Genomic DNA, 71,601 nt, shown 5'->3' with positions numbered 1-71,601 from the left:
ATGTCGTGCACTTGCACGGCATGCCAACATCCATCATGTCAGACCGTGACACGAAGTTTACGTCTCAATTTTGGACTGAGTTACACCGACTAATGGGTGTTAAACTCAAGTTAACTACCGCGTTCCATCCTCACGGGGATGGCCAAGCAGAACGAGCGATCCAGACGGTGGTCCAGATCCTTCGGTCATTCGTCCGACCCGATCAGCGAGATTGGGCCATGCATATACCCATGGTAGAATTCGCATTGAACTCAAGTGCGAATAAATCAACGGGATTCGCCCCGTTTGAGTTGGTATACGGATACCTCCCACAGATGACCGTGTCCCTGCTGTCATCCGAATTGCCAGGGGTAAAATCCTTTGCCCAGCGGGCCCTGGACAACATCCAGGCCGCTCACGATGCTATTATTAAGAGTCGTGTAGAACAGGCTATCCAGGCGAACCGACATCGGCGCCCTGATTCCCCCAAACTGAAGAAAGGGGACTACCCATATCTTTCAATGAAAGATCTGAACCTCCCCAAGGGGAGGGCGCATAAGCTGTTGCCAACTTATATTGGCCCCTACGAAATACTGGAGGTATTTGAGGACTCATCAAACTACGTCCTCAGGCTTCCCCCAGTACTGACGCAAAGAAATATCTTTGCAAAGTTCCACATCTCACGGCTCGCACCTCATGAGCCGAATGATTCTGTGCTGTTCCCTGGACACGCCGTAGAAGTATTTTACGACTTTGGCGACGACCCAGAACGGGAATATCAGGTCAAGGAAATCGTCGACCATCGATGGGATGATGATAAATCTTTATGGTTCCGTGTCCGATGGGGACTTGGTGACCTTACTTGGGAACCCTTGGCCAACGTAAACGGTCTAATTGCGTTGGATGACTACCTAACAGTACAAGGGGTAGAGAACATTGAGGAACTGAACCGTCAATGATGGGATCAGACACTGGACAATAGATCCAGCGGACCATCATGACCGCGGTGTGAACGTCGCCTACCGGTCCGATACCAGCGGATATCAATGCCTTATCACGGCCAACTATGGCGTTGAAGCCATGAGTTGCCTAAACTGGCAAGTCCGGGAATATCCGAATAATATCGGATAAATGCGACGAAAGCGGGATCAAATCCTGCTTCCTACCATCAAATTTGAAATCACTCAAATGAACGCGACTGAATCCCCCCTCGCTGATTCTTCCCTCGACCTTTCCCCCATCAAGGAGGCCCTCGTAGACTCCAGCCCAAACTCCCCACCTGTAAGTCCCACCACAGATGCTGCCATGTCGTCGATGGACGACAACTCCACAGTCGCTCAGACTGTCAGAGACCAGATTCGAGACGAAGGAATGTCTCCGTAGCGGAGGGCGTCGGCCTCAGCGACTTCTGCCAAGAGTGCTGTGCCTAGTGACACGTCCGTGCCCTAACTTACTGACTGGCAATTAGAACCTAGGGGGGTAACTCTAGTTGATTTTACTACTGGGGTGTAACCTATGTACAAGTGGGATATATATATGGTTACAGTGGAGACGGTTCTGCAATTGGCGGAGCCGAACGGAGCGGAGCTAATGGGGTTTAGACATTAGCCGACTGAATATTACCGACGAGTCGGTTCGCGGGGTTAGCGGAAAGGCAGGCGATAACCCAGAAACGGAAAGGAGGGATAGGCCCGAAGGTGGGCTCTGCAGGGCAGGTGAGTGTATTGCCCAGCGGAGGCGGGGGTGCGCTAGCGGACGTCAGAGCTGTCCGGAAGTCTTCGGGGCTCCGTACTTAGGGAGGCGTAGGTAATAAATTGAAATGAGGGGGTGGTGACCATCGAGGGGTACCGAGAGGGTTGCGGAATACGGGGGCTCCGAGGTTAGTGAGGGAGGAGCGGAGTTGGACCGGAGGGATCGGAGGAACCGGAAGTCGATGGCCAGGGATGGATATGACACAGACTGTCACACCGGAAGCGCCCAGCACGGGTGTTTTAACCCCAAAACAGGACCATTTGGTCCTGCCCACTCGCGCAAGCGTGAGTGAGAAATACCCCCACCTGCCACGTTCCACGCAGACAGGGCTCGATCAACTCGAAATGATTACAGAAGTTGTGTGGGCCCATATCGAGAAGAAACTCGAGAAACGTAAAGAGACTACGTTCAAAGATGAACGTAGGAATGATGAGCTCGATGAGCTCAGGAATAAGTATGAGATGCTGCAGAACAAGGCTGATGACCTGCATTCTGAAAATGACCGTCTTCATCAACAGGTCGAATCCCTCCAAAAGGCCAACGACGAACTCAACGAGGACGTCTTTAGAGTCGCACGCACGGCAAGGGGATGCCCTGCATCTCCTAAACCCGCCCTGATCCAATCTTCTGCTCCCTCATCGTCACGGCCCACTGTTCCCCAAACCATCGTTATCCCTGGGGTTGGCCCGGTGGATCTTGCGTCGGCCAAGTCTGCACCGTCGAAAAAAACCACCTCTTCCAAGAGATGGGCCCCCACGTCCGACGATGATGAGATGGAAGGCGAATGGGTCGTCGACCCTGATGCCCCCTTCAAAGAATTCGTCGCGAACCGTCCACCCGGCTACCACTACTATGAGTACTACGATGCCAAACTCACTGAAGTGCATGGCGAACCCCTACCCCCACTGACATATTGTCGATCGGTGGCCCTTCCTACCCACTTCTACGACATCGACCATGTCGATAGAATTGAATTCCCAGACGCAGCTGCGCTCGTCTGTGACAAAGAACCTAAGTGGTTCAAGTTGGTTCAAAACTACATACACACCAAAGAAGGTGTGAGGTTCTATGCTACAATGTACCATCTTGCCTGGTCGTTCAAGACAGGCAAGCCCTCGCAAGAGGACGTTGACACCTGTACCGACTGGTACAGGGTGGCTACAAACAACCGTGCCTCACGAATGCGTATGTCGCACGATGATATTGAGACGGAGGCGAAAAGACTTTCCAACCAGTACCCCCCGGCTCGTATTGCACGGATGTACATCCTTGCGTGTCGATGGATAAAACCAATGACTGACGACGCTCGCGAGCGTCGTAAAATTCAACGTCAGGAATGAGCACTTATGTACTCGAACCCTCCCCCAACATCGTACTCAAACCCACCTATGATGTATGCGAACCCACACCCTGTGGCGTATTCGAACGCCCCACCTCCGCCGCAATACCCCCCTCCGACGTATGCACACTCGTCGGTGTATGAATCCGCCCACGCACCACCAGTGTGAGGGCATGCTCCCTCCTCTTCTCATGGATGCGGCCATCCTGCGCACCATGTCCATTACTCGCACCGTCGACAAGACGAGGATTCGTCCATGAACGACGCTGATGTCGAGACTCGTCACTACAACGACAACTATCTCAGCGACGATGTTGCTGTCGATGCAGCTAGGTCCACGACGACTCGTAGGACTACATCGAATCGCCCGTCCGGCTCTGGCCCATCCGGGTCCGCACTGCGTAAACGAATGAGGAACTGAGCCCTCATATCCATACCTTCATCAACGACAATGCCGTCGTTGATTACTCACTTTCGTCAACGACAAGGCCGTCGTTGATTAATAACTTCTTACCTTCGTCAACGACAACGCTGTTGTTGATTGTATATTCTGTACCCTTCATCTTTCGCCAACGACAACGTCGTTGAGTATTCAATTTCTTCGTCGGCGACAACACTGCCGTCAATGACCTGCACTGTCAACATTGTCACGGTGGACGATGGTATTTAATAAACTCACAACGACGAGAAAGTCGTTCCATCGTTGACAACACTGTCGTCGAGACCTGGGTGCATATGTTCCAGGAGAAACTCTAAGTGGGCCTCGCCTACAAACTACTATTATAGCCTCCTGCAATGAGTGTGCCCCTGTTTGCATACATCTTTCGTATGTAGAACGTTAAAATTTTATTTCTTTAAAACTGCTTGCTTTCCTCTTGTGTATATATGCTTGTACCCTGTCTGCGATTTAATATCGCAAGGGAGGAGGATGTGAGGCCCCGGCCCATGTCTATATTCTGCCCACAACATCAGTTGATGTTGTGTTGTGTAATAATTATGTCGCAACGCTAATTTAGTGTCGCGGAAGCTTCTCTATTTATTTGTGCCGAGAATGTATTAGATTGTATATAAACCCTCGGGGTAGCTGTAAAAGGCAGATCAGCCTTTACTTCTACCCCGTTAATATACAGCAAACTCAAGCGTATACTTAGATGGACTTCTGAGGCCTGAGGCGAATGGGGGAACGGAACATTACCGTCCCCAAACTAGTAAGAAACCTTTCAGTTTTGCACCAGAGGACTTTCGAATCTAGGAGTAGAAACAGGTGAAATATTATCGTGGTTGAATTGGTTTTCATGTACCCGCACAATCAAGGCCCGGACACGGGCCAAAAGGGGACCAACCAAATGCTCCCGGTCATTCGGTAGCTCCAGTCCGGCAAAACTCAGTATATTAACATCTCCAGTATCTTCCCCATCTGCTACCTCCCCAAATTCGGATGTACCACCAGCAAGCACACATATAACAGCGCCAATGGCCAAATTAACAATGTGGCCCATACACCTGCTCAGCTTTTAACATTGGATCAAGCAATAACATTAACTGGCCACTCACCGGACACGATGCCGCGCTGGATCCCACTTAATGTTATCATCTTCGCTGAGAATCTCGCTGATCACACACATTGCAACGTCATTTGTTGATGCATTGTCTGAAGCAATATACCCAATCTATGTATACAGTCCTTAAATTTTTGGGGGGATGGGGGAGTGATAGGGTGCGGGCCTTTGGTGTGGGGATCATTTTTTTAATTTCCTTCAACAACTGCTGACCAATGTTGTCCCCAGTATGTGGACCATCCAGCTCAAAAGGACATGAGGTGAGAATGCATCTTCCAGTTGTTGTCAAGGAAATGGCAGGTGATACCAAGGAACCCCTTCATTGTTGCGGAAGTCCACACATCAAAGGTGAAATGAATGAGTCCGCTGGTGTTCTGGGTGGAATGTGGCTCTGAAAACTACTGATTGAGAGTCTAAGGTGGGCGTACCTTAAGCTGGTCCTTCAGTAAGGCCCTAACCTGTGTGGAACGTGTTGAAGTGGCATTCCGATGCCCTTGTTGTTACGGTTATTGTTCCCTTTTATGGGAAGTTTCGTTGTCCTAACACTTTAGCCTTTGTTCATTTGCACCACACAGAAATGTATATAAGTACGATGTGTAGAGCTGGATGATAATAATCTAATGACACTGTGATATCGTGCTCAGAGGATCGGGCTGCAATGCCGCGATTATAACAGAACGATCCAGAATGAGTGTCTCCATTTTCATGCGATGCAGTAAGTTGCTGTCCTTGTACTTTGGCCCACTGTCTAGCCCTGCCTGTGCATGGTAGGACATGAGATCCCGGAAGGAATGTGAGTCTACGAAGTCAAAGCCCTTTATGGTTCATGTCAGGTTGCTGATTTGCAACATGCAGATGAGAAACTTACAAGGTCATGCTCAATTATGAGATTTTCCACTAGGTGGAGCATACCCTCCGAGGACCACATCTCAGCGTCTGGAGCATTCGCAGGTGGGTAGAAGTTTGTTATTCATTGCTGGCTTTGTCTACCATTGACACCAGCATTGCATCAACATTTGATGATATTATTGATTTGCAATGAATACAAACTTCTCTGCCAGGAGAACTTGCTTCCGTTGCTCCTGCACTCCTTCTGGGATAGCTCTTCTATCTGGTGATATGTCTAGTTCAATGCAATGCCGGAGGTAGAGTTCCCAGTGTTCACCACCCATATGGCTTATGTGTGTTCGGAGTGTTGTAGGCAGGATAATCGCCCATGTGCAGAGCCGGCTTGGATACCCGATTTCACGACCATAAAACCACTTCCATTCACACAACAACTCGATACGGATTCGGTATCTAAAAATAGTCCTAATTCGTGCGATTCTGACGATATCAAGAACGTCCCAATCGGTGGAGAATTGATGGAGTTCTATGTTGGGCAAGTTAGGCACGGGCATGTGCGGGTGTGGGAATCTCAAGCAGCAACCCAGAATTCCAGCCTCACTCGTTCCCACAGCGTCTAATAAATTGGTAGAAATGCTCATTGGCTGCGTGAGAGTTATCTCCGGCTTCATTTCCAATTTTGGCCTTTAATTCCGTAAATCCGTTGAGATATCGCTTATTTTCTTATATTTTCATATTTTTGCATCATTTCAGTTATTGATCAATATTCTTTTATTGATACTGTTACCCTTTTTTTATTATTTCGCCTAATAAGGTATGCAGGTGCCATATGGTACCAATATTCACCATCAATTATTTCTAAAAATAATTGTTCCTTATATCCTGTACATACTGGATTTTGGAAAGAAAATTCTCCCCTCCCCCAAATTCTCTAAGGTGCTAGGATGCGCTAGAGTGGGTGTGAGTGTGTGGAATCCAACAGTAGGAATAAGGGCAACTGTCTAGCCCACAATGAGTGGGTAGTAGATTAGTTGAGCCCGGACCTTGCGGAAATCCCGGAGAACCCACCATGGAGTTAAGGATCGAGAGTCGAGCAAAGTTTAGAGAGAGAGTAGAGGTTTTGGAGAGTTTGGCCCCATGAGCTTAGTCGGCATAGAGAGCCGCTAGCCCTCTTGCAGCGTACTTGAGCCTGAGTTTGCAGAGAAACAAATCTTCAAATCTTTCATGTGAGAACCACGTTCATAAGCGGCTCTAGGAAAATAAGTATTTGCTTTAAGGATGATTTATTCACACTTACTGGCACACTTGGCAGACACAGACAGTTTTCCCTTCAATCTCCACCAAGTCAGTAAATACTGATGATAAATCACGCAGTCTGCACATTTTCTTGGACTCAAGAAACACCTGCACAACAAGTGCGTCCTGCTCTCTGAATACATCTGTGCTTTCCTTAGCACCTGGAGCATCATCGACTTTGTCATCTCCCTCACTTCCTTTGCTCTGAGCTTCATCATCCGCATTTTTATTCTGAGACCTCATGCTGTCTGCTCCCTTGACATGAGCTTGGGCTCTCTTGTGGGCTTGGCCTTTCCTGTGTTGCTTCCTACGCTTCTGGGGAATGTTGTGAGGCTCAGTCTGACTGTCGGAGACATCAGCATCAGACTCAGTGGTTGACAGTGCATGGGACAAAACATTTTTCTGTCTCTTTCTGGTGTTACCATGGTAGGCCGACAGTTTCTTGTTATTCGGATTGAGCCCGAACTTGGATAATGATTGCAGTGTTGCTTGGGATGCATTTCCACTGCTGCCTGGTTGATTGGAATTTGCTGAAGTGCCAGCCCTTGTTTTTGCAGCAAGTTTTTGTCGCTGAAAGACATCAAGAGGATTTTCTTGTGTCACCAGCTTCACAGTGTGCTTTGGTCTCCCAGTATCCTGAGCCCCTTGCAGAAATCCTGGTAAGTCACTATTGATAATATCTCCTTGTGGACTGGAGATGCATGGTACTTCATCTGATGGACTGTACACAAATTGACCTGGCTGTTCGGCAGCATCACACAGATTCCCATCAGGGCCAAGCATGGGATTATTCGGGTCAGTATGCCATCCGGTGTCACTACCATTGCAGGAAGAAGTCATACCAGTGTATCCAAGTACCAGCGAAGTCCGGAGCATTGCAGGAGGGCTCGTGGCTCTCTATGCCGACTAAGCTCATGGGGGCCAAACTCTCCAAAATCCTACTTTCTTGACTAAACTCGCTATGCTCTCGATCCTTAAACTCCATGTGGGTTCTCTGGGATTCCTGTCAGGGCACACCCACCTGACCCCACTCCACCTGGTCCGACCCCACCCGATCCCACTACCCTCACCTGGTGCCCCCATCCTCCCTCCTCCCTTCTCTCCTTCTTCCTTTCCCTTCTTCTTCCTTCTTCTTTCCTTTTCTACTACATGGACGACTTCCTTGCTCGATGTACCATTAACCAGGCTGTGCAACACGCCCGGACCCGGACACACCAGGTGACACCCTACACACCGGACACTCCTGAGACCTCTTACAGAGATACCCGGGTGGACATGGCTGTGCATGTAGATGACATGGTGCTCCCCACGTGACCTCCAACCGCATGTACATAAACACAGCCTAAGTGGGAACTGAGAAGTAACCTTCTTCTCACACTTCCCACTTTAGGCAAGTAGCTTACATTCCCCTGCTAATAATAATAACACACTTCCCACTTTAGCCTAAGTGGCCAGGGACCCTTGCCTGCTTCGGGCCTGTTGTTACGCATGCCTGCACTACACCCTACCGGGCCCTCAGCCCCAGGCGATATACCCGGATGCTCTCGACCCCGGGTCGGTCCCTGACAATTCCGCAAGGTCCGGGCTCAACTAATCTACTACCCACTTGTTGTGGGCCAGACAGTTGCCCTTATTCCTACTGTTGGATTCCACACACTCACTCCAACTCTAGCGCATCCTAGCACCTTAGAGAAATTGGGGGAGGGGAGAACTTCTTTTCAAAAATCCGGTATGTACAGGATTATTGTCAGAGACCAGATTCGAGACGAAGGAATGTCTCCGTAGCGGAGGGCTTCGGCCTCAGCGACTTCTGCCAAGAGCGCTGTGCCTAGTGACACGTCCGTGCCCTAACTTACTGACTGGCAATTAGAACCTAGGGGGGGTAACTCTAGTTGATTTTACTACTGGGGTGTAACCTATGTACAAGTGGGATATATATATGGTTACAGCAGAGATGGGTCCGCAATTGGCGGAGCCGAACGGAGCAGAGCTAACGGGGTTTAAACATTAGCCGACTGAATATTACCGACGAGTCGGTTCGCAGGGTTAGCAGAAAGGCAGGCGATAACCCAGAAACGGAAAGGAGGGATAGGCCCGAAGGTGGGCTCTGCAGGGCAGGTGAGTGTATTGCCCAGCGGAGGCGGGGGTGCGCTAGCAGACGTCGGAGCTGTCCGGAAGTCTTCGGGGCTCCGTACTTAGGGAGGTGTAGGTAATAAATTGAAATGAGGGGGTGGTAACCATCGAGGGGTACCGAGAGGATTGTGGAATATGGGGGCTCTGAGGTTAGTGAGGGAGGAGCGGAGTTAGATCGGAGGGATCGGAGGGATCGGAGGGACCAGAAGTCGATGGCCAGGGATGGATATGACAATTATAAGAAATAATTATTTTTAGAATAATTGATGGGAATATTGGTACCATATGGCACCTGGGTACCTTATTAGGCGAAATAATAAAAAGGGTAACAGTAACAATAAAAGAATATCAATCAATAACTGAAATGATGGCAAAATATGAAAATATAAGAAAATAAGCGATTTCTCAATGGGTTTGCGGAATTAAAAGCCAAAATTGGAAATGCAGCCGGAGATAACTCATGCAACCGATAAGCATTTTTACCAATTTATTAGACGCTGTGGGAACGAGTGAGGCTGGAATTCTGGGTTGCCGATTGAGATTCCCACGCCCGCACATACTCATGACCTGCCGTGCCTAACCTAGAACTCCGTCAAATCTCCACCGATTAGGATGTTCTTGATATCGTCGGAATCGTACAAATTAGCACTATTTTTAGATACCAATTCCGTACCGAGTCATCACATGAATAAAAGTAGATTTCTGAATGTTGGAAGTGGGTATCTGAGCCAGCTCTGTGCATGGGCAATTATCCCACCTACAGCATGGTGGCAAGACAGTAAAGACGTTTATGAGAGTAAATATTCTATTTGTTTTTTCTCAGACATCCATGTTCTCTCTGTTGACTGAAACTAGTCTGCTTCATTATATTTAATTATATATGCATACAAGATGTGGGACAGCAATACATTTTCCTCTCTGAAATGCATCCAGTCATGATGTGATGGGGTCAGGTCAACACCTGATTTATGAAACGGTTCGGTGGTTCAGTTCAGTTTGAACCTGGTTCACAAAATTCCAACATCATAGAGAACCTGAACCAAACCATCTCTGAACCAAGGCTGAACTGAACCGCGGTTCTGGTTCATCCTGGTTCAGTTCATGGTTCATTCACGGTTCGTGTCAGAGACCTGGTCGAGACGAAGGAGTGTCTCCGTGGCGGAGGGCTTCGGCCTCAGCGACTTGTGCCAGGAGCGCTGTGCCAAGTAACATGTCCGTGCCCTAACTTACTAAACTGGCACCAGAACTGAAGGGGGTAAACTCTAGTCGATTTTATTACTGAAGTGTAACCTATGTACAAGTTGAGTATATATAGTTACAGCGAGGGCGGGTCCGCAAATGGCGGAGCCGAGCGGAGCGGAGCTAATGGGGTTAGACATTAGCCGATTGAATATTACCGACAAGTCGCGTTACGGGGTTAACAGAAAGGCAGGCGATAACCCAGAAACGGAAAGGAGGGATAGGCCTGAAGGTGGGCTTTGCAGGGCAAGCAAGTGTATTGTCCAGCGGAGGCAGCAGTGCGCTAGCGGACGTCGGAGCTGTCCGGAAGCCTTCAGGGCTCCGTACTTAGGGAGGCATAGGTAATAAATTGAAAGGAGGGGGTGATGACCATCGAGGGGTACCGAGGGGATTGCAGAATACGGGAGCTCCGAGGTTAGTGAAGAAGGAGTGGAAGTAGACCAGAGGGATCGGAGGGATCGGAAGTCAATGGCTGGGGATGGATATGACAGTTCGAACCGGTTCACCGTGAACTTCGGTACCCCTATCCTATTCCCAAGACCTTGTTTCCTGGCAATCGCTCCTTTGGTGGGGTGGTAGACTTCCTCATGACAAAACTACCTGGTTGATACACTGGTAGGAAGATACAATCTTCCGTGCTAGTATATTTTGACTTCTGTTGTGCAGATTATTTGCTTGGAGATCCAACAACTGCCCTTGGAAACCCAACCATGATCAAGGGACCCCTGACCTCAGACATATTTGAGGTGAAGCATGACAACATGTGAGCAGCCATTCCTCAAGCCATCATGTCCGCTGCATCTCATTGTAATCAACATAGGTGCGAGGGAGTTATCCCTATTTCATACTGTCCTCACACCATTACCTATCAGTACTCAGAGGATTTCAGAGGAATATGAAATTGGACCACAATACGAGGGCTTACCACTCATCCTCAGTCTCCTCCATGATGTCATATCCATACAATCCCGACCTCCGCTCCGGGCTCCCAGAACTCCGAACTCCGACTTCCGGAGCCCTACTTCCCTTCCGTCACCTTCTCCTTGCCGACTCCCAAGAGGTTATCCCACCTCCGGCTCGGACACCACCTTCGGTCCGACTCCGGAACATTCCGGGTCCGACCCCAACCTCGACACCTTCCAGACGAGTACACAACACCTATGTCCCTGACTCCGGACCTCCGCTCCGGAATCCCATTGGCGTCTCCGTCTCCGGAACCTCCGGTCTTAGCTCCGACCTCGGACTTTGACCCCACCTCCGCTTATACCCATTGTATTGGTTAGCTCATTCCATTTAATTACCTTTGCCAATATTCCGGAGTTTAACCTCCGAGTTCGGACTTTCCGGACTTATTCCGGACCTTGCAACTATTGCATTGTCCATTTCAATTCCGCTATTCTCCCTCATTCCTATTTGGGCTGCTGCTTCCTTTCTATTCAGTCAGCTAGCCATTCCCCACTCCCAACCTCCTTCCTTCCTCCTTGGGCCTTGGCCCTTCATTCCTCCTTTGGGAAACACCATTGAGTCAAACACTTGACCCTCGGTGTTGTTCCTCTTTCCATCTCCCTTTGTCTCCTTTCGTCCTACCCTTGTTCCTTTTGATTCCGGACCCCTCCTTATATACAATGTACCTAGTAACTTGTAACCTCAGTCCGAAATCAACTTGAATTCCCCCCAAGAGACTTTCCCTCTGCTAGATCCGAAATTAGGGACCCCTAGGACAACCAGCAATGGCACAGCGCTCCGCATGAGTCGCTGAGGCCAAGGTCCTTCCATGATAAGTCTCCGATTCCATTCCGGAGTTGTCCGAATCCCCGCATTCTAACACATGACTGGGTTAGTTTCAATCTAATTCCTTGTATCAATATTTAACACCTTTCCACAGGATGACAACACCACTAATACTCAGCAAGTTTACTTTACGTTTGAGTGACAGCGATACTCAATGTGGTGTCTGTTTGAATGGGGTCGGCTGCAGACTTGAATCCAGCTGTTTCCGCTTCATGGATGCATGCTGCAGAATGTTAGAAAATAACCAAGTCCTCTTTGTATCACAATTCAAATGTCACATTCTCCAGAAAACTCCAGTAAATTATAGGTTAAATAAACCCACTGGTTTGGGTTGGTGTGAGACCCCATGTTGATGCCAAAGTCCCCCATGGTTGTAGTAGGATTTCCAAACTTCCAGCAAAAGCAGTCATCCCCTAGCATCTCAGGTCCTGCTACTTGTATAGGGAAAAAAAAGACTGGTTCACTGTGGTCATATTACTGTTCACAAACACTAGTACAACCTCCACACTAACTTTACATACTTCCTCACATTTTTTCCAAACCCATGATTTCCATCTACAAGTCAAATGTTAAGGTCAATATTCATGCTTGCAAATAAGATAACCTGGTTGGTTTTTGAAGAATTATGTTGCAAGGTTGTATTGGCGTTTGCAAGGTTGTGTTGGTGTTTGCAAGCATTAGTATGACCTCCACACTGACTTGACATATTTTTTCACATTTTTCAAACTCATTATTTCCATCTATAAGTCAAACATTACAGTCATATTCATATGCTAGCTGTCAGAGACGGGTGGGATTTCTGTCAGAGTTGGGGTCAGAGGTACTGTACCCACATGACCAATTACCGGTCACGCATCACATGCACCTTCTGGTCTGGCTGTAAGTGGGCTGTTGTCATGCATCACACTGACATCTCGGTTGAGTAATCCTTGTCACACAATTTTTTGGCACCCAAGTGGCTGTGCAAAATCAAATTGAATTCAATGAAAACAAAATGTCGCCATCTCTTCATCAAGATTTCGTACTCATTTCAGCCGCTTTCCCTGTCCAAGCTCAGCTTCCTTCACCTCTCCCTTGTCTGCTTCATCAATGCTGTCCTGACCAGCATCTTCTGCAGATGTTGGCACTGATTGAAGACCTCCTTCTGCTGCAATATTGAGGCCCTCTGGTACTACATTTGTAATTACATGATCAAAAACCTCTTCAAGCGACATGTCAACAGGGCAGTCTGTGAATTCAGGCTTGTGTTCTCTGATGTCAGGGCTAGATTTGGTACTATTTGGGTGCTTCCGTGGGACAAAGATCTGTCTGGAAAGGTCGGGATCATTGACACTGAGGGAATTGAGGAGCCTGAGAACCTCATGGCTCTTCAAGCTGGCTTGTGATAAGTTGAACTTGCCTGAGCAACACAGTTCAAATGCCTAATAACATCAGTAATAAGAAAGAAGTGTCCATGTAAAAGCGGAAACTGGCCTTCTGGATATGATCAGGCTTGTTCATTGCCTCATATGCCACAACTAATGTAGCAGGTATGTGGTCTCGAATAACTCCAAGTCTGATATTGAGTTTGATGTCATCTGGCTGTACGCCCTTCTGTAGTTGAGAATAAACTTCATTGACAGCCGCAGTTTGTTGGGCCTGTTTGATTGCGAGTTTGAGGGCACGCTGCATGCCAACATCGCATGGCTGCCAAATACCAGTACACCCTCCCGGAACATATTCAAGGATTATCCATGAATAATTCTTGTACAACCAGAACTGGAAGTCAGCAGAAGTGTGAACGGACCAAACATCGAGTTGCCAGATGCAGTGATGCTCTGGATGGAGGCTGAGATGACTCTTTTGGGAAAGGAAATAGGGGACTAGGATGTCATCAACAAAATTCGTCATTGTTTGTAGATTAGCCCAGTATGTGTCACTCCCAGAAAACTTGAAGCAAAAGCCCAGTTGTATCACCTCACCATATTGTGGAGAACTAGGAGCAGGAAGACTTGCCGATGATTTTCCCTTGAATATAGCCTGGAATGGTAGAAGCATACCACTGGCCAAGATAGCAACATTCAGTGTGAATGCATGCTTCTCATCATGGCTGACTGTAGAAACCTGGCAAGACCCTATCTGTTCATAGGTTGAGGTTGAACTCTGCTGATAGACAACTTGAGTCTGATCGGAGTTCACCCGTAGAGCACTGGGTATCTCATAGAAATGAATGGAATGAGCTTGTCGGAGCAGTGATGCCTGCAATTGTTTGTCTGCATCAGCCGGAATCTTCTGAGATGCACATTGTAGGTGGGATAATCACCCATGCACAGACTCGGCTCAGATACCCGATTCTACGATTAGGAAACGACTTTCATTCACGCGATGACTCGGTACAAATTTGGTATCTAAAAATAGTCCTAATTCGTACGATTCTGACGATACCAAGAACGTCCCAATCGGTGGAGATTTGACGGAGTTCCGTGTTGGAGAAGTTAGGCACAGCAGGTCACGGGCATGTGTGGGCATGGGAATCTCAAGCGGCAACCCAGAATTCCTGCCTCACTTGTTCCCACAGTGTCTAATAAATTGGTAGAAATGCTCATTGGCTGCGTGAGAGTTATCTCCGGCTTCATTTCCAATTTTGGCCTTTAATTCCGTAAATCCATTGAGATATCGCTTATTTTCTTATATTTTCATATTTTTGCATCATTTCAGTTATTGATCAATATTCTTTTATTGATACTGTTACCCTTTTTTTTATTATTTTGCCTAATAAGGTATGCAGGTGCCATATGGTACCAATATTCCCCATCTATTCTTTCTAAAAATAATTGTTCCTTATATCCTGTACACTGGATTTTGGAAAGGAAGTTCTCCCCTCCCCCAATTTCTCTAAGGTGCTAGGACGCGCTAGAGTTGGAGTGAGTGTGTGGAATCCAACAGTAGGAATAAGGGCAACTGTCTAGCCCACAACAAGTGGGTAGTAGATTAGTTGAGCCCGGACCTTGTGGAATCCCGGAGAACCCACCACGGAGTTTTAGGATTGAGTCAAGAAGTTTAGAGAGAAAGTAGGAGTTTAGGGAGAATTGTCCCCCATGAGCTGTGTTGGCATAGAGAGCCGTGAGCCCTCTTTCAACATGTTGCATGTTGCAGACTCCACTTCATTTCTTCTCTGAGAAACTTTTGCACCCAACTCCCGCTTGCTGCAAAAATACTTCCATCTTTCTTTACTACAGTCTTTGTCAGGGGATGACTCCCGGGTCCCCATGACCCTCCCCTATGGCCCACAGCCTCAAGTCTGGCCAGCCCTATCCAGGGCACAATCCTACTGTGGGTCAGAGATGAGAAGGAAGTTAACTTCTCATCTTCCCACAGTGGCCACAATAGATCGAAAACTTCTGGAGATATCCGGAAGTCACATGAGACCCGAGACCCAAGGTCCGGGCCATCCAGCTGCACTGAGCGTCCAGCACAGGGTGTGTGCAGGAAGTGCAACAGCTGGGTGTGGGTGCGGGTGCAGGTGCGAGTGCAGGTGTGGATGCGGGTATGGGCTAGGTCAGGGTGTATGCCCTGACAGTCTTAAAGACATTTGGCTGGTGGTGCTGGATCAGGGCAATGATGACACTGCACACCTGGTGCAAATCCAATGCTGCTCCTGCTTGCTGGATACCAAGCAGGGTGCACTTGATCACAGCAACTAGGTCTGGAAGCATTGCCTAGTAGACTTTCATGTCAGTTAAAGGGAAGTCAGATATTTCATTAGACATACCAACAAACTGATTCTAGTGACATCACCTCCTGGACAGTTCTCCTTTTGCACCTTTTCCAGCATCAGATCAGACCAACAAGGCCATGCCCCACTGTGGTCTATCCACTTCCCAACCACATCTGCCTGAAATCCACAGAATAGCCTGGGGCTCCTTCTTTGGCATCCTCTTACTATTTCTGTAGGACTCATCCTCCACCCTACATTCTCTGCAACCTCAATGATAATCATCCAAAAGACAGGCTGAAACCAGTTTGAATTCTTCGCATACTTGCACACTTGAAGCAGAGATTGGGTCATGTTATTTCGGTGCTGAGCTAACTTCCGGCACTGTTGTATCTTCAGCCAGTCCTGAATGCGCCGTTTGGGCCTGGACATTTCAGGCACAGGCAAGGGTGGATCTGACTTCTTGCTGACTTTCAGTGGAACCACTTGCTTGTCCTACATAATTGGGTGATTCTATGTCAATGATTACAACTGGTGGGCAATATCTAAGATGTTCTCGCCTTTTTTGCTTCTGCTAACCATGCCTGATGTTGTTGTTGTCATTCTTTTGCATTTGCACACTTTTCTTCGTTCTTCTTATCTGCCTTAATTTGGGCCTGAATCCTCATCTCCTCTCTACTTTCACTGATTCTTTCCATTCCCATGCCAACTTGTTTCTGACACTCCTCTTTAGTGGCATGATAAAAATAGCACATCAGGCATTTTGGCTCTTGCTCTTTATCTGTGGTGAGATCCAGATGCTGCTTCTTCTGCCGCTTCTTCTGGGCTGAGTGATCCAGTGATCTGCTGTGGGCTGCTTGCGGACATTCTGGTGCTCAGAGTTAGTACCATTAATTTGATGTGTTAAATACTATTTGCTCACTGCTTCATTATGATGTTGAAGTACTTTCATCAAGAAGTCAACCCGGAGACTCACTACTTCCTTGTTTGAATGAAGCAGGTAGGTGTCTGGGAGAAGATGATTGTCAGGGCACACCCCACCTGACCCGGCGCTGCACCCTGTGCTGTCCTGCCCTACTCCACTCCCCCTGCTACCACTCCTCGTTCCTCCTCTCCCTTTTTCTTCTTTGTCTCTATTTCTATTCTACAGTCGACTTCCCTTTTCTCTATGTATCATTACACACCTAATACCGCTCCCCTGATTGCTGCACCCGCTGCACGCATTCCCGCCTACAGAGTGGTGCACCTTTGGGATCTCCTGCAGAGACACCCAGAGAGGTCCAGCTGTGTACGGAGATGATGTGGCTCCCCCCACATGACCCTGACCACATGTATATAATAGCACCTGGGGTGGGAACAGAAGAAGCAGCCTTCTTCTCAACTTCCCACTTCGAGTAAGTACTGTAGTTCCTCTCTTTTAATGATAATACAACTTCCCACTTCAGACTAAGTGGTCAGGGATGCTCCCCCATGATGGGATTGCCGCTATGCACAGCTGACATCTGTCCCATCAGGTCCCTCGTGCCGGGACTTTGCCGCTTTCGGAGCTGTCCCTGACAACGATGTGCTAATGCATTCAGGGCAAGAAACCCACATGATACCCCATCATTTTGATATGCAATTGGGAAGGTTGCAACCTTGAACTGTTTCAATGTGTGCTTCCCTTGGGAATAGGATGTATCAAGCCACCATTGTAACATTCTAGTGGCATCCTTGTTGTATCCCAGCAAGGCACTTGGACATTTTGGATGGTGCAATGAGTCAGCGATGTAGATAGCTGAGTCTTCTGCACTTATCATAAAGGCTATCCAGTGATTTCCATTGACATTTAGGATCCCTCCAAAATGTGTCACTGTTCCCAAAACAAGCTCTTGCCAAACTGCCAGAGCTCCTCACACATGCGAGAGTGTTTATAGCAAGTAGCACCCCCTGGCTGCTGCACAAACCCCTCTAAGAATCCTAGTGTAACTGGGCATATTAAATGTGTATCTGGATGTTTTTCTTTGATCTCCTTGCACAACACTGTAATCTGGTCAGCAATATCAGTTGTAACAAGGCAGGAAATGGATATATACATGTAATGTGTTAGGCAGCTGATGGAGGTCACCATGTCATCTGGGAATCCCATCACAATGCTGTTCCAGGTACACATGGATAGTGTGGTTTGAGCAGTGTGAATCATCAGCTTTAGTTCGGGTTTTTGAGTCATCAATTGCTTGGCATATGTTACTGAACCTTTCCATAGACCTTGAATATCATGGACTCGAAGCAGGGTCTTCCAGACAGTGAGAATGATAGGGTGGATGTAGGAAGAGTTGAATTGGATGGAAGCAGCATCCTCTTCTTCACATTGTGAGATCAACTCATCCAGTTCTGAGTGGGAAGGGCAGTTCAGTTGGTGCAGTTCCCATTCTGTGAGTGTTTCCATTGTGGGAGGACAGTTACTGATTACCGGACAGGGAAGAATGCCCAAGCCCAATTGTAGTGAAGGGAGTTTAAATGTGAGAAAGTCGGCTACAGTCAGGGATTGTGAAGGTAAATAAGGTAAGCTGGGATGTCTGCATATGAGATTGTTTCATTAGTGCAGGAGATACTATGTTGAGCTAGTGAGAAGCCATCCATGACTGTGAGGACAAAGGGAAATTGTATAGTTTTTTTTTGGTGTAAAATGTATCAATGAGAAAATTGGACATTTCCAGTGTGTCAGGGCCCAGCCTCAGAGGCACCCTGATCCTCATGCCCCATCAGCCTGTCCTTTCACTATGGGGGCAATGAGATGTATGATAAAAGGAAGAGATATGTACACTTGCCTATGCAGGCAATGAGATGAGAAGGTCTCATCTCCCTGCATGGCCACCATATAAAAGAATGGGTCACATGTGCAGCATGACCAGAGGGAGCATCCAGGTGGCAGTGCCCAGTGGATTCTGGGCAAGTTGCTCTCCCAGAATGTTCCCATAGTTGTGGCTGTGATGGATTCTGGGTGAGCTGCTCGCTCAGAATGTTCCCATGCTGTCTCATCCATGTGTATACACAACAAAACAAGCCAACAATTGGAGAAATGGTGGGTGGGGAGTCTGGGGCACCCTAGGGCAGGGTGCTGAACCATGACTGTCAGTGCTGCCACCTGTGGTTGGTGTCACACCACCTCTTCTGGCTGCTTGTCACATGTCACAAGGAGAAGCCAGTTGACTATTTTGTGTCACACTTGGAACCCCAGCCGGTAATTGGTTGTGCAGGTACAGTATTGGCAGAGGTCTGTTGGAGCAGACACATGTGGATGTGTGGGCAGAAATTAGTGGTGCATCCAGAAGTGCTGTTCAAGGTCAGCAGAATGGGATTGTGGCCTCAGCAACTCAAGGGGAGCGCTGTGCCCTGAGCTTGACATCTGGGGGAGATCCCTTATTTATGGATTGGCACTTACAGCCAATTTCAAACAAGACTTGCAGGTGGAGTGGGCCTGTAGGAGGAGTGTGGACTCCGTGAGCATGGACTCAGAGGAGTGAAAGCCCCCTTTGCAGAAGGAGGGACTCAGACCAGACAGGGGGGGTACTCTAGTTGATTTCAGACTGAGGTCCCTGAAAGTATTTACAGGATATAAATAGGCAGGAGGAAAACATAGAAGGGCCAGTCAGTCTGGCATGGTCCGGTGCAGAAATGAGTGGGGATTGTCAAACTGAATAAAGACAAGAGCCTGGGAAATGGGAGGCAAGAAATGAACTAAAGCAAAAGCAGATCAAGTGCCAATATTGACAGGTTAAGTGAATGAATAAGAAGTGCATCAGCACATGGATCAAGTGCCAATATTGGCAAGTTAAGCAAATGAATAGATGAACAATATAGGCACTTGGCAAGGAATGAATGGTATGCTGCCGAGTGACAAAAATGGCCAGAGGAGAAAAGTGGAGGTCAGTGCATGGTGCCAATACAAGTCTGCAAATGAGCAGGGTTGGTGCAGTGCTGACACAAGTCCACGAGACAGAGGTGGATCCATCAGTACTGTCACAAGGACAGCAGGATGACCAGCAGAGGTCCTGAGGGGAGTGGGAGTGTTGACCTGACCACAGGGTGTGGAGGGCAACCAGAATCATCAGAGGTGCAGAGGGTGCAGAGGTGGGTGGAGGTACAGATGTGGGTGGAGGTCTGGATGCAGTGCATGGCTGTGACCACATAGCAGAGTGATGGGTGTGGTTCAGATGGAGACGAGGCAAGAGGAACTAGAGGGACTGGATGCCAGGAGTGCCAAGTGTCAGGGCATACCCTGCCTGACCCCATGCTGCACGCTGCACTGCCCTGCCCTACTCCACTTCCCCCACCATTGCTCCCCACTCCTCCTATCCCACCTTCCCTCTCTTCCCTCTTCTCTATTTCTGTTCCATGGTCAACTTCCCCTTTTCTCTATGTACCACTGGCACACCCACATACCTGGGAACACCATGCACCCCTCCTGTACCACTACACCCTAATGCCACTGCCTCTATTGCTGCACCTGCCATGCACATTCCTGCCCACACAGTGGCCACCCCTGGGATCTCCTGCAGAGACACCTGGAGGGGTGTGGCTGTGGGTGGAGATGATGTGGCTCCTTCCATGTGACCTTAGCCACATGTATATAACAGCACCTGGGGTGGGAACAGAAGAAGCAGCCTTCTTCTCACTTTCCCACTTCAGACTAAGTGGTTGGGGATGCTCACCCTGTGATGGGACTGCTGCTATGCATAGCTGCTACTCATCCCATCGAGTCCCCCATGCTGGGACTTCACTGCTTTTGGAGCTGTCCCTGACACCAAGGGCTCAGGAACTGGAGGTAAGGTTAGAATGCTGGCAAGGTCTGGGGTCAGATTGTTGACCAAGTCTCACTTGATAGGACAGGGGGCCAGACAACAGGTTGGGGGCTGGTTAGGATGGGTTTCGGGTCGGCAGATTCACCTATCAGCATTGGTTCACCACTGATGGAGCCCTGGGATTTGTTGGTCATTGTCATATCCATACAATCCTGACCTCCACTCTGGGCTCCCAGAACTCTGAAACTGACTCTGGAGCCCTACTTCCCTTCCATCACCTTCTCCTTGCTGACTTCCAAGAGGTTATCCCACCTCCGGCTCTGACACCACCTTCAGTCCGACTCCGGAACATTCTGGGTCCAACCTCAACCTCGACACCTTCCAGATGAGCATGCAACACCTATGCTCCCAACTCTGGACCTTCGCTCCAGAATCCTGTTTGCTTCTCTGTTTCCGGAACCTCCAGTCTTAGCTCTGACCTCGGACTTTGACCCCACCTCCACTTATACCCATTGTATTGGTTAGCTCATTCCATTTAATTACATTTGCCAATATTCTGGAGTTTAACTTCTGAGTTTGGACTTTCTGGACTTACTTCAGACCTTGCAACTACAGTTGAAACCGTGATAACCCATACCCTTGCGTTCCCAGATCCTAGTATGGGTTATGGCAGGTTATGGGGTATCTCAATATCACCGGAAATTCGCTCTGCAATGGATTGGGTCAATTCATGTATATACATAAATGTCTATTGAGCTCCTCTATGCAACAAGGAATCAAGCATGCTGCTCCAGAGTGATGATTGGGCTTGGTGGTGAGTCTCACATCCAAACTGGGCTTCTTGACATGAGACAATTGGCATATTGTCATCAGGATCATCAACTCACAGACCCCTTCCACCATGGTGTCCATTTCCTTGTTTCTCCAGGCCTCGGACATGGCATTTAAGATGTCATCATCGGATCAACATTTGTTGGGGTCATTGCCACACTACTCTATCGTTTCTGAGTCGCCCATTGCACACAAGATGTGGATGACCCCTGATGGGTGGTTCACAATACTCATCCTATTTCTCCTATTAAGGATACCCTCTTTTCATAATATTTTCTGTGCCATTCCATGATTATTAACTGTCACTTAACATTTACATGTCACATACTATGGGTTACAGATCAAATTTCAATATAAAATCCCCATTCATGTTATGGGTTATGGGGGATGGCAGGTTCATGGGTTAGGGTCTGGTTTTTGATAGGAACTGTAGCAGTTCCCAGAAATCCCTATGGGTTATCTCAGGTATGGCCTATCACGGTTTCAACTGTATTGCATTGTCCCATTCAATTCCACTATACTCCCTCATTCCTATTTGGGCTGCTGCTTCCTTTCTATTCAGTCAGCTGGCCATTCCCCACTCCCATCCTCCTTCCTTCCTCCTTGGGCCTTGGCCCTTCACTCCTCCTTTGGGAAACACCATTGAGTCAAACCCTTGACCCTCAGTGTTGTTCCTCCTTCCAGCTCCCTTTGTCTCCTTTCAGAGTACCCTTGCTCCTTTTGATTCTGGACCCCTCCTTATATACAATGTACATAGTAACTTGTAACCTCAGTCCGAAATTGACTTGATTTCCCCCCAAGAGACTTCCTGTTGTAAATGCAGCATTCCAAACATGGTAACCCGCTTCAGTGGTTCACTCGCAACCCAGATTGTAAGGGATTAACCTTACTTCACTATAATTCCGATTATAGTGATATTTATATTATGTTGCATCACTATAATTCCCATTATAGTGATGCTGTTCTTTCTTTATTTATTTGTGCCGAGATATGTAAATTACATATATAGACCTCGGAGTAGTTGTAAAGGCCCGGTAGCCTTTTACCTCTACTCCATTGAATATACAGCACATTAAAGCTTATGTTTAGACGGACCTACTGAGGCCTGAGGCGAACGGGGGAACGGAACGTTACCATCCCCAAAATAGTAAGCAACCTTTCACAGATGTAATATAGAAATGAGAAGAGAAACTGTAACTAAAGAACATACAGTGCTAAAGCACCCATATTTATACTCCTGAATAACATTCCAGGCTCTTCTATGCCCAGCGCTTATGCAGGCACCTAGTAACCTGTAGAATATTCTCGGATATTCCGGTTCAATCTAATCATGTGACTTGTATTCCAACACTTCCCCTCTGCTAGATCTGAAATTAGGGACCCCTAGGACAACCAGCAATGGCACAGCGCTCTGCATGAGTTGCTGAGGCCAAGGTCCTTCCACGCTAAGTCTCCAATTCCATTCCGGAGTCGTCCGAATCTGCCATATCTAACAGTCATGACACTAGCAAACAATAGGATAACCAGTCAATAATTTTTGAGGAATAGTGATTATGTGGCAAGGTTGTATTACTGTTTGAAAGCACTAGTATTGTTAGAACAGGTGGATTCAGAGTGGAAGGACCTCGCTCAGCCTCAGTGACTCAAGCGGAGCGCTGTGCCATTGCTGTTTGTCCATTTGGTCCTTAATTTCACAGTAGGCGAGCAGGAAGTCTCTAGGGGGCATTTCAGGTCGATTTCGGACTGAGCCTCCTACAAGTATGTACAAGCACCGATATATATAATGGAGGGGGTGAATGTCATGGCTGTGCATTCTGGCCCGTTAGCCGCCCGTCCCAATGCCGCCCGAGCCCATTCCCGCTATGCGAGCGTGAGCGCGAGCCCCAACCTCAGCCCTATCCTCCCTGAGGACTCCCTGCTCACTCCCTTGCTTGCCCCTAGGCTCCCCTGCACCTGGCCGACTCCCCCACTGCCACACCAACCTTCCTACCCCGAGTCCGCCTCCGGCACCATGCCCAGCATGACTCCTCTACCCCGCCCACTTGGCCCCTACAGGGCCGCTACCATTCCCGTGCCCGACTCTGGCCCAACTCTGAGTCCAGCGCCGCTATGATACCATCACCGCTATCGTGGCCCTACGCTCTTTCCTTTATTTATCTGTTATTGTTTGTTTTGACCCTCGGTCATTGCCGGCCACTATGCAGCCAACCCCGCTCCTTATTCTTGTTTGCTTCCGGACCCTTCGGCCTCCGGCCCGGGTCCGCTTCCATTCATTTCTTCCTCCTATATATATCCTGTATGATACTTTATTGTACCTTAGCTCTAATATCGATGTGACCACGACCCCTAAGTCCTGACCCCAACAAGGCAACCCCAGTGAGTCTGAAATGAGGGCCAAGAGGCGGCTAGGGGGCACAGCACTCCCTTTAGAGTTGCTGAGGCCAAATGCCCTACCCTCGGGCCTTGTTTGCAGCATCATGGCCATCGCGGCCTATAGCAGCCCGCAACGGCGACCTTCGGTGCCAACCCCAGACCAGTGTCTAACAGTATATTAGAGCTCTCTCCCTAGGTTGTCTCAACATTGTTCCTAGTTTTGACTCCGATCTCAGTTTTCCCGCGATACCGTGCCACATCGCCGATCACGGATCTTTCCCACGGCCGATAATCACGCGAAAACCACTCCCACTGAAGCTGGATTGCTCTCAGTAGGGATTCTTGGGTCTCTGATGCTAGCGTAGCTCAAACCCGCGTTCTGTGACCCTCTGGGGCCTTGGATAGGCACTCAGATGGGGTTTTTAGGTCGCTGAATACCATATTCACTGGATGCGCGACATTTCATTCCCAACCCAACTCTGGCTATACCACTCTGTGCTATAGATTGTGCCCCGATCTGCGAGCCTGAGTTGTAGCCCCTTCCTGTCCTTTCTGACCCTTCATCCAGTCTTGTCGCGACCCCCATCAGTCTTATCCGATCTCGATCAGATTTCGGAAACCTGACTTCTACCAATCCCGATCTCCAATCCGACCCCTCTGACGCCGCTAGCAAGCCGCTGGCACCCTGAGCCCTTGTGGGCATCTCTTCCAAAGTCCTGGAAGCAGTCCAGATAGGCACCCATCATTCATTTCGACTCCAACACCCAATTCTCTGGCAAGCGCGCAACTGATCTCAAGATCGCCGCCGCTTTGCACCCCGATACCCCTTCCAAAGTCCTGGAAGTAGGTTGATTTAGGCACCTCCACTCATTCACCCGCGATACCGTTAACCTCGGTTATCAATCCCGCATTCCAAGCCGCTGGGTATTCACCCGGATCTCTAACTGTTGATCGCTGGAGACGCTTAGTGCGCCGCTGGTCACATCATGGTTGGATTTCCTTATGGGTTTTCCCTGCTGGCATCCAGCTCTCCTCAGTCCGCTGATGGTTGAGTTCGCCGTCACCCCCGCATATGGCTAGACGCCGCTATTCTGTTAGGCTAGAGTGGTTAGGAGTGTGGCGAAAGTCTCGGCGAGACAGTACCCATACGCCTACCCTCAGCTGTTATCCTGTACCCTAGGACGCATCTGTAGATGCTTGTGAAACCCGTTAAGTTGATAGGAACCGACCATCTCCGCAATCTCCGCAATCCCGCTAATCTGCAGCAAGTCCAGGCCTAGATGACCAAAGACTGCCAAAGATCGCCGTTACACCCCCGCCGTTGTTGAAGCTCGCCGCTTCACAACTTTTTGTTAGTCTGCGGTTAGCCCAGCCTAGACGGCTAGGGACTGCCAAAGACCTTTGTCACATTCTTGACCTGTTGTTGAAGCTCGCCGCTTCACAACCCCGCGTTAGTTTGCGGCTTAACGGCTACAGATTGCCAAAGACTCTTGTTAGTGCACCTTTGGCCTGAGCAACCAAGGCCGCACCTCCGGAGATCAAACCGGGCGTCTCTTCTGAGACAAAACAAATAGTCTGCTCCATTTCTGTTTTCTCTTTCTGTTTCCTTTTTTGGTTTGACTATGGTCGATTTCCCGTTCAAGGGGACATGCCGGCTCTAGGTTGTTTTCCATTTCCGGGACTTCTGTCTCCCGTCCAATCCTTGTTTTTCTTGATCCTTAGATTTTCAAAATAAAAATATGACTTCCCCGAAAATTCGTTACCTTCGCCGTTAATGGCTTAATCGCCAAAACCGGCATTTCGCCGATATCTTCACCGATATCTTTGCCGATTTTTGTCTTTCCATCTCTGTTTCTCTTCAATGGTCTACTTCCATTTTGAAACATGTTGCTCATTTTCAATGTCTCTCTGTTCTGTTTCCGTTTTTGTTCTTCTGGGACATTTGTTTCCTTTTTTGGGAACGCCGTCCACTCCGTCTGAGGACTCTGTCCTCTCGCCGATTTTTCGGCAGCCGTCTCCTCACCTCTGAGGATTTTTGCCACCCCCCGATGATCTGGCTCATCGCCGATTATCACTTCGACTGTTGTTGAGGTACTACCGGCAAACCGGTATCCAGGCCCGCAACAAGTATCAAACCCACTATGCTACCGGTGCAATCAATTTGGACATTTCAATGTCACCTCGCTATATGAACCTTACCCTACCTCTAGGACACCAACTACACTCACCCACCTCGCTCCGTTGAGCGACTGGGATTTTGAGCAAGTAAATCAGTCTGAACGTCCGAGTATTCCAGTTTAGTACCCCCGCGCACCCCCGGCCGCCTTTGGGCAGTACTCCCATTGGTTGGCATTCAAGCCGATTCGCCGCATATGCACTTTGACCGCCAGGCATTCCATTAGTAATGCTAGGTATACCATCCCGGGATAGCGCGCCTTTGTGCCGCTTCCACCCTTAGTTTCCCCGTCACCTTCGGCCATCACACCGCTGGTTGACTACCCACCTTCGCCTATCTCGCTGATGCTTTGTCATCATTTTGTTGGATGGGCCGCGAACCCACTTGTCTTATGACAAGGTTGTTCTCCCTGAGGCTCCGTCGAGCAATGGTTCTTGAACATACTGCGTCTAGACAACAGCGCACCCAGTCTAACCCCAAACACTCCACTCCGACTCTACTCCGCTTTGCCAGACTTCACCGCTCTACCGCTAGGATCACGGACTCTAGTCATGATACTCCGTCAAGTGATTGATGTTATGGGCCACACATCCTGAGCATCTGAGCACCCAAGCCCCGCACCCTCCAACTTTACCGGTCACCGGCTTCACCACTGATGGTTGACACCCCATCTGGCCATCACCGGCCTTGTATTATGGGCTAACACCCCATCGCCATCGACCTCTCTGCCGACTCCGAGGGTATACCATGTTTCATCATGGGTTTCACCTTAGGACCGACTTTGAGGGAGAAAATTTGCTATTCCGCCTGTGTGTGGAATCCCGAACACCTGTGGTAGTTTATTGGGAATTACCCCGATAGCGCTGCACCCTCCGGCTTCAGCTATAATAGTTGAAGTACTATCCCGACACCGTGATGTTCCGCCGCTGTCCCCAGAAGACTCGGTGCAAGCCTATAAGTACAGTTAGACGATGGGACGTCTTCCCTAAGAGGGGGATAAGGACTCCGCGCCTAACAACTTCTGGCCTTTGACCGGTCTTCACCTAGGATTTTCGCCACGTCGTCCTGTCAACCACCGCACCGCTTTAGCCTGGAGCAAGCCCGTGCGTGACGCCGATCCTCCCTCACCACCTGGACATCACCCCTATCCACTCCCGACCCTTCGGTGCCTGAGTGCACACCCCTACAGCCCTCTCCTGACCTCATAGGTCAGTCATTGCAGAAGGCCTAGTATGGCCGACTCTTGTATTCCAACCCCCAATGACCTCTGAGCCCGTATCTGATGATACAACACCACCGGTTCCGAACCCACCTGGCTGGGTCCTTGTAACCCAGTTGAGGACTAGATGTCTTCCTCCACCCGCGCCTAGGTACCCCACTCCGAGCCTGTTTGGCTCCCCCAGTTGACTCCGATTCCCCAAATGGCCATAGGACTCCATCCTGTCAATCCCGCTATCGCCACCTTCGCTGTAATTACCATAGCGGCATGGAGTACCTCCTTGTGCCATCACCAAATGGGATCCCGAGTCCTTCGTCCCCGTTCTCCTGGTCACGCCGTTGCCACTTAGCCGAGTTTTCATACCAAATGCCGCAAGTCTGCGCATTCCTGGCCCTTGGCAGGCTAACCACCTGAACACCCTGAGCGAGTCTACCCTCGGCCCATGCTCCAGCACTCTGAGGACCTCGTCTCAACTTCACCATTTCCTTCCGTGATGAGTTTGCACCATGCCGCAGCAGTACCGTGCCTTGTACTGCCGCACCGCTGGGAACTCTATCACATTCCGTTCCTTCGGGCACTATGAGAGTCACTTGTGTGGTCTCCCATGTGTCATCATTTGACCCCTCCGCTTGTGGCTGCCTTGTGAGTTAACTTCTGTCCTCCCTGCGCCACATCCCCGGACTCTTGTCCTCCATGCGCTGCACCTCTGAACCTTTGGACATGATGTGAGTTGCCCAACCGGCCTCCATCTGGCACCTCCACACCCTTCGGGCCGATTAGGCCACTTCACTTCCGCCACCTGGATCCCTGGACTCATAGGAAGCATGGTAGGAAGGCCAAGTTTGAGTTAAGAGACAAGTCCACTAGCTTGTTCTCCTCTGACCTTCCAGCCCATCATCGCCGACTCCCTCTCTGACTTCCATTTTGAGTACCACACCAATCCCGCGCCGACTTCGCCTCCGCTTGAGGCATTTTGACCTTTTCCACGCCGCTGTTTGTGGCGCTCCGACTTTGTCTCCTTGTGGGACACCCTCTGCCGTACCCTCTGCTGATTCCGGACTCGATACCAAAGCAAGGTACCGCGCCCTTGTCCTTTTATGGACACCAAGACCCTGCCGAGATGTCGGCAGCATTCATCTCGCACATTCTCCCCTCCCGACTCTGGTGCTGTGCTGCAGCTGGCATTCCTGACACCGCTCTTAGGCCTTCAAGGGTTCAGGCCCTAAGAGGGGGATACTGTCACGGCCGTGCATTCCGGCCCGTTAGCCGCCCATCCCGATGCTGCCCGAGCCCATTCCCGCTATGCGAGCGTGAGCGCGAGCGCCGACCTCAGCCCTATCCTCCCTGAGGACTCCCTGCTCACTCCCGTGCTTGCCCCTAGGCTCCCCTGCACCTGGCCGACTCCCCCACTGCCACACCAACCTTCCTACCCCAAGTCCACCTCCGGCACCGTGCCCAGTGCGACTCCTCTACCCTGCCCACTTGGCCCCTACAGGGCCGCTACCATTCCCGCGCCCGACTCCGGCCCAACTCCGAGTCCAGTGCCGCTATGATACCATCGCCGCTATCGCGGCCCTACGCTCTTTCCTTTATTTATCTGTTATTGTTTGTTTTGACCCTTGGTCATTGCCGGCCGCTATGCGGCCAACCCCGCTCCTTATTCTTGTTTGCTTCCGGACCCTTCGGCCTCCGGCCCGGGTCCGCTTCCATTCATTTCTTCCTCCTATATATATCCTGTATGATACTTTGTTGTACCTTAGCTCTAATATTGATGTGACCATGACCCCTAAGTCCTGACCCCAACAAGGCAACCCCAGTGAGTCTGAAATGAGGGCCAAGAGACAGCTAGGGGGCACAGCACTCCCTTTAGAGTTGCTGAGGCCAAATGCCCTACCCTCGGGCCTTGTTCGCGGTATCATGGCCATCGCGGCCTATAGCAGCCCGCAATGGCGACCTTCAGTGCCAACCCCAGACCAGTGTCTAACAGCGAAAGCACAAGGAAATGAAGGGGAACTGAATCGGAACGAAGGCATCCAAATGGGAACAAAGGGATGACAGAAGCGGAGCGGTACCAAAGGTCATAAGGCAGAACCTGTGATACATCCGAAAGGAGGTAAGGAGGGCGAGGCCCAGAGGGGCAGGAGGATGAGGGGAAGTGGGGATGATGACTAACTGGCTAGAATGGGAAGAAGCAGCAGTCCAAATAGGGATGAGGGGAAAACGCGAGAAATACATTACAAGTGGCGAAAGTGCCGAAGATGATCTGCGAAGCTCGGAGGTTGTGGAGCTTATGGAGGCGGGGTTGAAAGTCCGAGGAATATTGGCAATGGTGTTTACGTAGTATGAGGTCACCAATGCAATGGACTAAGACTGAGGTGGAGTCAAAGTCCGAGGTAGGGACTATGACGGAGGCTTGGAGCAAAGGTACGAGTGGTGCCCGAGTACAAAGTACAGGTCAGCGGTGGAAGGTCGTAACTTGGTGGGAGGTCGGCGGAAGAGGACCAGAGGGAAGAGAGGGGAAGGAAGAGAGGAGAGGAGTCAGGTCCGAAGGTGGTATTGGAGCGGACGGGAGAAGAGTAGGAGGATGATGGAAGGGTGGAGGTGTTGTGAGGAGGGAGTGGAGGAGTAGGAGGAGGAGTAGGAGGAGGGTGGTGAGAGGGGTGGTGTTCGGTCCGAGGTGGTTATCGGAGCGGACGGAGATAGGACAGGAGAGTGACGGAGGGGTGGAGGTGGCATGGGAGGTGAAGGGTGGTGTGGTGCCAGGACCGAAGGTGAATATCGGAACGGACAGTGGTAGGGTAGGATTCCGGAGGTGGGGAAGGAGGAGGTCCGGAAGTCGGGTCGGGATCGGGTATGCACGGATATGACAAGTATGACCTTCACACTGACTTGGTATATCATCACATCTTTCCAAACTGATGCATACAGTAAGGTTGTTTTGCAAGCACTAGTATGACCTCTGGACAAACTTGGGTAGATGTGTTGTGCAACTGTTATCTTCATTTTGTTTACAGGGCCATACTGATGTTTGTGCACAATGATAAGGTAGCAAACATGAATGAGATTGCAAAAAGATGGCTATCAGTTAGGTCGTATTGTTGTTCACCAACATGGATATGACCATGCCTGCATGAAAACACCGTTGTGATTGGGGTCATACTTATGTACACAGACATATGATGATGACCAGGTTCTCAAGAGTATGGCTAGAGGATGTGATGATGTTTGTGTGGATGGGCACTCACCCCAGGATTTTCATCATCATCATTTGATGACTCTGAATCCTCACATAGGGATTGTTCTGAAGCCTTGTGTCTCAATGAGTTGGAAGGGACATGCATCTTAAAGGCTGGGACTTGGAATTTCTCTCCTATGTGTAGTCTGCAGCACTTATCACCCAAGAAGTGACGCACTGCACAGAACACTGGACACATGTGTGCTGGTTGTGCCAGGTGCTTGTAAACAGTTGCCAGCCCAGCTTCAAGCATTGCCTTTGTATGGAGTTTCCAGTCCTTCAGAAAGCAGCTTCCTGGCTTGAAAGCATTGGGACTGCAGGCCTCCACCAGATTGAGTCAGGCAAGGATAGCCACTGTGATTCCTTTCCACTCTGTGAAGAATTCCTAATAATTATTTGTTAGCTCCTCTAAGCCAGTGTGAATATGAGTGGGAGGACATATGTAGTTTGGTATGGAAAGCACTCATCATATTTGTATTCTCCTCCTGCTCAGGTGTATGGGATGCCTTTTTGATTGATTGAGTCTGCACTTTTTGTTCCTCCCTTTGCCACCAAGGACTCTCCTCCACTACAATGGCTGAGATAAAGATCAGCCACAGGTGGAAGAGTGGCACTTTGGCTTTCCATCCTGATTGAGTTGTCCAATATTCATGGTCCCATACAAGGCTGTGGGCATACTCCACCATGTTTGCACCTTTCTTGCATTCTGATGGAATGTTGCCCTCATTATGTTTGATTTGATGGGAGAGAGCCCAGGCTGTGAGAACCAATGCAGCAATGAGGCTTATGTGAAACCTGGCATTCAAGTGGTCATAGTTTTCTTTGAGCCACTCTGTCAGTTCATTGCACACTGGGTTCTCCAGCTGCTCTGCTTGAATCCAGTCCAGTGGGAGTTGAGACTGCTTGACAATCCATGTAAGGTCAGACAGCTTTGTCTCCATCCAATTCCATGATGCCTGTGGGTTGCTGTCTGCAATCTGGGTGCTGGCAATCCTAGCAGCAAGGTGATCAGGATCAGTCATTGTGTCAGAATGTGTTGATCTTTGGCTCTGGGTTGGGTACACCAAATCCACCCATGAATGATACTGAGCCCAAAGACTTTGCCTCCCAGAGGGATAGGTGCGAGAATGAGGGTATCAGTAGATGTGACTTAAATCCATCTGGTACATGATGGCCTCAATGCAGAACTCCCAGGGTGCCTACCAGGAACCATAGCCAGTGGAAAGTTCTCACAATGCTGCAAACACTTGCATCAGCACCTCTTGGGCAGACCCTCCTTGAAACAAGGGTGCACCCAGACATGATCTTGTGCTCTTTTTTGATGGCTCCTTAGCTCAATTGGCACAATACATCCAGAGGATTGCCACATGGAATAAGAATTTCCTTTGACATGGACATGTGACATGTTAAAGCATTAAACTCATCAGGTGCCATTAATCCTGTCACACAGCACTGATGCTCAACATGACCACCATCCCTGCAACTGGATTCCCTCATCAGCTTTTGTTCCACTGTCCCTGACTCCCCATGCTTGATGACCTGTGAAGCTGCATTGATGGTACTTGCTCGCTGTCAGGGCAATAGCCCTGAACCCTGAGCCACATGTAATTAAGATACATATAGTCACGTGGGTAAGTGGGAACCTCCAGGTAACTGCTTACACACTACCGTAAAATACACACCCTTGTATCACTTACGGCTCTGTGTGCTGAGCTACCCTGAGACCTCACACTGGCACACTGCTTAAAAGGTCACATGGGATGAAATTTTCCTTTGTATTGTGTTCATCTGGTGCACTGTGTTTGTAGGCTGAGCCAGGGTAGCTAGGGTCAAAAAAATTACACCCCACCCACAAGGAAGGAAACTGAGTGTATCCATCCTACAATGACACTGTCAAATATGAATGTTCAATTATCGAAACTAGGCATATTGTAAGGAAGTGGTGATTACATTATTCCTTTATTATTCCTTGTTGTACTTTTGTATTTACATATGTATGGTGCAGAGTCGGGTAAAGGGTTCTTTACTCTTCTCCTCACCAACGTTGAATACTAAGTTCTGTCTAACCTAGATCTCGACTGACCTGAGCAAGGTTGGCACCTACACCAGCCCTACACATATTTACCATTCAACACCACTTGATCCTTGTCCCAACCTTCTTTTTTTCTCAGGTTTGTGTGCTGTGTCATGCAGCTTTCATTTCAAGGATTGCCCTGGTTCAGGCTGTGAGGGTTGATGGCATGGGAACAACTGCCTGAATTTCTTGTAGTCATCCTTCCCATATGTCTTCCCTAGATCCTTGGGTTGGGGAACACTTTCACTGGTGAAAACACACCTGTCGGAGTAGAGGGCGATGATCATCCTTCCTTCTCCTTCCCATGAAGTGGCATCATGCATGATCCCAGCCCCTTGGGAAAAAAATCACCTGGATTGGAAGGGAGGGCATACCCCAATCCAGGAAACTCCAAAAGACACCCCTTGTACTTTCCACATCTGGCAACAGCATTGAACCCACACCAACAGGAAGCACTGTCACAGTGAAAATGGGTGTTGGCATTGAACCTGATGGTTTGAGCAAAGAAATGGGATTTGATCTCTGATAGATACCCTTTGGGGTCATGTTTGGACCTGATCCACTGCCAGACCTCTTGGCTTCTTTTTGCAAGTTTGGGAGCAAGCTGCACTGTGTAGATGTTAAGGATGTGATAAAATGCCTCACAATATTTTTGGAATTTTTTGTTGGCTGGCAGGCAGTCCCCTGCTTCCTTGCTTATGACAGGATGCTGATGCTAAAAAGAATCATCAGTGATTTATGGATAATAATTACATGACTGATGAACTCACTTTGTACCCTATGGGATGCCAATAAGCCAAGGACAATTGTCCCAACTTGAACAAGCCCTGAGGGATATCTTTGAAGTTTTTGTGATGATTATCTTTCCCAAACTTGTACTCCCTACTGAATTCTTGACCAGCTATAACCATATGGTCCTGAACCCTGAAGAGATTTGGAGTGATGAAAGGGAAAAGATGCCAGCCCACTTGTATCCCTTTGAACACATCAGATGGCAATAAGACTGTCATGCATGTCTTCTATAGCTGCTCCCCTTGGGTTGTCTAAAATGATCTTCTGTTCTGGTGGGATGAGGGGAAGCTTTAGGGCCAACATGTTCTCCTGGGTTCCATTGAGGTTCTGTCAGGGCACACCCTTGACCCCACACACCCTCAAACACCCCTTCCCCCCTCCTAACCACCCTTCCCCCATTTTCCCCCATTTTCCCTCCACTGTTCTGCAATGGTACAGGTATGCGAACCTGTGGGAATGTTCTGGGCAAGTTGCTTGCCCAGAAACCAGCACAGCCACAACCATGGGAACATTCTGGGCAAGCAGCTCAACCAGAATCTTCCCATGGTACCTAATATGGAAACTTGGGAAAGACCCAACAACTGCACAGTTCTCAGGCTCCTTTTGTAGTGGCCTCACAGGGGGTTGAGAAGGTTACCCTTCTTCTCAACTCATTCCCTGTGAAGCCCAGGGCAAGTCCCCTCAGCGACTTTGAGGAACCAGTGGCTGGAGAAACTCTCCAGTGCCACTCCTGGACCTCCTTACTATGTCCTAGGGGTCTGGGTGGATCAGATAGGATCGGATTAGGATCAGAAATCCCAGATTGGGACACCTCCCAATGGCCAATCTGGATCCACTGGATGAAAATCCCAGATGATCCTGGATGATCCTGGATAATAACATCTCAAGACTTCTTTGTATTTTAACATGTATTTACCTGAATTCCCATCATACAATAAATTTTGGAAGCTATTCAAATGGGCTATTCATTACCCCAAAAGACTCATGTCCAAAAAAGCATTTTGCATTTTTCTCGATAATTTACTGGTCAATTTAGTCTCAAATTGTATATTCTGGAAGCTATTCAAATGGGCTATCCATTGGTGTAAAGTGTGTTGACACCATGGGAAACAGCCCTGACACCCCTCTGGACAGTGGCCAGCATTGTGCACAGACAGTGAGTTTGGACAGCCACAAGTGTTTGCAGACTCGCGTTGTAGGCAGGATAATCGCCCACATGCAGAGCCAGCTTGGATACCCACTTCCACCATTCAGAAAACCCCTTCCATTCATGCGACAACTCAATATGACCTAAAAATAGTGCTAATTCCTACGATTCCGACGATATCAAGAACGTCCCAATCGGTGGAGAATTGATGGAGTTCTACGCTGGGCAAGTTAGGAATGGCAGGTCATGAGAGGCAACTCAGGATTCCAGCCTCACTCGTTCCCACGGCGTCTAATAAATTGGTAAAAATGTTCATTGGCTGCGTGAGAGTTATCTCCGCCTGCATTTCCAATTTCGGCTTTTAATTCCGTAAATCCGTTGAGATATCGCTTATTTTCTTATATTTTTATATTTTTGCATCATTTATTGATTGATATTCTTTTATTGTTACTGTTACCCTTTTCGATTATTTCGCCTAATAAGGTATGCAGGTGCCATATGGTACCAATATTCACCATCAATTATTTCTAAAAATAATTGTTCCTTATATCCTGTACATACTGGATTTTGGAAAAGAAGTTCTCCCCTCCCCCAAAATTCTCTAAGGTGCTAGGACGTGCTAGAGTGGGTGTGAGTGAGTGGAATTCCAACAGTAGGAATAAGGGCAGCTGTCTAGCTCACAACGAGTGAGTAGTGGACGCTGAGCCTGGACCTTGCGGGAATCCCAGAGAACCCACCATGGAGTTTGAGGATTGAGAGTATAGTGAAGTCAAGAGAGAGAGTAGAGTTTTGGAGAGTTTGGCCCCATGAGCTTAGTTGGCATCGAGAGCTGTGAGCCCTCTTGCAGCATCCAGAAGAGTATTTTGCATTTTTCTCAATAATTTATTGGTCAATTCACTCTCAAATTGTATATTCTGGAAGCTATTCAATGGGGCTATCCAACTATGTAAAGTGTGTCTAGACCATGGGAAACAGTCTTGACACCTCTCTGGACAGCAGCCAGCAATGTGCATGGACAATGAGTCAGGAGTTAAAATCTTTGCTACAATACAATAATTTCAATTGCAGGAGGCCCCCAAACCAATAAGGGGGCCATTAGTTGCATGCTAGCAATGGGACTCCATCCCAGATCATCTGGGATCATCCTGACCCCCAATCCTAATCTGGCATCCGGCATTGAAAATTCTGGATCATCCAGGATAATCTGATCCACCTGGAGCCCTACTATGTCCCCCTTGGATGAGGGACAGACCCTGACAGGTTCATGGCCTTATCATTGTTGAGGGCCACAGAGTGGTAATCAAAATTTAATTTGACTGGAGTAGAATAATTGATGATATCCTGATATCCATAACACACCCTATACTTTACCAGTAGTCTTCAGGGCTTCCTGAACACTTTCTGTTCAGCAGAGCAAACTGCTTCCAGAGTAAAGTTGTCAGTGACTCCTTGAAGGCAATCATTGGTGTTCAGACTGGAAACAATATCATGATGATTGCCAGGGAAGTGAAGCAGATCTCTCACAAGCAGGTGGCAAAGTGATGCTGGTGCCTGTGCTCATCTTTGTTGAGGAAGTGCAAAAATGGAGGGAATCTTTGCAACAAAATCACATGACATTCATCATCCAGCAGAGTCTATTTTTTATTTTTTTTAAACAAGTGCTGGCTGAAGCTCTGAGGATGACACTGGCTCCCTACTTCTAATACAACAACACTGAGGGTCAAGGGTTTGACTCAATGATGTTTCCCAAAGGAGGTATGAAGGGCCAAGGCTGTCAGGGCACATACCCTGACTTAGCCCAGACCTGGACCCGCATCCAGACCCACTCCACTTCCTGCATGCACTTCCTGCACCACATGCTCCAGTCCCCAGATCCTACCTTCATGTGACTTCTGGGTATCCCCGGAAGTTTTTGCCATATTGGGGCCACTGTGGGAAAGTGAGAAGTTAACCTTCTTCTCACTTTCTTACCCACAGTAGTTGTGCCCTGGACAGGGCTGTTCACAGGTTAGACTGTGGGCCATAGAGAGGGGTCATGGGGACCTGGGGTCCATCCCCTGACAAAGGCCGGAGGAAGGATGGAGGATGGGAGTGGGGAATGGCTAGCTGACTGAATAGAAAGAAGCAGCAGCCCAATAGGAATGAGGGAGAATAGTGGAATTGAATAGGACAATGCAGTAAGAACTGCAAGGTCCATAACAAACTCTGGAATATTGGCAAAGGTAAATAAATGGAATTAGCTAACCAATACAGTGGACATAAGCAGAGGTGGGGTCAAAGTCCAAGGTTGGAGCTAAGACCAGAATTCTGAGACAGAGATGTGAATGGGATTCCAGAGCAGAGGTCTGGAGTTGGGAGTGTAGGTGTTCCTGTCTTGAAGGTGTTGTGGTTGAGGTTGGACCTGGAATGTTCTGGAGTTGGACTGAAGGTGGTGTTGGAGCTGGAGGTGGGATAACCTCTTGGGAGTTGGCAAGGGAAAGGGAGGTGAAAAGGAAGTGGGGCTCTGGAGTCAGTTTTGGAGTTCTGGGAGCCTGGAGTGGAGGTTGGGATTGTATGGATATGACAGAGGCCATGTCCTTCAAGGCTCTTGTATAACCTGCAGACTCCAGAGAAGCCTCAGCCCACTACCTGGTGCCCTGGACCCCCTAGTTGAGCCCCATCTGCACCAGAATCGGTGTGTTTGACACTGCACCCATTTCAGTCCTTTCCCAGCCTATTATGCCTGTGTTAACTGCCTTTTATGGTACTTACTGGAAATAGAAAGCGCTATATATGGTAATTTCTGACTACATCTTCCTGCCTTTTATGGAACCTTCAAATGGAAATTGTCATATCCATCCACGGCCATCATCTTCCACTACCTCCAACCCTTCTGGACTACCTCCACTGAAGGAGAGAACGAAGGAAGGTCAGTTGGGAGGTTCAAACGAGACCACCACCAAGCTGTTCCCTGGTTCTTTAGTTAGGATGGGGAAGTGTACTAGTATTATTTATTGTAAATATAGTACCAATCCGAGTGTTTTGGCTAATTCTATTTTTATGGGTTAGTTTTAAAATTCCTGGGAATTGACTTACAGATAAACCGAGCCCTGTGGAGCTGTTTCTTTATTGAAATTTCTTAATTTGTCTAGGTGTAATTCTGTGTAGCGTTGTTTAATTTGGAATTTAACTTGAATTTAATCTTCTACTTGGTGAAGTTTCAAAGATTCTATTCAGTTAATGGATTTGGATTGTGTCTGGAGTGTCCCTTGGGTTTGTTTTATTTTTGTCTTATTTTATTGCTTGTTTTAACAGTAGCAAGATAACTGTTTTGTGTTTACACTTTGAAATCTGGAGTGTTAACCAGCTCTCCTGTTGAAATATTTACTTAATATTTCTCTCCTTAATTGCTGCCTTTTACTACAGTGGCAATCTTAACTGTATATCACTTTTTTGCACTGGAGTGACAACCAGAAATGCTTGAGAAAAATAATACTCTATTTTCTTACTTCTCTAAGGGGGGGTGAAAAGTCGCAGAAAGGGTCTCCCTTTTATACTCCTTGGGTTGCCTTCCTTTTTCACGCTCTACCTTCTATTTACAGGATTTATTTACAGTGTATTTTTCTCAAACTGAATAAAAAATGAAATTTTCACGCTATAGTTCTACTGTGCTTTTGCTGCACTGAACTGCGGTTCTACTGCGGTCAGACTGCACCTAGAATCCTTATTGTCCTCCCTCGCCTAAGCTATTTTAATGGTTAATTAGAACTTGGCTGCGCTGCATTTGTCGCAGTTACCTATTTCAAATTCCCTATATATACCATTAAATTTGCTATGACTCGATGATTCTGAATTCAAACTTCGCATTACTATGTGTACGGCTGTGCTGAGACCTTCAGCTGATTTATTCCATTTTTATTTAGTGACATTTAGTTAAAATGAGACTGAAATGGTAAATGAGTGAATTATTCAGGTTTAAAACTGAAAGAAAAAGTTGCTAGTAGTCAAGAATTACTCAAACGAATGTGTTATAGCTCTCCACTTCATTAGAATATCGTTCCCTAAAATTCCCACCATGGTCCGTCGTAGTTTAGTGGTTTTCGTGAATTTCGTTCATATTCCCTGATTCCCCTTTGTATTATCACATCCTAATCCTCCATATGTATTGTTCATTGTTATAGTAGGTCGTCCTTGAAGATATCATATTTTTATGTATTTTATTTAGGACTCTGGACCTCTTGAAGCTGTCTTCCCATGCATTTTCAGGTTTCTAACTTCATGTCCTTGTATCTCATTCATTTCTGGTTGTTTTCTCACGTTCTTGGTATCATAAATTTTCATTTATTCCCACCTTTCCAATGGTACTAAGGTTGTGTCCTATTTCCTGGTATTCGTTGAGTTAGCAAAAGTTCATGCGCACATTCAGTAATCATGTGCATCGTTCCCACAGTCGTTCGTATGCGGGCACCGTTTCCGTTTAATTGTTCGGGATTTATGATATGCATGGGTGTTTATTTCTTTCATATGGGCTTCTGTGATTTATTTCAGATTTTTCCCTCATGATCTAAGGTTGTTTTGCACTTTCCATGGTTTGTTTTGACCGCGCTCTTCCTTATTTGGACGGAAATTGGTCTTCGCGATCTGCCAAAGTGCAGATCTTGGTTCTGACGGCTGGTTCCCTGTGCATCGCCACCCTCACATGTCATTACACATGATGTGGATTTCTATATTCTCATCATGGGTATAACTTCACAACGGCTGGACCATTTGGGCTGAAAATTTGCATAACTATAGTTCCCCATTTTTCATAATTTCCGTGTAAATTTCGTTGTATGTTTTCATTATGGATCCTACGCAAACATCGTCTTTTCCCTGAGCTCGGACTTTTGATGTCACTATTCCTGTTATTGGATATCTCATTAATGTATGATCCTTTTATTATGAAAATTTGGGAGGATTAAGATTAGATCCCTTCCTTTCTAATGGGCTATCAAGCTTGTCTCGGTCGTTACTGGTTAATCTTTGTGCTTGCCTTTTAGACGTTGTCCTCGTTTTGCAGGAGTTTTAGTCATATCTCTGTCGTTTATGGGTAGTTTCCCCTGTAATTACTTTCATTGGGTCCGTTTGGGGGACATCTACATTTCCTATTATAGACACGACTTTGAATTTTGCATTAGTTCCTGAGGAATCCTTGTTCCGTGGTACTTCCATCCTTGGCTACGTGTGCAGACTGTTAGAATGTGCGGATTCGGACGACTCCGGAATGGAATCAGAGACTTAGCATGGAAGGACCTTGGCCTCAGCGACTCAGGCGGAGCGCTGTGCCATTGCTGGTTGTCCTAGGGGTCCCTAATTTCGGATCTAGCAGAGGGAAAGTCTCTTGGGGGAATTCATGTCGATTTCAGACTGAGGTTACAAGTTACTAGGTACATTGTATATAAGGAGGGGTCCGGAATCAAAAGGAACAAGGGTAGGACAAAAGGAGACAAAGGGAGATGGAAAGAGGAACAACTCCAAGGGTCAAGTGTTTGACTCAATGGTGTTTCCCAAAGGAGGAATGAAGGGCCAAGGCCCAAGAAGGAAGGAAGGAGGATGGGAGTCGGGAATGGCTAGCTGACTGAATAGAAAGGAAGCAGCAGCCCAAATAGGAATGAGGGAGAATAGCGGAATTGAAATGGACAATGCAATAGTTGCAAGGTCCAGAGTAAGTCCGGAAAGTCCGAACTCGGAGGTTAAACTCCGGAATATTGGCAAAGGTAATTAAATGGAATGAGCTAACCAATACAATGGGTATAAGTGGAGGTGGGGTCAAAGTCCGAGGTCGGAGCTAAGACCGGAGGTTCCGGAGACGAGACGTGAACGGGATACTGGAGCGGAGGTCCGGAGTTGGGAGCATAGGGTTTGCGTACTTGTCTGGAAGGTGTCGAGGTTGGGGTCGGACCCGGAATGTTCCGGAGTCGGACCGAAGGTGGTGTTGGAGCCGGAGGTGGGATAACCTCTTGGGAGTCGGCAAGGAGAAAGTGACGGAAGGGAAGTAGGGCTCTGGAAGTCGGAGTTCGGAGTTCCAGGAGCCCGGAGCGGAGGTCGGGATTGTATGGATATGACACAGATGTGGGAAAGTAGTTTCCGTGGAGGTTCTCTGATTGTTTTTATAGTCAAATCTTGGTCGATTGTCCTAATTCTTGGTTTAATATTTGCTATAAATTCCCCCGAGAATTCCATCTCATTGATGGTAAGCTTGAAGTATTTTTGCTATTTTTCTTTCTTTTGATTTATCGCGTATAGTCATAATAATTCGTAAAAATTCGTTAAAATTCGTTAAAATTCAGGTCCTTCTATTTTCTCATATCTACTTGTCATATGAGGTTTTGTGATTTATCTGGCATATTTCCATAATGGGTTTCTATAGTGTGACCGTTATTTCTCCTACACCGCTCCTTCACTAACCTCAGAGCCCCCATATTCTGCAATCACCTCCGCCTCCCTTGATGGTCACCACCCCCTCTTTTCAATTTATTACCTACACCTCCCTAAGTATGGAGCCCTGAAGGCCTCCAGACAGCTCCGATGTCCACTGTTACAGGAATGGGTTCTGGGGAACCCAATCTGAGCTGTTCTGCTCATGGACAGAGGTGGCTGTGTAGCTGTTGGGGGGAGAGCAAGAGGAGATCCGAGGCCAGGTGTGCTAACGGTGACTTGGCACTCTGAGGAGCGTACCAGTAGTGGGATTTGTTGGGACAGGCAGGTTGGTTGACCAGTGCACAGTAGTGAGTGACTGTGGGAATTCGAGCCTGCAGGTACGTGGCCAGGCATCCTGGGGCTGCCTGAGTCACTTCTCCCTCCCAAGAAGGGAGGAAGGGTTGTAGGACCCAGCTGGGTACTACAGGAAGGGTAGGAATGGGAGCTCAACCACCCAGTGGGGGGATGGGAGCAGGAAGAGTGAGGTCTGGTGTCTGAGCACTCATTGGGCCATTGAGGTTTTCTCACAGATTGTATGAATATTGATGTAGACATTGATATGGGTCAAGTCAGATGTTACAGGGAAGGTTCACAGTGGTGGCACAATGGTGGTAGTTACAATTGTGGTACAAGGTTTTGGGAGTTATGTATTTTATGAAGAAAGACCTCTTGCCTTTACATGTCATATGACTAGTTTATATCTAATATAAAAGTTGTCATGGTCAAGGGAAGTCCCTTGAAATTCAACAATTCCCCCAGCCAGCACCAAAACCCAGTGGGAAAGCTTGGCATGGGGTTTGGGTAGAGAAATAGGGGAAAACAATAAGGAGGCATACCTGGTTCTACCTGCTTGTAACCATGGACCATAAGAATCTGGTCCATTCCTATAACATCCGCTGGTGCACTCCCACCCCCACTGGGCAATTCACTTGCTTGCCCTGCAAGTCTACCTTTGGGTCTATCCCTCCTTTCCATTTCTGGGTTATTGCCTGCCACTCCGTTAACTCCATAACCCGACTCAATGGTAATATTCAATCGGCTAATGTTTAACTCCGTTAGCTCTGCTCTGCTTGGTCCCACCATTCACAGGCCCACCTCGATGTAACTTGTAGATAGGTTACACTCCAGTGATAAAATCAACTAGAGTTGATCCCCCTTTAGTTCTCATTGCCAGTAAGTAAATTAGGGAATGGACATGTGACTTGGCACAGCGCTCCTGGTCTGAGTCGCTGAGGCCAAAGCCCTCCACCATGGAGACAACTCCTTCATCTCACTCCGGTCTCTAACACAGGCTAAAACAAGCCTCATTGCACACTTCACCCTTCAATGCATCAGGGATCTGGATTGGTGAGTCGGGGTAATAGTAGGAGTTGTAGAGGTTGTAGAGGTGGTTCTGACGAGTCCAAGATCGTCGGATTTGGTGGAGTGGTTGAGGAGATATGACTTGTTCTTTATTTTCCTTACTATTTTCATTCATTCACACATGTGACTTTCCTTTTATATTTGTATCGGACTCTTCCATGACAACTGTACAGACAGTTAGATAGAGGTTAGAGAGTTATCAGCACTGTACTCAAAGGACCACATCTACCTGAGAGAGAGAGAGACCTACCCCCCCAGACCTGAGTCGCAAGTCTAGTTGGATAGACCTGTTACACCGTCCTCTATCTCCAGCCTCCCTTCCAGGGAAAGGTCCAGGCATGCTGCCCCCTCCTCGCCGTGTCCTGACAGTCACCACCACCACCACTGCTGCTGCCATGTCCACTCCATGTCTGACAGCAAACCCACTCAGGATCTCCCACAGAGATTCCCAGAGAGGCCCAGCTGTGTGTGAGGATGATGATGTGGCACCTCCCATGTGACTGCAGCCACATGTATATAAACACAGCTGAAGCAGGAACCAAAGAAGTAGCCTTCTTCTCAACAGTTCCCACTTCAGGTTGAGTGGCCAGGGATGTCTGCCCACACCCAGGTTTGCCACTATGCACCACCACCTCACACCCCCTCCAGCCCCAGGCACTGGGTGCTACACTGAGACCTCCTCACCCTTGGAGATGTCCCTGACAGTTGGCATAGGGATGATTCTGGGCAAAAACCCACCTTTCCATTAACCTGAGTCCTGGGTAACATTTAGTTTAGTAACCCTTACCTAAGCACCTCCCAGCCCCTTCCATCTTTGGGCCTCCTACAAACTTAGTATGGACCTCTCAGACATCTCAAACCTCACAGAGCTCTGAGAGCAAATTGAGTCCTCATGCTGTACATATGATTTTGTTCTCCTAAGGATGAAGATAATATACATATTATAGATGCTAAGTGTGAAGCACTTTTACATTTTTGTTAATAAATTCCAAATCTCCTCATTTCTCACCTTGATGTATGGTGTTTCATAGGGTGACTGTTATTTCTCCCCAGCACTCTCACTCCACTCCTCTTCCAGGGATATCTCATGTGTACTTTACATTGACACAGTTGTGGGAGACTCCATTTCTATAACAGACAGCCTTGGCATCTACCAATTGCATATCTCATACATCTGCATGGCCTGATGTTCATCAGCCAACAGTGTCACATTTGAATCTGAATAGATGTTAAGAATGAAATGAGGGAGAGAATGAGGGACTCACCAATGCAATCCATTCAATCAACCCAAATAGGGTTGAGATGTGCCCACCAAGATGATTGGAGAGCCATTGTTAACAAGGCCCTGAAACATAGAACCCTCCCTAATAATTACCATATATACATTTCTGGAAGGTACCACAAAAGGCAAGAAGCTGTTGTCCAAGTATGGAAATCACTATATATAGAAACTTCCATTTCCAGTAGATATCATGAAAGGCAAGAAGATGTAGTCTAAGGATGGGAATTACCATATATAGGAATTTCTGTTAGAGACCGGAGCAAGATGAAGGAGTTGTCTCCATGGCAGAGGGCTTCAGCCTCAGCGACTCAGACCAGGAGCGCTGTGCCAAGTTACACATCCATGCCCTAATTTACTTACTGGCAATGAGAACTAAAGGGGGATCAACTCTAGTTGATTTTATCACTGGAGTGTAACCTATCTACAAGTTAAGTATAAATAGTTACATCGAGGCAGGCCTGTGAATGGTGGGACCGAGTGGAGCAGAGCTAATGGAGTTAAACATTAGCCGATTGAATATTACCGACGAGTCGGGTTACGGAGTTAGCAGAGTGGCAGGCAATAACCCAGAAATGGAAAGGAGGGATAGGCCTGAAGGTAGACTTGCAGGGCAAGCAAGTGAATTGCCCAGCAGGGGCAGGAGTGCACCAGCAGACATCGGAGCTGTCCGGAGGCCTTCGGGGCTCTGTACTTAGGGAGGTGTAGGTAATATATTGAAAAGAGGGGGTGGTGACCATCGAGGGAGGCAGAGGTGGTTGCGGAATATGGGAGCTCCGAGGTTAGTGAAGAAGGAGCAGAGGTAGTCTGGAAGGGTTGGAGGTAGTGGAAGACGATGGCCATGGATGGGTATGACAAACTCTGTCTGGATGATTCCCAGTTTCTTGTACATTCTGGCTTTGGATTGGGAGTGATGGGGACCAGCCTTAGTGGATGAAGGAGGCATTTAGACTTCTCTGCATAGGATGATGCTGTGCTGTGCTTGTAGCTCCAATTCATTGTATTGTGGCTATATGGAACCACTAACACTTCCACAAGAGGATTGCATATTAAGCAGACACCACCTGCTATGAGAGAATTAGGGAACAATGACTGTTTAGTTTACCAGAGTAGAATTGAAATGATATTAGAGTACTAGCAAATGAGTGCCAAGTAAGAATATACATGGACTATTGGCCAATGAGTAGTCATGTAAAAATGCCTACAATGATGTTGATCTACAAGAAAGACATGATATACCCAATCTCTAACACAAATGAGAGAGAGTATACCATTTGCCCCCAGCTGGATTGTTGTTTATGTGGGCATGTGACATGTTATAGAGTTGAACTCGTCAAGTGCCCACTCTCACTCAATTATTTCACCCAGTTCATGTGACCTAGCTACATCAATCCTCTGCATCCAAACATGCAGTCCCTGACATTGTCAACCTTTGCATGTTGGCCTCAATGACGATGATGTTCATTGGGAATTGTGAATCACAAACCCTCCAGCTAGCTCAAGCCTTGTGTCATATCCATGCATACCCAATCCCGACCCGACTTCCGGACCTCCTCCTTCCCCACCTCCGGGATCCTACCCTACCGCTGTCCGTTCCGATATTCACCTTCGGTCCTGGCACCACACCACCCTTCACCTCCCATGCCACCTCCACTCCTCCATCACTCTCCTGTCCTATCTCTGTCCGCTCCGATAACCACCTCGGACCGAACACCACCCCTCTCGCCACCCTCCTCCTACTCCTCCTCCTACTCCTCCGCTCCCTCCTCACAACACCTCCACCCTTCCGTCATCCTCCTACTCTTCTCCCGTCTGCTCTGATACCACCTTCGGACCTGACTCCTCTCCTCTCTTCCTTCCCCTCTCTTCCCTCTGGTCCTCTTCCGCTGACCTCCTGCCAAGTTACGATCTTCCGCCGCTGACCTGTACTTCATACTCAGGCACCGCTCGTACCTTTGCTCCAAGCCTCCGTCATAGTTCCTACCTCGGACTTTGACTCCACCTTGGTCTTAGTCCATTGCATTGGTGACCTCATACTACATAAACACCATTGCCAATATTCCTCGGACTTTCAACCCCGCCTCCATAAGCTCTGCAACCTCCGAGCTTCGTGGATCATCTTCAGCACTTTCGCCGCTTGTAATGTATTTCTCGCATTTTCCCCTCATCCCTATTTGGACTGCTGCTTCTTCCCATTCTAGCCAGTTAGTCATCATCCCCACTTCCCCTCATCCTCCTGCCCCTCTGTGCCTCGCCCTCCTTACCTCCTTTCGGATGTATCACAGGTTCTGCCTTATTGTTAGACACTGATCCGGAGTCGGCACCGAAAGTCGCCGATGCAGGCCGCTATTGGCTGCGATGCCTGCGATGCCTCAGACAAGGCCCGAGGGTAGGGCATTTGGCCTCAGCAACTCTAAAGGGAGTGCTGTGCCCCCTAGCTGTCTCTTGGCCCTCATTTCAGACTCACTGGGGTTGCCTTGTTGGGGTCAGGACTTAGGGGTCGTGGTCACATCGATATTAGAGCTAAAGTACTATAATGTAGTATACAGGATATATATAGGAGGAAGAAATGAATGGAAGCGGACCCGGGCCGAAGGCCGAAGGGTCCGGAAGCAAACAAGGATAAGGAGCGGGGTTGGCCACATAGCGGCCAGCAATGACCGAGGGTCAAAACAAACAATAACAGATAAATAAAGGAAAGAGCGTAGGGCCGCGATAGTGGCGATGGTATCGTAGCGGCGCTGGACTCGGAGTTGGGCCGGAGTCGGGCGCGGGGATGATAGCGGCCCTGTAGGGGCCAAGTGGGTGGGGTAGGGGAGTCATGCTGGGCATGGTGCCGGAGGCGGACTCAGGTGGGGAGGTTGGTGCAGCAGCAGGGGAGTCGGCCAAGTGTAGGGGCGCCTAGGGGCAAGCGGGGAAGTGAGCAGGGAGTCCTCAGGGAGGATAGGGATGAGGTTGGGGCTCGCACTCACGCTCGCATAGCGGTAACAGGCTCGGGCGGCATCGGACGGGCGGCTAACAGGCTGGAATGCGTGGCTGTGACACTTATGACCTTCGGTACCGCTCCGCTTCTGTCATCCCTTTGTTCCCGTTCAGACACCTTCGTTCCAATTCGGTTCCCCTTCGTTTCCTTGTGCTTTCGCCCCCTCCATTATATATATTGGCGCTTGTACATACTCATAGGAGGCTCAGTCCGAAATCGACCTGAAATGCCCCCTAGAGACTTCCTGCTCACCTACGGTGAAATTAAGGACCATGTCATGGCCGTGCATTCCGGCCTGTTAGCCGCCCGTCCCGATGCCGCCCGAGCCCGTTACCGCTATGCGAGCGTGAGCACGAGCCCCGACCTCAGCCCTATCCTCCCTGAGGACCCCCTGCTCACTTCCCCGCTTGCCCCTAGGCTCCCCTGCACCTGGCTGACTCCCCCACAGCCACACCAACCTTCCCACCCTGAGTCTGCCTCCGGCACCGTGCCCAGCACGACTCCTCTACCCCGCCCACTTGGCCCCTACAGGGCCACTACCAATCCCGCGCTCGACTCCGGCCCAACTCCGAGTCCAGCACCGCTACGATACCATCGCTGCTATCACGGCCCTACGCTCCTTCTTTTATTTACCTGTTATTGTTTGTTTTGACCCTCGGTCATTGCTGGCCGCTATGTGGCCAACCCTGCTCCTTATTCCTGTTTGCTTCCGGACCCTTCGGCCTTCGGCCCGGGTCCGCTTCCATTCATTCATTCTTCCTATATATATCCTGTATGATACTTTATTGTACCTTAGCTCTAATATCGATGTGACCACGACCCCTAAGTCCTGACCCCAACAAGGCAACCCCAGTGAGTCCGAAATGAGGGCCAAGAGACAGCTAGGGGGCACAGCACTCCCTTTAGAGTTGCTGAGGCCGAATGCCCTACCCTCAGGCCTTGTCTGAGGCATCGTGGCCATCGTGGCCAATAGCGGCCTGCATCGGCGACCTTCGGTGCCGACTCCGGATCAGTGTCTAACAGACCAAATGGACAAACAGCAATGGCACAGCGCTCCGCTTGAGTTGCTGAGGCCGAGGTCCTTCCATGCTAAGTCTCCGATTCCACTCCAGAGTCGTCTGAATCTGCCCTGTTCTAACACCTTGTGTCATCACTGCAAAGAGCAGGATCCAGATGCATTGTCACAGCCATGCATTCCAGCCCATTCCCCACCCATCCTGATGCTGCCTGAGCCTGTCCCACTGTGCGAGCCCTGACCCTCATCCCTATTCTCCTTGAGGACCCCCTGCTCACCCCCCGCTTGCCCCTAGGCTCTCCTGCACCTGGCTGACTCCCCTCCAGCCACACCAGCCTTCCCACCCCAAGTCCACCTCCAGCACCATGCCCAGCGTGACTCCTCCTACTCCGCCCACTTGGCCCTCATTGGGCTGCTATCATTCCCGTGCCTGACTCTGGCCCGACTCCGAGTCCAGTGCCACTACAATACCATCACTGCTATCACAGCCCTACACTCTTTCTTGTTTATCTATTATTGTTTGTTTTGACCCACAGTCATTGCTGGCCGCTATGCGGCCAACTCCATTGTCATATCCATACAATCCCGACCTCCGCTCCGGGGTCCCGGAACTCCGAACCTGACTTCCAGAGTCCTACTTCCCTTCTGCCATCTCCTCCTTGCCGACTTCCAAGAGGTTATCCCACCTCCAGCTCCAACACCACCTTCGGTCCGACTCTGGACCATTCCGGGTCCGACCTCATCCTCGACACCTTCCAGACAAGCATGCAACACCTATGCTCCCGACTCCGGACCTCTGCTCTGGAATCCCGTTTGCATCTCCATCTCCGGAACCTCCAGTCTTAGCTCTGACCTCGGACTTTGACCCCACCTCCGCTTATACCCATTGTATTGATTAGCTCATTCCATTTAATTATGTTTGCCAATATTCCGGAGTTTAACTTCCGAGTTTGGACTTTCCGGACTTACATCGGACCTTGCAACTATTGCATTGCTCCATTCAATTCCGCTATTCTCCCTCATTCCTATTTGGGCTGCTGCTTCCTTTCTATTCAGTCAGCTGGCCATTCCCCACTCCCATCCTCCTTCCTTCCTCCTTGGGCCTTGGCCCTTCACTCCTCCTTTGGGAAACACCATTGAGTCAAACACTTGACCCTCGGTGTTGTTCCTCCTTCCAGCTCCCTTTGTCTGCTTTCGGAGTACCCTTGCTCCTTTTGATTCCGGACCCCTCCTTATATACAATGTACATAGTAACTTGTAACCTCAGTCTGAAATCAACCTGAAATGCCCCCAAGAGACTTTCCCTCTGCTAGATCCGAAATTAGGGACCCCCAGGACAACCAGCAATGGCACAGCGCTCCGCCTGAGTCGCTGAGGCTGAGGTCCTTCCACGCTAAGTCTCTGATTCCACTCCGGAGTCATCCAAATCTGCCCATTCTAACATCCATTCTCCATTCATATTTGCTTCCGGACCCTTCAGCCTTCGGCCCGGGTCCACTTCCATTCATTCTTTCTCCCTATATATATCCTGTATGATACTTTATTGTACCTTAGCTCTAATATTGATTTGACCATGACTCCCCAAGTCCTGACCCCAGCAAGGCAACCCCAGTGAGTCTGAAATGAGGGCCAAGAGACAGCTAGGGGGCACAGCGCTCCTTTAGAGTCGCTGAGGCCAAATGCCCTATCCTTGGGCCTTGTTCACAGCATCATGGCCATTGTGGCCTATAGCGGCCTGCAATGGCAACCCCCGGTGGCGACCCCGGACCCATGTCTAACATGCATTTAACCTTCTCTTCCAAGATTTCTCAGACCTCAAGATTGCCAATTGTGCATATGATTGTGCTAATATGGATCCTGAAGAGCTGAAGGATTATCATGGGAAGTCAGCATCTTTCCATGCAAATATGTTGGAAGTGATCCAACATATAGTTCAGGGGTGATGAATGACCCTCTCTTCTGACCTCTCCTCTTCTCTGTCATATCTGTGCATACCCAACCCCGACCTGACTTCCGGACCTCCACCCTCTTCACCTCCGGAGTCATAACCTACCGCTGCCGTTCCGATACTCACCTTCGGTCCTGGCAACACACCTCCTCCTTACCTCTCCGACCCTATCTCCGTCTGCTCCGATACTCATCTCGGACTGAACACCGCCCCTCTCGCCACCCTCCTACTACTCCGCTCCCCCTTCACAACACCTCCACCCTCCCGTCATCCTCCTACGCTTCCCCCGTCCGCTCCGATACTCACCTTCGGACCTGACTACTCTCCTTTCCGCCACTCCTTCTCCCTTACCTTTCCCCTCTCTCCTCCCTCTGTTACTCCTCCACCACCCTTCCGCCAAGTTACGACCTTCCACCGCTGTCCCGTACTTCGCACTCGGACACCGCTCGTACCTTGCTCCGAGCCTCCGTCATAGTCCCTACCTCGGACTTTGACTCCACCTCGGTCTTAGTCCATTGCATTGGTGACCTCATACTATGTAAACACCATTGCCAATATCCCTCGGACTTTCAACCCCGCCTCCGTAACCTCCGTAAGCTCCGCAACCCCCGAGCTTCGTGGATCGCCTTCGGCACTCTCGCCGCTTGTAATGTATTTCTCGCGTTTTCCCCTCATCCCTATTTGGACTACTGCTTCTTCCTATTCTAGCCAGTTAGTCATCATCCCCACTTCCCCTCATCCTCCTGCCCCTCTGGGCCTCGCCCTCCCTACCTCCTTTCAGACATATCACAGGTCCTGCCTTATGACCTTCGGTACCGCTCCGCTCCTTCTACCCTTTGTTCCCGTTCGGACGTCTTCGTTCCGATTCGGTTACCCTTTGTTCTCCTTGTGCTTTTGCCCCTTCCATTATATATATTGGCGCTTGTACATACTCGTTTTGGTTTAGTCCAAAATCGACCTGAAATGCCCCCTAGAGACTTCCTGCTCACCTACTGTGAAATTAAGGACCAAAATGGACAAACAGCAATGGCACAGCGCTCCGCTTGAGTCGCTGAGGCCAAGGTCCCTCCACGCTAAGTCTCCAATTCCACTCCGGAGTCGTCTGTTCCCGCCCGGTTCTAACATTCTCCTCTTCTTTTCTTTCTTTCATCTTTGTTTTTGTTGTGTACATATGAAATCACATGTCCAACAAAGCAGAGGCACTTGCACACACAGGACACCAAGAAGTCAGGGACATGTCTGGGGTAGAGGAGGCCCAGGTGAGATGCCTGACACTAGAAGCCTCACAGGGTGTGGAGCAGGCATGCATACTGGTGGGCCCAGCTTGGGAGGTAGTCCCTGGCCACTTAGACTGAAGTGGAAAGGGTGAGAACGTTCCCACTTCAGGTATGTTTATATACATGTGGCTTGGGTCACATGATGGGTGCCACATCACCCTTGCATACAGCTGTAGTCAGGTGTCCCTGCAGGGGATCCTGAGGGCATCTGCTGCGAGCACATGAGCTGGGCATAGCAGGGAGTCACCCAAGGTGCCCAGGCTGGGCATGTCATTGTAACCAGGCTGTCAGGGATCGGCCCCTGACCCCGCTGTCAGGGCACCCAACCACACCCCAGAACCACCTTCCCAGACCTCCCCATCCCTACATACCTCTCACAACTTCAGCCCGCATGTGAGCCCGTGGGAAAAATCACGTGGGTTAAGGCGAGCAACTCGCCTTAACCCATGTGACACCTTTTCCGAGTCGCGGGAACATGCTCGGCTTCTACCCGGAGTCACGTTATGAACTGTACAGTACACTTCCTTTTTATAGTAGCCAAGCGGGGAATAGGGAAACTTACCCTTCTTCTCAACTCAATCCCTGCTTAGTCCCTTCAGTGAGTTTGAGGAGCTAAGGACAGGGTCTAGCGCCCAACCACCCGGAACACCGCACACACCTAGGCCTGAGGTCAGGCTGTCCCTGATCGAGGACCGAGCCCTGACACAGGCTCAAGGAGCACTTGGGTCTGACAAGAACATGGGGGACTAGCACTGGGATAGGGTCAGTGATGGGGGGTGGCAAGATGCCATGGTCCAGGTGCTACTGACAATCAACAAAAATCTTTAAAAATCAACACCCACTCCTGGTCACTCTTGACAAAGGAAGTCGTCCATGTGATAAGAAAGGAATAAAGAGGAGAGAGAATAGAAAAGAAGGAGAAGAAGAAAGGGAAGGGAGAAAAGGGGAAGAGGGGGGAGGTCGGGAGGAGTGGATGGTGGGGCACCGGGTTAGGTGGGGCTGGGTCAGGCGGGCATGCCCTGACATCACCCCCTCCTTAAGCCGCTTCGCCTCGAAGCGGCCAGGTGGTTCTCCCTCTCTCTCCCGGGGGCTTGGGGGTGCGTTCTGTGGAATTCCTCGATTCGGTCGGGGGCGTGGGTTAAGTGGTCCCGCTGGAGCCACTGGTTCTCCGAGTTTGGCCAGCCCGTGAATTTTACCAGGTACCAGAGTTTCCGGCGTAGCCATTTGGAGTCTAATACCTTTTCAACTTCGTACTCCTCTTCTCCATCTACGAGTTCCGGGCCCGGGTGGGGGTCGAGGGGTCGTTCTGTGATTTCATCCAGGTGGTGGGGCCTGATGTTTGTTACAGATACAACTGGGTGGATCCCTTTCTGTCGTGCGGTGAGTTGGAGTTTGACAGCGGCAGGGGAGACGACTTTGACTATCTTGAAGGGGCCGAGCCATTTGTGGTCTAGTTTCTTGGTGGGGCGGTCGGTCGTGTAGTTCTGGGCATTGAGCCAGACTTGGTCGCCCTCTTGGTACTTGGGGGCTGCTTCACGGCCCCAATCGTAATAGCGGGCCATCTCGTCTGCTGCATGTTCTAGCGCCGCCTTCGCCTCCTCCTGCATTTTCATCATCCTTGATGAAAAGGCATCAGCAGCCTCCACTTCGGACGTATGGGTGGGTTCTGTCCCCATCCTGGGGTGTTGCCCGGTGTCGAGTTCGAAGGGGGTCCAGTGGGTGGACGAGTGGATGCGATTGTTGTAGGCGAACTCTGCTAGCGGGAGCCAGTCTGCCCAGTTGTCCTGGTGGTGGTTGACAAACACTCGGAGGTAGGCTTCGATTTCTTGGTTGACCCGCTCGGTTTGTCCATCCGTCTGGGGGTGGTAGGGTGTTGAAGGGGTGAGTTTGACTCCGAGGAGGTCTGTGAGCTCTCTCAAGAAGTGGGAGACGAAGGCACTCCCTCTGTCACTGAGGATCTCCTCTGGGAGCCCATGATGCTTCCAGATGTGTTCTAGGAAGAGTCGCGCTACGCTCACTGAGTCTATCGTCGTTACGGTGGGGATTGCATGGATGCGTTTGGACAAGCGGTCCACCACGACCAGGATGGCATTGTACCCCTTCGACTCTGGGAGCTCTCCTACCATATCCACTGAGATTATCTGCCAGCAGTGGGTGGGGACTTTGTTTGGGGTGAGCTTCCCAACCTTTCGTGAGGGGAAAGGTTTGACTTGGTTGCAGGTATCGCACCCGCGTACGTACCACCCGACGTACTCTGCCATCCGGGGCCACCAGTAGTCATGGGAAACGAGTTCTAGGGTTTTCCAGCGCCCCAGATGCCCCGTTGCCCGTGCGTCATGGTGCAACCGTACCAGGTCATGGCAGAGTTGCTGGTCTCTCGGTACGTACACCTTTCCTCAGTATAGGATTAACTCTCCTTGCTTCTCCCATTCATCCGACCTCAGGGTCCCTTCTCCCAGTTCCCGCATGGCTTTCACCACCCTCTCGTCATGCTCCTTCGCTCCACGTATCCTCTCTAGGATCCCTGCCTCCTCTCCCTCTACCGAGATCGCTTCTGTTGCCCGGGCTTCAAACCAGGTGGGTTGGAGGAGTGTCAGCCCCTCGTTGTCATCCTTCCCCTTCGGGTGGTCAGCGCGTCGTGAGAGTGCATCTGGCTTCCCCATGAGCTTCCCTGGGCAGTGGACGAGGGTGAAGTAGAAGCGGGAGAGGAAGAGGGACCACCGTGCTTGGCGTTGGTTTAGCCTCTGGGCCGTGCGGAAGTACCCCAGGTTGCGGTGATCCGTGTAGACCTCAACCCTCTCTTTGGCACCTTCCAGGAAGTGCTGCCACTCTTCAAGGGCTCGGACGATCGCGAGCATCTCCTTATCATATACCTCGTAGTTGCGCTCCACGTCCGTAAAGCTTTTGGACATGAACGCTACCGGGTGGAACTCCCCATCCGACTGAAGCTGAGAGAGGACTGCACCGGTTGCGAAGTTGGAGGCGTCACACTCGAGCCTGAAGTGGCCGGAATCAGTGGGGAAGGAGAGGACGGGGGCAGTGGTGACGGCCTCCTTAAGGGCGTGGAAGGCATGGTCCTCGTCCGGGCCCCAGTTCCAGACTTTGGTCTTCCGGGTCAATGCATGAAGCGGGCGGGCTTTCTCAGAGAAGTCTCTGATGAACCGGCGATAGAAATTCACAAACCCTAGGAAGGACTGCACTTCCTTTACCTTGGTTGGGGTGGGCCAGTCAAGGACTCCTCTAATCTTCACAGGGTCCATCGCGACACTTCCCTCGGAGATGTTAAGTCCCAGATACTCGATCTGCGTCCGCTCGAACTTGCACTTCTCTGGCTTTAGGAAGAGCCTCCTCTTTCGCAACGTTTCCAGGACTTCTCGGACGACCCTCCGGTGCTCCTCTAGGGTAGTGGTGAAAATGAGGATGTCATCCATGTAACAGATGACAACCTCTCGGTCAATGAAATCCCGGAGGATGTCATTCATCATGGTTTGGAAGGTTGCGGGTGAGTTACATAGCTGTCAGGGCATACACCCTGACCTAGCCCATACCCGCATCCACACCCGCACCCGCAACCGCACCCGGCTGTTGCACTCCCCGCGTGTGCCCTGTGCCGGACGCTCAGTGCGGCCGGATGGCCCGGACCTCGGGTCTCGGGTCTCATGTGACTTCCGGATATCTCCGGAAGTTTTCGATGTATTGCGGCCACTGTGGGAAGATGAGAAGTTAACTTCCTTCTCATCTCTGACCCACAGTAGGCAAGTTGTATATACTTGCCTCTCTTCTATATATCATCTCTGACCCACAGTAGGTTGTGCCCTGGACAGGGCTGGTTACACCTGGGACTGTGGACCATAGGGGAGGGTCATGGGGACCCGGGAGTCGTCCCCTGACAATAGCCCGAAGAACATTACCAAGGGCTCGAACAGCCCTCGGTTGGTCGCGAATGCGGCCTTCCACTCGTCACCGTCCTTGATTCGGACGTTGTTGAACCCCCAGCGCAAGTCTAGCGCTGAGAAGTACTTGGCATTGTGGAGGTGGGCCAGGACATCAGAGATGAGCGGGAGCGGGTATGAGTTCTTTACCGTGATCTCATTCAGTTTCCGGTAGTCCTGAACTAGCCATAGTGACCCGTCCTTCTTCTTAACAAAGAAGACTGGGGCCCCCATCGGGGACTTGGACGGTTGGATGCGTCCGTTCTGCAGGTTCTCTCGCAGAAACTCGTCCAGCTCCTTCTGCTCTGGCCGCGAGAGTGGGAAGGTCTTCCCTCTGGGGAGCTTGGCGTCCGGCACTAGATCAATGGCGTGGTCCCAGGGTTTCCGGGGGGGTAGTTGATCGAAGGCCTCTTTCGAGAACACATCCCGGAAATCCTGGTATTGCTCTGGCACCAGTGCCTCGAACGATACGGGTTCTGCCTCCGGGTCTTGGGCTTCTTGGGCCATCCGCTGGGAGGGTGTGGTAGTCGCTCTTAGCTCATGTCCCCACTCTGGAGGAATGATCGCGGCATAGATCCCGTCTCCAGGCTCTAGCGTGGGGTCTTGGTCACCTTGTGCTCGTGGTGGCCGGCAGGAGGATGGGCAGCGGGACATGACGACCTTTTGCCGTACCCAGTCCACCTCCGGGTTGTGGTGCAGCAGCCATGAGTGTCCTATGATGAGGGACTGTCGCCCGAGGTTCGCGACTGCGAAGCGGGCCCGCTCTGTATGGCGTCTGAATGTCAAGAGGGCTTCTAATTCTTCGGTTATGGCCCCATTCTCGTTTGGGGTTCCATCGACGTTACGGACGGGGATGGGTGTGGGGAGCGGGGTGGTCTCGAGCTTGTGTCTCCGGACGAACTCAGGGCTCATGAAGTTTCTGGTGGCTCCTGAGTCTAGGAGCGCTGATACGGACACGGAGGCAAGGGAGGTTAGGGAGGTCAGCCTCACGGCAAGGTTGAGGGATCTCGGGGACCGTTTGGAGAGGACGTAGATAGCAGGTGGGGATACTGCTACCTCTGGGGCCGTCTCTGTGGTTTCCTCATCCTTGCGGGCTCGGGGTGCTCCTTTTCTCCTTTTCTTTGCGATGACTCGATGGAGCTTCGGTGCTGGTGACGGCTCCTGGGCATTGTGGCGTCTGCGTGAGCTATCCCTTGTGGGTGGCTGGCGTGTGCTCCTTACAGGCTGGGTCTCTGGGCATCCTCTTGGGTCCGGGTCTAGTCCTTTCCCTCCTGCTTCCGGTCCTTTCGTCGCTTGGCCCTTCAGCCCCTTCATCAGCGTTTGAAGGTCTTCCGGGTGCAGGCATCGGGTCTGGCGGGTCTCGGGGTGCGGGTTCGTCTCTCATCTGGGACGGGTTACAGGGGTCGCAGGTGGGGCAGGTGGAGGGGGCCCGGGTGGGGGCGTTGTGAGGTCTTTGGGGTTGCTCAGCACACAAAGCCGTAAGTGATACAAGATGATGTATTTTACGGTGGTGTGTAAGCGGTTACCCGGAGGTTCCCGCTTGTCCACGTGACTATATCTATCTAGTTTACATGTGACTCGGGGTTCGGGGCTATTGCCCTGACATTCTCCCCCCTTGCGTTGCATATGCGACGCATACAAAGTTGATAGTGAATAAAAACAGAATTTTAATAGTTGGTTTACATTGAGTTTGGAATTATCAATGAGTGTTTCTGTTGTCGCCACTTTAAAGTGGGCGATTTTGTACATGTTGGTGAAAGGAAGAGAAGGGGTTTGAATGAGTGTGGGCCGTTACTTTGAAGTGAACGGCGATACATTGGTATCGCAGGGAGAGAAGAAAGAAGTGGTGGAGTTTGTCGAAAATGGATTTCGACCCAAAGGTTGTATTTCTTTGGTGTTCCTCACTTGTTCTGTGAGGGTTCGTGTGTAAGTGGTGTTTACACACGAGCGGTGGTGGGTGTGGGTCTTTTGGCGGAGTGGAGATTTCCGCAATTGTTACTTGCGGTTCCTCGCATACAGTATTGTGTGCGGGGCCTCGAGTTGGGGGGGGTGTTTTCACGGGCGCCTCGATGGCGTATTACCGTGTCACTCTCCCTTCTCTCAAGGGTGGATTCATTGCCCCGGAGGAGGGTTTTCCTCCGGGTTGTTCATCTGGACATCCGATTGCTGCGTCGGATGCGATGACGTAGCCTGGGCTACATTGTCGGGCTGTGGGCTCGACGAAGTGGGTGCTCCCTGGGTGGGAGCGGGTTGTTGTGTTCCTGAGCTGCTTGGCTCAGGTGTAGAGTACGGTAGGTTTACCGTTCTTCCCGTGGGGAAGGATGGTCGTTGGGCTGGTTGTCCAGCTCGGAGACTTGGTTCTTGCGGCACGTTCCTCAGGAGTCCTGAGTGGTTTGAACTGGGACTTTAAGTAGGCAGCTTTGCCTAGACTTTCCCAGGAGATTTTTCCCTTGTTCTCCGGGGAATTATATTCCTCCGCGAGTCTTGCGATGCTCGGGAGTCCCAAGAAGTATTTCTCGGTTTCCTTCGCTTTTTCGTGAAGGGTTCTGTGTACCTTGCCGCTTTTGAAGGCGGCTTCAGCCTGTTCGTACCAGTGTACGAATTCTTTCCCACTCACGCTTGTCCACCAAGCGTATGCGGCATCATGCGCCGCTTCTGACCCCGCTATTCTCCTCATGGGGAAGTTGGGGTCGATTGTTATGTCGACTGGAGCTTCGACTTTGCCGAACTCGTTGAGTTCGGCGGTCTCGTATAGCATGTGGACACTTCCCTGCAGGGTGGCTTGCCCATAGGGTGCTGAGGTACTCAGTGGCCCGCTGCCTCTGGCAGTGGTCCCCGTTTTAGGGTCTGCCGTCGGTTGCCTACCACTCTCCCTCTTCCCCTCGACATGGGTTTGCCCCTCTGAGGGCGGGCCTTTATGCAACCCGGACAGGGTCGCCTGCCCATGGGGTGGCGGGATAGTCGGTGCCCCACCCCTTGATGCGCTAGTCCCCATTTGGGGTCGCGCCTCATGAGGCCCGGAACCGTATCCCTCCCCCTGACCTGGGAGGCCCCCGTCATGATGGGTTTGGCAGCGAGGTCTGCCAGTGCGCGTGCCTCTCTGAGCTCGCGTTTCAGTAATTCGATCTCCCTTTTTTGGAGATTGACTTCTCTCTCTGTGTCTTTCAGAGAGTCAAAGATGCCCTCAGCATCTCTTCGTGCTCTATTGTATTCGCGCCTCCAGTGGGCGCAATGGTCGCAGGCGTCTTCTGACGCCCTCGAGTTATTAGACCGTGCCCGCTTGGACGGTCTGGACGAGGAGCCGCTGTCGCTCCCTCGTCTCCCTCCTACGAGGGACTTCATTTCTTTCAGCTCCTCACGGAGTTGACCTGTCTGAGCAGCTACCGCTGACGCGATGGCTGATTCCCAGCCTGCATTTGGCTGGGGCGTTGTTGGACCTGGGCCGAATTGGCTAAACCAGGGGTTGATCTGGCCAGGGAAGTTCCCTGGGGAGTATGCCTGGGGCTGCAGCAGCAAATGCTGCCCCTGGAATGGCGCTTGTTGCGCCATCGGTGCAGTTTGCACCGCGTATGGTTGGAAGCCTCTTTGGGGAGGCTGGGGGTGTGCGATGCCTGTTGGCAACGCGGATGGTTGATGGTTCGCAGCACTCATTTGTGCTGCGTGCGTCGTGTAATCCATGGCGCTTATCTGCGCCTGGTGTTGTTGTTGTTCCGGGGAGCCTTGCTCCCCGGGTTGTCGTATTTCGATATCCGGCGGTTTGTTTGGATCGAACCGAGGGTTGCCTCCCCCAGAGAATGACATCTCGTCGTTATGTTACTCGTGGCGGTGGGAGGGGTCTTCGGTCTTGTGTGCGTGGGATTCGCCGCGGTTGTGTGTTCTTTTGCACGTGAGCCTGTGGTTCACGTGGTCTAGGCGAGTTGCTTGCCTAGCCCATGTGATTTCTTGTACATGGTGTGGCTGTCCGGGCGAGTTACTCGCCCAGAACTTTCCCACGCTCTTGGCTGTGGGCCATCGTCCCTCGGCTTTACTTCTTCCGCCTCCGTTTTTGGGGGCGTAATAATGCCGAGAGTTCCCTGTCTTCTTTGATAGGGAGTTTTTCTGGTTCCCTTACATTTTGTAAGGTGAGGTACTCGTCCAGGTGGACGAGGTCGTCGCAATTTCCTAGGGGTTCCCATGTGGTGTCCCCTAGTTCCCATTTAACCTTAAACCAGAGTTCGTTGTGAACCCACGCGTGGTTTAGGATTTCACGAACTACTGCTTCGCGATCAGGGTCTTCCCCGAAATCGTAGAATATGTTTACTTCCCTATTTGGGAAGGTTTCCTGGTCATTCGGCTCGTGAGGTGCTAGCCGGGATACATGGAATCTTGGGTGGATTCCGCATTGTTCAAGTTGTGGTGGCAACTTGAGGACGTAGTTGGACGTTTCTGGAAATGTTTCCAGGATTTCATAAGGCCCTATGTATAGGGGCTTTAGTTTTCCTGCCCTGCCTTTGGGTAGGTTCAGCTTATCTGTGGATAAGTATGCGAGCTCGCCTTTTTTCAAAGGCGGGTCCGGGCGTCTTTTCTTATTCGCCTGGATTGTTTGAGCAGCGTGATTATGTATTATCGCGTCGTGTGCTGCCATGAGGTTTTCCTTCGCTTTTTGAGCAAAGTCATTTATTCCCGGGTAGTCCGAGAGTGGTGCTGTTAGGCACATTTTTGGCATATGGCCGTAGATTAATTCGAACGGGGCAAATCCTGTCGATGTGTTCGAGCTCGCATTGATCGCGAATTCCGCCATCGACAGTTTCGCTGCCCAGTCGCGTTGGTCTGGTCTAACCATTGCGCGTAGTATTTGTACTACTTTTTGTATCATTCTTTCCGCTTGGCCGTCGCCTTGCGGGTGGAATGCAGTTGTGAATTTCAACTGTACACCGAGTATTCGGTGTAGTTCGCGCCAAAATTTTGACGTGAATTTCGAGTCTCGATCTGATATGATCGAGTGTGGTAGACCGTGGAGTCTTACAACTTCACGAAGAAATACGAATGCTAGTTCTAGTGCGTTCGTTGTTGTTTTTATTGGAATTAGGTGGACGTTGGACGTCAACCTACAGATGATTACCCAGAGGTAATCATATCCCAGGCTTGTTGGGAATGGACCTGTGAAGTCCATGGCTATTGATGACCATTGTGCCTCGGGGGTCGGGAGTGGGTGAAGCATTCCGGGATTTCTCCTGGTGCTTTTCTTGGTTGTTTGGCAAGTTCCGCAAGACCTGCAGAACTTGTGGGTGTCTTTTCTCATCGACTTCCACCAGAAGTGTCGACGGAGGGTTTCCACTGTTTTCTTGGATCCTAGATGTCCAAGTGTTTCGTGGATGCTCTCGAGGATTATTCCCCGAATGGACTTCCTTTCGTAGTTTCCTTTCGGGACTACTATCTGGGTCGTTCCTCCTTCTCCAAGTCGGGTTATCAGTCCGTCTTTTACAGAGAAGTTTTTGAAATTCCCCGGGTTCTCTAGGATTTCCCGGTGGATCTGGCTTTTCAAGTATCCAGATTTTATTGCCTCAATGAGGTCTTTTTCTTCGAATTGTTTTCGAAGGTTCTTTTCTGGAGTTATGATTTCTTCCAGATTTTGGGCGCTCCCCCCTAGAGTTTCCTCTAGGTTATCGCTCCCCCCTAGAGCTTCCTCTAGGGTGTTTTTCGCGCGTATCGCTGCGAGTCTCTTTTTCTCTGAGTTTTTACTCAGGGTACTGCTTAGTAGCAGTTCTTCGTATTCCTCGATTCTGTCGGGAATGATATCTTCTGCATTTTTGTCCAGGTGGATGTCCGCCGACACATAATCGTCGAAATGCAGATCCTCGTCCGTTGACGAGTCGTAGTATCTTGAGAGTGCATCTGCCACTTTGTTTTTGTGGCCTTCCACGTATTTTATTTCGCAATTGAAGCTTGCGAAAAAGGCTTGCCATCTCAGGTGTCTTCCTGAGTTGTGGTTTTTCGCTTTGAAATATTCCAAAGCTTTGTGGTCCGTGATTACTGTGAATTCACGGCCTCCCATGAGGTCGTCTTGCCATCTCATGAGCGCTTCGAGGACACCCAGTGCCTCGAGCTCGTAGGCGAAGTACCTACGTTGTGTGTTGGTGAACTTTTTGGACATGAATGCGGCCGGGCAGCAAGTCTGCCACCTTTCGCCTTGTCCAATTAATGCACCCATGCCCGCTGGGCATGCGTCTGTTATGACCCAGACGTGGAGTTTGGTCCTCTCTTCTTCTGAGAGGCTTTCCGGTGGGTTCCACTGGACGGGCTTCAGGATCGGAGCCCTACATGCTAGACGTTTGATTTCGTCGAAGCATTTCTGGTGGAGTGGTGTCCACCTGAATGTCTGCTTGTTTGAGCAGATTGTTTGCAGTGGTCCTGTGTAACCGCTGACGTTTGGCATGAATATCGATAGATATTCTACCATTCCCAGGAATCTTAGGACTCCTGTGTGGTCTGCTGGCTCTCGCCAGTTGCGGATTTTTTCCATTTTATCCGCTTGAGCGTGGATGCCCTGTTCGTCCACTCGGCTTCCTAGAACGTCTAGGATTGGGGCAAATGGCTGGAATTTTTTCCGGCTTATGTAGAATTTCGCCCCTTTTAGGCGAGTGAATAACCACAATAGTGCTTTATTGTGGTTTTCCACCGAGCTTGTGCTGGTGAATATATCGTCGAACCAGACGTGTAGGCGTCTGCCTACTTCTCCTCGTAGTTCCCAGGTCAGTGCGCGCTGGAAGGTGCAGGGAGCGTTGCAGTCTCCTTGCTGCATCGTGTTCGAGTTGTACGTCCCGTGGGGCGTGGAGAATGTCGTCCTATGGACGTCATCTGGATCCACGCGTATTTGTTCGTACGCGTCCGACATATCGATCTTTGATCGGTATGTTGCTCTGGCAACTGATTCCTGGATCAGTCGCATGTCTGGCATTGGTGTGACGTCGAGGATCGTGTTTGAGTTACGGTTCCTCGCGTCTATTACCGTGCGCAAAGATCCATCTGCTTTGCGGATGCACAGTAGCGGGCATGCTCGCTCGCTGTTCGTGGGATACCACCATCCTGCTTTTACATAGCGATCTATTTTGGTCGCTAGTGCTTCCTGCAGTGCTGCGGGACATCTCGGGGTGTTTTCCCGAAATTTCTTGTTCGGATCCTTCAACGGGATTCGATGGTTCACTTCCCTCAGGGGAGGCATTTCTAATGGCGCTGGCGCCATTACGGTTTCAAATTTTTCTCTCCACCACTCCCTGAGTATTTCGAACTCGGGGTTGTTCATGGAGAGACCTTCCAGGTGTGGTACGTCTGGAAGTTCTAGTCCTTCCGGACTAGGATTGGGCCAACCTTCAGGGTATTTTCTTGTGATTACCCTGAGGTGTGTTTCAGTCCCGCCTCCCTGTCAGGGGGGCTTCTTTTTTGGTTGTTCTCGGGCTCTTGCTCGAGTTTTCCCTCCGTGTGATCTCGTCACACGGTCTTCGCTTATTCCAAGGGTGTCTATGTTGCCCTTGTTCGCTGTTCTCACTTTGTGGGACCGGAAGTCTAAGCTTACCTGGTTTTTGTTTAACCAGGGGGCGCCGAAGATGGCGTCGTACCTGTCGATGTTAATTACATCGAAGTAGTGTTTTTCTACGTGGCCGTTGATCTCAACGTCCACGTTAGTTCCGAACAGGATCTGTGATCTTGTTCCTTTCGTCCCCATTTGGAGGACGACTGGGTTCTCCAGTTGAAGGATTGGGATGTGGACCGCGCGGACAAAGTCCGGCGATAAAGCGTCCGTTTCGGCTCCACTATCGAATAGCGCATAGGCTTTTATGCCTGCTATTTTTATGTGAGCCGTTAGCGTTCTCTTTGTTGAGAGCGGTCTGTTTACGGGGTATTTTCCCGCGTCTTTTGAGATGCGGAATTTCGCATCAAATAAAGGGGACTGGGTTTCGATGGACTTTTGGTCCTTCTTCCCTTTGTCCTTGTTTTCCTTGGGTACTTTGGTGTATTTCCCCAAGGCGTCTTTTCTTGGTGCTTCCACCAAGGCTTCGGCGACTTTTTCGTCTGCCGTGTTTTCTAACTGGTGTGCTACAGCCAGTTTGATTTTATAATTTATGTCATCGTGGTCGACGACTGACATTGGGCCCATTCTTATGGTCCCAACGTTGACTTCCTCACCCTCTGAGTCAGGTGAGTATTGAGGTCCTTCGTATGGGTCCTCCACTTCGAAGCTTGATGCTTCGGAGTTACCAGAGTTGTTCTCTGGTTTCTCATCTGATGAGCTTTTTGACTCTTCGTCTGTTGAGTTCGCGATTTCCATGGCAGCTATACGCCTTGGTTTTTCATCGCTCGTTATATTGTGTCTTGGGCAATCTTTCGTTTGCCCTATTTTGCCGCATTTGCCGCAAATTGGAACTGACTTTTGGTCAGTTTTCCTCGAGTTTTTCGAGGATGTATCCTCTTTCCATCTGGGTTTCAGCTCTTCCGCTTTCTTTCCTGACGGGAGGGCTTTGCCGCGGCTCGTTGTTGCCGTGGCGGTTGTTCGGGTATAGTACCCTGATTTGTAGGCTGAGGACATCTTCAGCCCGTCAATTATCTCGTCTACACGAGATATTGCTTTTAACATCTCCTCGTTTGAGGAGAAGTCTGCTCTGATTCTATCATGAGCAATCATTTCCCTCTTCCATTCGAGGGGAATGTAGTTTAAGAACCTGGCGTTAAAGGACGCCTGGTCTGGCGGCGTCACCATTTGGGACGCTGCTTTTGACAGTTCTAAGTAGAACTGTTTTAGGCCTTTTTCCGCTTCGTATTTGACGTTGCGGTATTTCTTTGTCGCGTTCAACGCGGCGGAGGCTTTGATGAAGGTTCTCATCAATATGTTGAGAACCTCGAGGAACATGCCCTCGTCTCCTCTGAGGAGAGTTTCGTCTCGGAGTCTAATTCCGAGGTCAAATGCGGGTCCCCCTAATCCACGAATCAAGCAGTCCAGGTGGACTTCGTCGAATTGGGGACCTTTGCATCCTCGCGAGGCGAGGAATCCCAGTAGTTCTGTGAACCACTGCCAGAACGATTCCATGTCGTTCTCCCCTGACCATTTCTTGTCAGGGAATGCCGGCCCATTCTTTAGGGCTTCTGGCTTCACTCCTTCTGGGTAGGGAGTGAGTATTCTCACTTCGGCCATTCTTATGGCCTTTTCGTACCATTTCTCCAGGTACTCTTCTTGCTCCCCTGCCTTCGCGGGGTCGCTGTCCAATGGAGATCTCTCCTTTGGGGGGGTTTTTGCTGGGGGGAATCTTTCTCGCAGCATTTCTTTGGTTTCAGGCGAATTCGCCTGAAGTTGTATTTGTATTCTCTCATTGTTTTGAGAGGGTATGAATGCGTTACCTCTCTGTTCGAGAGGTCCGTCATAATTGGATGTTTGGCCGAACCTTTGGTACGTGCCAATTCTCCTTCTGATCTCTGAACGATGTCTTCTCTCGGCATCGTCTTCTCCTATCCTTGGGAGAAGGATCTCCTTAGCGTCTCTGTCGAGTCGCTGGTGATATTCCAGTGTGCTTTCACTGGTGGTTCTTTTCGTGAATTTTTCACGAGTTCTATTTATGTCCTGGACCGTGGTCCAGGGGTGTTTATTTGTTTCCTCACTTTTTTGTGAGGAGTTTATTTCCTTCAGCAAATCTGTTTGTTCGCTGATTTTTTCTGTCAACGCGTCGATTGCGTTGGCCATTCTTTCTAGAGTTATCTCTAGACGAGCCGTGCTATTATGGTTCGTTTCCTCGATCTTTTTCTGGATCGAGTTTATCGCGTTTATTATGCGCGATTCCTGGTTTTCCAGGAGGAAGTTTGGTTGGGCGAGCAGTGACTCTCCCCAGTTGACATTTCCGCTTCTGGGAGTTCCAGAATGGGTTCTTGGAGTGAACACTCCACGCTCGCTTTGTTTTGGCGAGGCCGTTGCGGAGGGTGCTTCCCTTTCATAGAGGGGTCTGTTCGCTGGTTTCTCCTTATTTTTACGTAAGGCTTCCTCAGCGAACTCCCTCATTTCAGTTCGCCTCCTCCTCATTATCTCGGAGACCTCCTCCGAAGTTGGCGACCTTGCCTTGTCTGGCATGGTGCGTGGGGGTGTAAACAGCAGAGGCTCTTTTGGAGCTTCCGCGCTCTGAGAGATCCTGCTCTCAGGGCGTATTTTCGCGCCTTCTCGGGCTTTCAGCCTGAGAAGAAGTTGATCTTCACTTTCCGTCCTCCATTCGGACGGAACCTGGAACAAGTCCAGTAGTTTTTCGGATAGCCGACGCGGGGTTTCTTCCCTTTGTTTCCCTTTGTCTGCCTTTAGGGCTTGACTTGGGGACGTGATTGGGAACTCTAGGGGATAGTGGGGCCCTGGGGTTTCCTGCGGCTCTATCCGATCAGCTTTTTGGGCTGATCGTTTGGCGCTTACGCGTTTTTCGCGCAAGTCGATTACCTCGTGAGGAGATAAGGGATCTTCCCCAGCTTGGGTTAGATCGGTTTGTTGTGGAGTTCTGGGGGTATTTTGCCCCGCACTTACTCCACGTAAGTTTCTAAAGTCTTCAGGGACCAGCCCTGAAGTGGTTGCTTTTCCCGGATCGCGTTGATCCTCGTCGTCATCTGATGATGGCTTTTGGTTTGAATCTCCCATGATGGGAGATTGCGGTTTCTTAATAAACCGCTCGCTTCTTTTTAACGTCGCTGCAGATGCGACCTTGCCCTTGCGGGTGTGTTTAGGCGCCATAAGCGCTTCCGAATCAGATGTTGAGATTTTATAGTTGTGGGTTGTGTTGTAAAACACACCTCATGCACTTAAAAAAGTGTGAGGTCTTTGGGGTTGCTCAGCACACAAAGCCGTAAGTGATACAAGATGATGTATTTTACGGTGGTGTGTAAGCGGTTACCCGGAGGTTCCCGCTTGTCCACGTGACTATATCTATCTAGTTTACATGTGACTCGGGGTTCGGGGCTATTGCCCTGACAGGCGTGCATGGCTGCGTCCTCTGGAAGTGCCGCCACTGGCTGTCCAGGAGCGTGGCTTCACGCTTCCATTCGGCCCAGGTGATGGGCATAGGGCGGAGCTGGTAGATGCTCTCGCGGAGCCGGGAGTTGATTGCCCGCTCGAAGCGGTCGACTAGCCCTACGTCGCCTAGCTGCGAGGTGGGCCCTAGTATCTCAAACTCCTGGATGAGTCTGTCCACGGGGTCACTTCCCTGTCGGACAGTAGCCAGCCTCTGCCAGGCTGTAGCCGCCCGGTTTGGGTCTTGGAACATGGTGTCAAGTTCTGCATTGAACTTGTCCATGGTGGGTGTAGGGGAGCCTGTCCTCAGTAGCGCCATGGTGCCTTGCGTTGCCCACGCTCCTGCAGTCCCTCCCTTCATGTAAGAAAGCATGAGGAGGACTTGGGAGAGGGTGCTGGGGAATTCGGCCGCGCGGACATAGAGGTAGATCCCGCATTCGGCCTTAAAGCGGTCGAGGTCCTCTCTGACTCCTGAGAAGGGGGTGGGGGGGGCGACTTTGGGTGGTCTGGGTGCGTGCGCAGGCAGGCCCTGGGCTTGGGCTACCACAGTGGCCTGTAGTTCCTGGAACCGGGCCAGGAGGTCGTCATACTGTTCTTGTGTCACCATGGCGGGGGAGGTGGGGGGAGATGGGGTTGAAACCTTCTTCTGCTGTCAGGGACCGACCCAGGGTCGAGAGCGCCCGGGTGTATCGCCCGAGGCTGAGGGTCTGGTAGGTATGACGCGGGCACGCGTAGCAACGGGCCCGAAGCAGACAAGGGTCCCTGGCCACTAAGACTAAAGTGGGAAATGTGTTATTGTCATTATCAAGGGAAGTGTAAGCTACTTGCCTAAAGTGGGAAATGTGAGAAGAAGGTTGCTTCTCAGTTCCCACTTAGGCTGTGTTTATATACATGTGGTTGAAGGCCACGTGGGAAGCGCCACGTCATCCGAGCACACAGCCACCTCCATCTGGGTACCTCCGTAAGAGGTCCTAGGAGTGTCTGGTGTGCGGGGGGTCGTCCGGTGTGTCCGGGTTCGGGCGCGTTACACTGCAGCCGGGTCAATGGTACATTGATACAAAGGAAGTCGTCCATGTGATAAGAAAGGAATAAAGAGGAGAGAGAATAGAAAAGAAGGAGAAGAAGAAAGGGAAGGGAGAAAAGGGGAAGAGGGGGGAGGTCGGGAGGAGTGGATGGTGGGGCACTGGGTTAGGTGGGGCCGGGTCAGGCGGGCGTGCCCTGACAGCTGGTGACAAAGCCTCTCTAACCATATCAGGTTGCAGATGGTGAGTAAAAGGTGTGCATTGATAACAAAATAAGGGAGATGGTTGTCTGGCGGGTTGGGCAATTGCATGGTGAATGATGGACAGCTTACAAGGTGTGTGGCATATTGCTACTACCAGTTGAAGGAGACTGATTCTTGTCTGGGGCACTTGTTGACAGCTCAGCTAACTGCTTTCGCTGGTCCTTGTGCTCTTCTTCACCAAGTCTCACCCACTTAATTTGATTTGTTTTCCATCCCTTGACAACCTCTTGCAGGTGCTGAAGATTCGCAGTTTTTGGCTCCTGCAATATCCCACCTGGATAGTGCTGTCAGGGACCGACCCGGGGTCGAGAGCGTCCGGGTATGTCGCCCGGGGCTGAGGGCCCGGTAGGGTGCAGCGCAGGTGTGCGTAACAACGGGCCCGGAGCAGGCAAGGGTCCCTGGCCACTTAGATTAAAGTGGGAAGTGTGTTATTATTATTAGCAGGGGAATGTAAGCTACTTGCCTAAAGTGGGAAGTGTGAGAAGAAGGTTACTTCTCAGTTCCCACTTAGGCTGTGTTTATGTACATGCGGTTGGAGGTCATGTGGGGAGTGCCACGTCATCTACGTGCACAGCCGTGTCCGCCCAGGTATCTCCGTAAGAGGTCTCAGGAGCATCCGGTGTGTAGGGCATCACCCGGTGTGTCCGGGTCCGGGCGTGTTGCGCAGCCTGGTTAATGGTACATCGAGCAAGGAAGTCGTCCATGTAGTAGAAAAGGAAAGAAGGGGAAAGAAAGGAAAGAAGAAAGAGGAGGAAAAGGGAAAGGAAGAAGGAGAGAAAGGAGGGGGGAGGATGGGGGCATCGGGTGAGGGTAGTGGGATCGGGTGGGGTCAGACCGGGTGGAGTGGGGTCAGGTGGGTGTGCCCTGACAAGTGCTCTATATCGATTGCGACCCCATGACTAATCGTAAGTTTCAGGTAGTTCTTTGGTATCCACTCCATTGACAGGTGGGGCTTTCCAGTAATTCCACCTGCTTTTGTCAGTCGTGATTCTGAGTTTTCATCGGGACATTGCCACTTATGAAGCCCTGTTCTCGCATACTCTGCTACCTCACAGCACAACGCTCCCACTTGAGCCTGATACTTTGTGATGACACCTTCAAGACCCCCCCCCCCCATGAACAGCTGGGGTACTTTCCTCATGCGAGACTTACTGTTATAGGAATGGACCAGAATCTTATGGTCCATGGTTACAAGCAAGTAGAACCAGGTATGCCTCCTTATTGTTTTCCCCTATTTCTCTACCCAAACCCCATGCCAAGCTTTCCCACTGGGTTTTGGTGCTGGCTGGGGGAATTGTTGAATTTCAAGGGACTTCCCTTGACCATTACAACTTTTATATTAGATATAAACTAGTCATATGACATGTAAAGGCAAATGCCGAAAGAGGTTTTCTTCATTGAATACATAACCCACAAAACCTTGTACCACGATTGTAACTGCCACACCATTGTGCCACCACTGTAAGCCTTCTCTGTAACATCTGAATTGGTCCATATCAATGTCTACATCGATATTCTTACAATCTGAGAAAACCTCATCGGCCCGGTGAGTGCTCAGACACCGGACCTCACTCTTCCCGCTCCCACCCCCCCACTGGGTGGTTGAGCTCCTATTCCTATCCTTCCTGTAGTACCCTACTGGGTCCTACAACCCTTCCTCCCTTCTTGGGAGGGAGAAGTGACCCAGGCAGCCCCAGGATGCCTGGCCACGTACCCGCAGGCCCAAATTCCCACGGTCACCACTACCGTGCACTGGTCAACCAACCTGTCTGTCCCAACAAATCCCGCTACCAGTACGCTCCCTTGAGCGCCAAGTAACCGATAGACAACCACTGGGCTACTCCCTCAAGGAGTGCCAACCACCCACGCTACCGGTACGCTCACATGAGTGCCAAGTCACCGCTAGCCAACTGTTAGATGGCTCCCTCAAGGAGTCCCCATTATACCCACTGCCGGTACGCTCCTTGGAGCGCCAAGTTGCCGCTAGCCAACTGTTAGGTGGCTCCCTCAAGGAGCCCCCATTATACCCGCTGCCGGTACGCTCCTCAGAGCGCCAAGTTACCGTTAGTACACCCGGTCTCAAATCCCCTGCTCTCCCTTCAACGGCTACGCAGCCACCTCTGTCCGTGAGCAGAACGGCTCAGGTTGGGTTCCCCGGAACCCATTCCCGTAACACTTACCCTTCAGAGTGTTGACGCAATATCCCTCCACAAGACGTATGTTCTCCATCATATCTATCTTGAGCACACCACACCAAAAGTCCATTGCTTTGGGTGTTCCCCACAAAACAGGTGCGAAAATGTCCTCATTATTTCCCTTTGTCATCATGATCAACACCTCGACACCACACGCTTCATGAATTCTCTCTGCCTACAGTTTGTCAGTTTTGATAGTAATGTTTATGCCTCTCACTTACAACTTGGATTAGCTGACTTCTAGCATGGAATGTCATGCAGCCCACGGACAACTCAGGTGAGGGGACTTTCTGTTTCACCATTCGGTTTTCCCTTTTGACGGACACACCCTCTAGAAGGATCCTTGCATAATGTTCCTCTGTTGATGTCATTTGGCTCTCGATGTCTTCGTATGTGATTCTGTTCTCATTGATATCATCAAGGATTTCAAGGTACTCTTGTGAATATGGAATATCCGGGAGTTCTCATGCTTGTGAGTGGTTCTAGTTAGTTTTTGTTTGTAATTCGTTTCGCTGACAATGCCACATACCTCTCTTACGATCTGCCTGAGCCTTGGCATGTGCCCAGGCATTAGGTAGCATGGGCTTACGTGTTTTTGTAGGTGCAGCAAGGTTATAGATGATCTGGCTGCGAATCTGACTACATGAATAGCAAGCTCCGTTCCCAGAGAACTCCAAGGCAATATTGTCTACTTGAGCATTGAAGGTATGTTTCAGTTCGAGAACTCGTTTGTTGAACACTTCTCAAACTAGTTCCTTTTCTTTTCTCTTTAGCAGCGTTGAAGTTTGAGTAGGACCTGCGGAATGCTACCCAAACAGAGGTAAATAGTTGTCTATTTTTCCATTTTCAGTGACCCATTTAGAAAAAAAAATTTTGTTAAATACATATTCACGGTCTTTTGTATTTAATAGGAGTGGCAGACCTGGCATCCACCCATCCATTAGGTGTTGCATCGCCCTGCTGCAGCTAAACCAACAAGTAGGTGGCTATCCTCTTCACTGCAGTGGAAGTGTGACTTCAACACGCTGTGAAAAAGGTCCTCATTGAAGTTGCATGCATCTGCAAACCGAATAATATCCTGAATGTCAGTTGGTGTAAGGTATGTGGACAATCCAGCATATGATGACATTGACATTGCTGTTCCACTTGTCATCGGTAGGCCTGAAAGCTCGTCTAGGTTTCGCTCGGAGGAGCTCAGTTCCTCCAAGAGACTCAAGTTCAGCTTGGTGCGAAGATGTGGCTGGAACTGTGGGATCAGCATGATGGCCATTGCTGTCAGTTGGAGACGTGTTTGAACTGGGTGATAAGGCTGAGGAAGTGGTACCAGGTGAGTCGGTGGACATGGTGGTGGTGGCTTTTGCTGGGTGGAACGCACTCATTGGCATTGTGGCCCTTTTTTGCAGACCATCAAGTGCCTTGTTATCTGCCATGTTCGTATGCACAGAAGTTTGATCCACGATGACCCTCAATGGGTCCGGCATCGTCCATTCCAAATGAGTCCCTCCAATTCCTGCCCCCAGCTGAGGCTCCTTACCACCCGCCTCTCTCATGCATCTTTCCCCTTGGTCAGGCCAGACACTGCTTCTGCAGTGGAGTCTGATCCATTCGAGCCCGCATCCATGATTTCCATGCAACTGTTGGTGGTGGCCAGTGGGAGGCTGGCAGCCGGAATGGCACTCTCAGGGACACGTTTAGGGTGAGCTTCTCTACATTGTTCAAGTATTGCCTCGCGTAATGACTTCTGGTTCTTGTCTTGTTGAATCCCTTCTGTAGCAGTTACAAGGACGGGTGACATGTGTCCCTCATAGTCGACCATCATGACTGATGGCTGCCCAAGGCGATCCCGGATGTCCGACTGTTTCCAGAAGGTAAGCCTGTCCTGTGTTAGATCGTGCAGATTCGGACAACTCCAGAATGGAATCAGAGACTTAACATGGAAGGACCTTGGCTTCAGTGACTCAGGCGGAGCGCTGTGCCATTGCTGGTTGTCCTAGGGGTCCCTAATTTCGGATCTAGCAGAGGGAAAGTCTCTTGGGGGGAATTCAAGTCGATTTCAGACTGAGGTTACAAGTTACTAGGTACATTGTATATAAGGAGGGGTCCGGAATCAAAAGGAACAAGGGTAGGACAAAAGGAGACAAAGGGAGATGGAAAGAGGAACAACACCGAGGGTCAAGTGTTTGACTCAATGGTGTTTCCCAAGGGAGGAATGAAGGGCCAAGGCCCAAGAAGGAAGGAAGGAGGATGGGAGTCGGGAATGGCTAGCTGACTGAATAGAAAGGAAGCAGCAGCCCAAATAGGAATGAGGGAGAATAGCGGAATTGAAATGGACAATGCAATAGTTGCAAGGTCCGGAGTAAGTCCGGAAAGTCCGAACTCGGAGGTTAAACTCCGGAATATTGGCAAAGGTAATTAAATGGAATGGGCTAACCAATACAATGGGTATAAGTGGAGGTGGGGTCAAAGTCCGAGGTCGGAGCTAAGACTGGAGGTTCCGGAGACGAGACATGAACGGGATACCGGAGCGGAGGTCCGGAGTCGGGAGCATAGGTTTTGCGTACTCATCTGGAAGGTGTCGAGGTTGGGGTCGGACCCGGAATGTTCCAGAGTCGGACCGAAGGTG

General features: G+C 50.0%; 4 protein-coding genes across 4 annotated transcripts; all 4 read right to left on the bottom strand.

The window, feature by feature from the left end:
- Nucleotides 1-6,638: 6,638 nt before the first annotated feature.
- On the bottom strand, nucleotides 6,639-7,647 carry EI90DRAFT_3134180 (uncharacterized protein; the record flags this gene model as incomplete). Its single annotated transcript, XM_039064641.1, has 2 exons — nucleotides 6,639-6,726; nucleotides 6,773-7,647. The coding sequence occupies 2 exons, from the start codon at nucleotides 7,645-7,647 to the stop codon at nucleotides 6,639-6,641; spliced, it is 963 nt and encodes a 320-aa protein (XP_038909269.1).
- Nucleotides 7,648-30,113: 22,466 nt separating this feature from the next.
- On the bottom strand, nucleotides 30,114-31,268 carry EI90DRAFT_3021473 (uncharacterized protein; the record flags this gene model as incomplete). Its single annotated transcript, XM_039057661.1, has 3 exons — nucleotides 30,114-30,137; nucleotides 30,257-30,560; nucleotides 30,685-31,268. The coding sequence occupies 3 exons, from the start codon at nucleotides 31,266-31,268 to the stop codon at nucleotides 30,114-30,116; spliced, it is 912 nt and encodes a 303-aa protein (XP_038909268.1).
- A 1,174-nt stretch (nucleotides 31,269-32,442) lies between these two features.
- On the bottom strand, nucleotides 32,443-33,231 carry EI90DRAFT_3021472 (uncharacterized protein; the record flags this gene model as incomplete). The annotated part of the gene is made up of 3 exons (XM_039057660.1): nucleotides 32,443-32,566; nucleotides 32,695-33,035; nucleotides 33,091-33,231. 3 exons carry the CDS (start codon nucleotides 33,229-33,231, stop codon nucleotides 32,443-32,445), a joined length of 606 nt encoding a protein of 201 aa, XP_038909267.1.
- Nucleotides 33,232-68,620: 35,389 nt separating this feature from the next.
- EI90DRAFT_3134167 (uncharacterized protein) lies at nucleotides 68,621-70,459 on the bottom strand (the record flags this gene model as incomplete). The annotated part of the gene is made up of 5 exons (XM_039064640.1): nucleotides 68,621-68,889; nucleotides 68,964-69,153; nucleotides 69,200-69,414; nucleotides 69,508-69,601; nucleotides 70,112-70,459. 5 exons carry the CDS (start codon nucleotides 70,457-70,459, stop codon nucleotides 68,621-68,623), a joined length of 1,116 nt encoding a protein of 371 aa, XP_038909266.1.
- Nucleotides 70,460-71,601: the final 1,142 nt, after the last annotated feature.

Source organism: Cantharellus anzutake (assembly GCF_015039405.1).
Source record: "Cantharellus anzutake strain C23 chromosome Unknown EI90scaffold_114, whole genome shotgun sequence".
In the NCBI taxonomy this organism is placed as follows: domain Eukaryota; kingdom Fungi; phylum Basidiomycota; class Agaricomycetes; order Cantharellales; family Hydnaceae; genus Cantharellus; species Cantharellus anzutake.
The sequence above is the reverse complement of the archived record's forward strand: the minus strand, read 5'-3'. Positions and strand labels throughout refer to the sequence as shown.